At 38.1% G+C, this 72,089-nt stretch overlaps 1 protein-coding gene across 2 annotated transcripts; it reads right to left on the reverse strand.

Moving 5' to 3' along the window:
• Positions 1-1,375: 1,375 nt before the first annotated feature.
• On the reverse strand, positions 1,376-58,746 carry LOC149084138 (very long chain fatty acid elongase 1-like). Of its 2 annotated transcripts, none has more exons than XM_089234483.1 (8): positions 58,276-58,746; positions 29,929-30,032; positions 14,095-14,285; positions 12,625-12,705; positions 10,444-10,500; positions 10,240-10,345; positions 9,990-10,126; positions 1,376-3,552 (listed from the first exon to the last, which is right to left on the reverse strand). In XM_089234483.1, exons 2-8 carry the CDS (start codon positions 29,990-29,992, stop codon positions 3,112-3,114), a joined length of 1,077 nt encoding a protein of 358 aa, XP_089090609.1. In that variant the 5' UTR covers positions 29,993-30,032; positions 58,276-58,746; the 3' UTR covers positions 1,376-3,111. The 2 variants fall into 2 exon arrangements, with proteins under 2 accessions (XP_089090609.1, XP_089090610.1); XM_089234484.1 differs by lacking the exon at positions 58,276-58,746 and adding an exon at positions 45,493-45,728.
• Between the last annotated feature and the right edge of the window lie 13,343 nt (positions 58,747-72,089).

The following is a 72,089-nucleotide window of genomic DNA, read 5'->3' on the forward strand; positions in this document are numbered from 1 at the left end:
AATTCTCAGATTTTTGAATGGAGCACATTTTCTTATCTCCCTCACGGGAAAGGGAAAATTATTTTACAAAGATCTGCAACGAGGAAACTACAACAAGTCTTGGGATATCTGATAAATAATAAACTATTTTGATAATAACTGGGAGCAGTGAACAATCCACTAGTGATTCGGAAGTGGAATCTGAAACGGATGCGGATTCAATATAGAGGGGCGCACTTAGTCTCCTAAACCATAATATTTAAGTAATACACCCTGTATAATTTATGAATGTTTTTGTATATACAATTTCATAGTATGATGGTGGTTTAGTAACCTTGAATATTTGTATGAGCTCATTATGGCATTTGTTGTGAATATGTGACATACATAGTAATGTTTGTGTGTATCAATTATAAAAAGGTAAATTTATATTATGTAAATAGCGTATATTATATAAGTATATTACGTAAATATGTGTGAGTAATGTTTATGTGCATTCCCAACAGTATAAAAAAGGGAAATTTTTGTAAAGTAAATAATGTATGCATGTAATTCAAATGTGAATGCCCAGCACTGTCAACGGAGGCTCTGTTTGATTGTTCCCGTCGCAGTGCAGGCTCTGTATGCATTCTGTGTGTGTGTGTGTATATATATTGCATATTCTGTAATAGGACAAGCAAACAAAACTGCTCAGCACTGTGGACGGAGGCTTTGTTTCTATGTTTCCCGTCACAGTCGAGGCGCTGTATATATGTAATTTGTATACATTGTGTAATGACCATTCTCAAAGCTCTCCCACTTCAACATGCCAGCTTTTTCTTCTTTCTTGCCCACAAGTCTTTTCCACATTTCTTTCGGAATCCCAGGCTGCGGTCTCCGGCCCTTATGTGCCACTGGGCGCACGTGCAATTTTTCTCCCGTGTCATTGGATTCAGTCACCCATTTTTGTCAAATGGCTTGTATGTTGCATTGGTTGATAGCTGTCTTCATGGGGAGAACGACGCGAGTAATACGAAACTTGCGAGCACGGGGAGCCACCACTATAAATCTTTGCTAACTTTTCCGACACAACTCTGCCTCTTGAGGTAACGGAAGTAAGGTGCTTTGCATCAGTCCGGGGTTGTGAGCGGTTCTATCTATCTCCCTCTCGCTGCTTTGCACATACTTAACCGTACATGCCCCTCGTACCGCATTTAGGGCTTTTAATGTGTAATGTGCCATCTGCCGTCAATTTTTCTAACTACCCATGCTTTGCACCTACTGACACGCGGAACAAATCCCGCTAAATAAATAAGAAGTGACATTTTACAAGAAGTTTAGTGATTTTTACAATGCAATTTAAAAGGTTGAATGATTTTAAAAGAGAATTTAATGGCAAAAAAAATTTCACAAACGATTCACATTCACACTTTTTATTTTAAATATAGCACAAAAAACATTAGAATCATTTTCCTTCAAAAGAATATTCACAAAAATATACATATATATATGATGTGCATCACAATCAACAAATAAACAAGAAAAATTAGTCACCATATTTTGTCTCTTCGATTGCAATAAACTTTCTCACTTTTAAAACACAATGATAAATATCAAAATGAATTTGTTTTTTTTAGATTACAAGTGAAATATATATATTTTTTTATATCATTAATATTATTACCCAAACAAAATATATTGTCCATATATTTTTCAATAAAAGCTTTTTTGTTTTTGTCACCTTCATATAAATCTCATTGGCTTTATTTCTAGCTAAAAAAATTTTCAATCCTAAACTATTAGAACTATATTACTTCGATATATATATATTTATTAACTATTCCATTCCTTAATTAAAGCTTTTTCATTAATCCAAAAGACTTCCTAAAAAGCGTGTCTCCTCTTCATAGCTCCTAGTTAAATTTTTTTTTGGTAAATTTATGTGCGTAAATCGAAATTTCCATCGCATTCTTATTTCAAATTTTGCGTCATTTACATGCCAATGTGTTATTAAATTTTTTCAAATTATATCTTGTGAAAATTTAATTTCACATCAAGGAATTTTCTGAGCCGTTTTCTCAATGAAAATTAGAAAATCCTAGGGTTTTTCATTTACCCCAAAAATGGAAATATAATTATTGCTGTCAAGTTATCAGATATGAAATAGCATATTTTTATATTCTAGTTCTATATTTAGCCATAGAAATCTGAACTTGTATTATTTATAATTAATATGGTTCCGATGCAGTATAATGTATTCATGACTTCTAGTGATGAGGTGAGTTCTGAATCAGTTCATGCAAAATTACGATGACGTTTTTCGAATTGGAAGAAGCCAATATTGCAGGAGAAAGCGTAGAAAACGCGTGCATCTTTGGATATCTCATAAGTATTTCAATGGCATGGCAAAAAAGAAAAAAAAAATGATATAACACATAGGGTGGCAAGAAAATAGTTACCGATACACGAGCCTCTAGCGGCCGCAAAAAACCGATGAATGATAATTCGACGTATAGATGTTTCGAAGTATCCGCTCAAGAATGAAGAGAAACAAAACCCTAGCTATCGCGGTTACGGTCACAGCAGTAAAATTTCTAAAGATCCATATGGAAACTCACTTTTATGCATTGCTTAGTGATCGATGGTATCGTTGGAACGATAGCGCACCAACCATAAACGCCGACGAAGATTATCTCAATCAAGGGGTTGGTGCGCTAACCCCCCATCCCCGGTAGAGAGCTGGCTGTGGCAGTAATCAGGCCTGCATTCGTTGTTTCCGCATGTTTGCCTACGTCTAGTGCCAGCGTTCATTATGCTAGACACTGTTCGCGGTTTTTCACTGCGCTAATTACTATGTAGTGCCTAGAAGTTGGTGTTTCCATTTGGAATGCATTTGCTCTGGTAAGGTTTTGTTTTTCTGCTCATTCGCTAGCACATACTCTGAAACACCTCTATATCGAGTATCATTGGCATTTGTAGATTTTTTTCGGCCGCTAGGAAGCTCGTACATCGGCAGTGTAATTTTATGACCACCCTATGTTTCGCAGAAGCCATCGTCGATCTAATTAATTTACCATTAGTCAACACGAGAGAGAGAGAGAGAGCGATCCGGGAAAAAGTGTGTTGAGGGGAAAAACAACGATGTATATCCCTTCAGGCCGAGATCGTGACGGCTTCTGTGATGTAGTTGACGTCGAGATAGTTTAGGGACATCGAGTCCAGTTCACTGTGGACGGATACCTTCCTGTGATGGACGTAACCGTTCTGTTGTTGCTGCTGCTGCTGTTGTTGGGAGGGACGTCTAGGCTTGACAACTGACGCAGCTGTATCGTTGTTATTCGTTGATGATGATGGCGGTGGTAGTGCTGGCCTAGTGCCGTTGCTGCTGCATGTGGCTGTTTGTTGAGCGGCGCTGTCGGAATCTTTGGACGCTCGCCTCTCTCGCTTGCGGTAGGAACCGCGGAAGAAATTGAGGAACATCGCGAAGAATATGATGGCCTGGGCGACGTTCAAGACCAGCATCGGTTTCGAGACGTGACACGTTGGGAAGAAAGTCAACTGGAACATGAAGACGAAGACCAGCGTGAATTGAGCCTGTGAGAATGCAAAATAAGATTTCGGTAAATAACATTCAACATGAGAATTGACACTCTTCATATAATATTCATGCAATTCAATATATAATAAACTATAGGTATGTCAATATACCTACGCCACATCATTTCTGATGACCTGCACTAGGTGAGGGTTCCTTGAAATTATAGGCCGATTTATCAGTCATCTTTGAGGAAAATGTATTACGCCAGTGTATTTTCATCGCTATATCTAATCACTTATCTATATATCCTGCTTTATCTCTTCAGCACTTTCCAAGACATCACTTGGAGCAGCAAACCCGTTCGTGAAGATGAATTAAGGAAAGAAAATTCAACCAACCTACGCCCTCTCACTTGTGCAGTGAGGGTGCTACGCTATTACGCAACAAAGGCAACGAATCTGTTTTTCCTTAGAGTACATGTGCGCTGAACGGGACCATAAATGGACAGTCAGACCTAACTTACAAATGCTGACACTGCCACCAGATGGTGACTTATCTGAAGATGAAATCTTCCTTTGAATAGCGCAGAGTGGCAACTGGCTGATGCCAAGATGAATTTAGGAAAGAGAAAATTCATCTGGTGGCAGTGTCAGTAGTTATGAACTAGACCTGACCGTCATAAACGATCCCGTTCAGCGCACACGACGTCTAAGGAAAGTGTGAATCTGCCTTTTTAGTTTAGCGCGCTCTTCCAGCAAGTGAGAGGACGTAGGTTTGATTCCCCACAAGGGCAGGTGAGTTTTCTCTTTCCTAAATTCATCTCCGTATCAGACAACTGTTGAAAACCTTCGTATGGATAACGAACAGTGACATCAACCTTGGATATACGCCATCACCTTATAATCGCGTTTATAATTTTGATGGCTCATTTGCGTAGATTGTTTAAATTTTATATGATCTCAGACTGGCGATGGCAAGATGATTTTATCAAATTTTGTTGCCTTTGTCCGAAGCGGCTGTTTCGTTGTTTTTAATGAAACTGCCTGGATACACCCATCCTTCGGGAACGCTTCGATCTTTCCAAGATAGGAAGTAGGTCGTGCTCGGTCTTCAAAGGTGAAGTCACATTCTCTGCTGTGAAGCTTGAACAGATGGAATACGTATGACAAAATTTACATTTGCGCTATCTTTTTTATAAGAAAATCTAATCTACCAGTGAGTATAGGAACCGAATTTTAATTATAGACATCCTGTGTACACAATGATTCGCGCGCGCGCGATCTAACTCGTATATGGTAGGAAATTGAAAGTCACGAGTTTCCTCCCGTAATTGAAGGCGATATGTGTTCCATATCGAGGCCTCTCTCTAGAACAGACCAAAACAGTTTTCACCCTAAAACACAAAAAAAAACGTATAAAACACACTACTTTTCTACCGCCTTTTCGAAGCATCGGAAGATCTATCGAGAGAAACTTCACGTGGGTTCATATAGTATTCCATCGTAAGGCGGGATGGCCGAGCAAGAAGAGGCCCACGTTAGGATAACACTACGTCTTGCTCAGAGTCTCGGGTTGGAAATTCATTAAAGTCACTGCAAACAACAGTTATAGAATCATCCAGAATATCGTACGTGTGAAATGAAGGTCACGTTTCTGAAAAACAAGCCTCTCTCCATTTAAGAAAAAAACCATACGGCCTTCTCTTTCTTGAATCGAATTTTCCTCATTGAAATTTTTGACCTTACCCATGTGATTATACGTAGCGTCTTCAATCTCGTTTCCTCGAGATGTCTTACCGTTACGTAAAGCATATAAATATGACTGCTGCTCCCTGCGTACTGGTAGCGATGTTATGTCATGGCTTCCTACTCCGAATAACTAGGGATCACGGAAAATTGATTTCATTTTCTCGTGTTTACGAGGATTTTATTTAATGCTACTTGAAGGAAGATTTTTGAAGACTTGTTTTTTAAATCAACGATAAAATGAATGGGAAATCAATTTTTTGTCACACATGAAGTCTTTTTGCTGCTCTCTATCCTCAAATTATTTTTAAAGTGATAAATGAATGACATCGAGAGCTGTTGTACACCCACGCTGAATTGGCCTCTGGCTACGGCATGAAACGTCAAGATGGGCAATTCCATTTATCTTTAGGTAAAAAGGTCGCAGATTCGTATTTTCAGTTCACGTCTTTTGCGCTATTTTTTAGCGAGTTTTTTTTCCTCCCTTTTTTCCCCGTTTCCCCTACTTGGAAAATGAACCCTCCCTTCTCGCGTCAAGGTCAGAGGCCAACTCAGTATGGGCATACAATATTGAAGGATGAGAACTAGGAAATTCAACTTGAAAATTATCAAAAAATTTCCATATATGGCACATTCATTCAAATTAGTGGTGGGGGGGGGGGATTCCTGAAAAGGATGCGAAGGCGCGTGCTTGCCTAGGTAATTGTACATCGTTAGTTTTTCAAATGTATTTGGTACCAATTTATTGTCATTGCTGTCAGTCGCATCGCTATCAGTCAAATCGCTATCAGTTAAATGAATTTCATATTTTTTTTCCAGCGCTGAAGGAAATGAAGTATTTCCCGTAAACTTCGGGTAATATGGTCATCCCTTCAAAGTTCTGGTGTGTGCGGGTCAAGTATCGGGAGAACAGAGCGTTTTTAGAATTTGATTGGAAGAAAGATTGATAGATCACATGTTTAACCGTAAATGTATCTCGTAGGTATTCCTCTGCGGAATATCTAGTGAATCGGTACATGTCGGAACTAATTGCCTAACGTATTCATGTTGTCAGAGTGCTTGTTTCGTGTTCTTGCTAGTTGCAAATGTGCCTAGATAGGAGAGGCAACACGACATCTTCCTGCGACCAAATCAGTTTTTCTTCAAAATTAAATCTTTGTAAAAAAATGGAGGATAGGGAAGAGCATCTGGCTACAGCGATAATACTTACGTCGTACTACGCTCTGTGAAAGATCATTTGTCAGCAAGAGGATTCAAGAAGCTGTGAGATTTTCACACCTTAATTTTTGCGTAACAGTACTACACTAAAATTATCTTGGCAGGCACGCGCCTCCGCATCCCTTTCAGGAACCGCCCCCTATTCGAATAAATGTGTGACAAAACATTTCTAGATAATTTCAAGTTAAATTTCCTATTTCCCATAATTCAATAGCTCTCAATATCATTCACTTATTACTAGAAAAATAAGATCAGTACTACATTGATCTTGGTGACATTTAGCAAAGGAAAGAGCGAATTCCGTAAATCCCAAGTCTGAAAAAATAGAATTAGTGCGTGATTGACGCTGCTTCAATTAGTTGAACCCAGTCGCATCATAATTTAATTTTTTTTGTTTTTCAGCACTGGGGAAGCGCTCACAGATTGTTTCACATTAGACTTGAAATGACCATTGGCACGGATTTTTTAGCTATAACGAAAATTTGCCTATTATTCCACTGAATATACATCAAAGCCTGAATATGAATGAGGTTGGGAAATGTGTTGAGATATACGCATATCCTAAGAATTTTCATGTAAGATTCACCGAACAGATCGTTGTCGTAGATAATAAAATTTATGGAGTACACAGTTCTGATAATCCCGAACGAAAAACATATGCAAATCTCTGAGTTGAGATTCGAAAAGTAAAGATATATAATCATATATAAAGTGCAAATAGAAATCTTGCATTTAAATAATTGGTGAACACGTACCGATAATTTTCGTCTTCTGACAAAATGCTTTTTTTAATGCAATTTTTTGTTGCGTGTTAACATCACTACACATCCTGACCATTACAGAGCCCATTTATTTCGAGAGTGAAAAACTGTCAAGGAAAAATGCTTTTAGGTAATAAAGATGCTGTTTCTCTCTCGCCGTATTTCAAATAAACGTCACTCGCAGAAAAGAAGCAAATAAATGGCAAGCTTCAATAACTTTCAATTTAATGTATTTTTTATTCTTATTCTGCTAAGGAAGACCATCTGAAAATTGGCCTTGAATCGACTCTAATCGAAATGAACCTCCAACCTATTCAAATTACCAACCATAATTCATTATCAAAGGTTCTAGTCATGTTAAACTGACAACCAAATTATTGAATCGATTATATTTTTTTCCGGAATACGATTTTCACATGATCATGTCTATCCTTGAGGGCGCAGACATTTTTTATACATATTCGGATGAAATAGTCTATTCGCGAATTACGAAACCAGATGACGCTGAAACTAAGGATTACATTCTATTATAGGGTCATTTTTTATTTCATTTGAGAAGATTGAATTGATTGATCTTGTGGGGGAAAGAACATCAGTAACAGTTTTCTTTAAAAGTCGCAACAGCCCACGAAAAGAGCCCACAAGAGCAAATAACCAAAAAAAAGCCAAAGTCCCATGGCAGCGACAGCCAATCCTATGAGTAATAACTTAGTATCCACAGGCTCTGCGACAAAGATCATGTAAATCACAGGAACTGCTGATTTTTAACTATAAACTTTGAATGTCGCGCATGCCATCCTGGATGTTTATTGTAATTATGTTTTTTCTCCTCATTCAGACTGATGCTTGCACGTGTCAATTCTGCATAATATGCTTTATGGTGTACTGAACTTCTGATTTTAATGAAATTGTGAGTTTTCCCAAGGATGCCCTTCTAACTTGTAATATATTTTCAAATCGAAATGCGCACATTTGTTGCGCCGTATAGGCAACTATCGCGAAGCAGCGCACTGAAAACAACGCCAATTAGGCAACTGCTCTAGAGTTGGCTAAACTGAAGACTGCGCCACGACTGGCCAAATGTCGCGAGGCAGTTTTGTGCATTATGTATATCAGGCATCTTCAACCCGTTGCTGGCGATGGTGCTCCCCCTGAAGCACCCAGAGTGCTCGATGCTCGTGTCCGATTTCATGCTCGCGTGCACTTGATCAATATTCCAACTAAACACCTTAATTTCACAAATTTCATTCAAGGATTGAAATCATACATTCGCATGTCAAACTGGCTGTAAGGTGCTCTTCTTTTGATGATGGGTGCAGGCAGTGCTCGCGACTAGAAAAAGATTGACTTCTGTTGTATACTTTGTACATAATCGTTTTCGCGGTCCGGGGGACCCAGATGATTTGGGGGAGGTACTCATACTTCCAGCACACCTCGGTTCTAAATTGCCTGCGGTGATAGATTGGAGTTTTGCTCGATTTGAATGATTGATTTTGTTCCGATTTAGTTTATGAAATTTTTTCATGGATGTTTAGAGTCGTGATTTCCCAATTAGGACCGACGCTCTACAGGAATGCAACATGATTTTTAAGAAGGCAATATCACTTTTTCAGGGAGCAATCGTGATTTATGAAAATTCGTCAAATTTTCATGAAAAAAAATTCTCAGAGTAAATGAAAAATTCATATATTTAGTGGGGCAATACCTTGAGAATGAAAATTCACATAATGAAAAAAAATACAAAATTACTGAAAAAATTTACAAGGAAGTAATTTAAAATTCATGAAAATTTATATTTAATGCAAAAATAATTACGAAATTAAGGAAATTCGTATCCTATGAAAAAAATTCGCGAATTAATGAAAATTCAATATTTAATGAAAATATTTTTTCATACATTTGAATAAATAACTAAAAATTGTTTTCTCATGGAAATTCATATTTAATGAAGGAATGACCCGAAAATAAATTCCTCGAATAATACAGTATAGGGCTCCCTATAGTTCACCCGTTGAGATGGTTCACTGTCCGAATCGCGATACCACATTACGAATAAGCCCATTGGGTTTCATGGAATTTTTTTTTGGCCCGTCCTGGTTTAAAGAATGAGAAATGCTTTAGACCAGGTTAATATAGTAATTTGGACTTCCTCTATTGGATTTTGAGGGGGCGAGGGGAGGCAATAGGCTAACGAGATTTATGGGGCGCACAGAGAATCTCTCCAAGGATTTAATATTCAAAAGCGTTTCAAATTCAAAGAAATTGGTTGAAACAGCATTTAAGGATTTTTTTTTTCAATACTTCAACTTTTTTACATGTTTGTTTCAATTTCCATTAAATGCCAAAGTATTAAACACTTTTTCATTCGCAACGATGTTCACGTTATGCTGACGTCGTTGGGCATTTTGCCTGTTGTGGCCTTGTATTTGCATAAAGTTCCACAGAAAGGTTTAATTAGACAGTCATGGTGCAATAGGGGCGTGGTAGCCCAAGTCGATAAAATACTCGCCTAAAGTACCAAAGGATGTTTGGAGATGTCGCGAGTTCGATGAAGTTTAGTATTACTAGTAGCAACTATATCATATTTCATGCAATACAACTACGGAGGCTACACCATGGGCAACCACTGCCACATCTCATCGATTGAAAGAACTGAAGATTTATGAATTCCTACTGGGATATTAGGTATACAGTCTTTGGAGATTTTTTTCACGAACTTCAAGAAAAATATAGCTATACATTGTGTTTAGTTACGAAAAGATAACTCACCATCTGTATGACGGTAAGGTACTTCTTCCACCATAGGTATTTCTGAAATGACGGACCCAAGGCGGAAAGGCCATAGTATAAATACATGAGCGTGTGAACGAAGGAGTTCAAGAAAGCAAATATCGAGTTGTAACCACCTGCGTATTGAAGAAAAAAACGTCACTAAATATCCTTTCGATAATTTACATGCATCGCGAATTGATCTTAAATGGAACTTTTTATTTGTATCGGATGGATCTTGAAATATTACCTGGTGCGTATTTGATACCGAACCATAGAGTGAGAGGGACCAAACTGTGATGAAAGACATGCAACGACGATATCTGGCTGTCTTTTTTACGCAGAACGAAGAAAATCTGAAAAATAACGCTTCCTATTAGCCATCTAAGATGTAAAACATTGTGATTTTACTGAAACTACATTCTCTAGAATTTGAAGGAAACTAATCACTCACCGTATCAGCGAATTCGATGAATTTCGTAATGTAAAAATACCACCCGATTTCTGCCATCTATGAAAGAAAATTGATATAACATTTCCACAAGCCATAAGAGATCGAACGAAAATTCAGAGTATGTTTTTCAGCGTATATATTTTTTAATGATTTCGAATTAAAAATATTTAGTGCTAGAAAATATACTTTTCTCTTATTCCAATTTCAAGTTATATTTTTTGAGTAATTTTAAATATTTCTTTTTGTACAATTAGATATTGTCCCAATTCCGTAATCAAAACGCGATTTTGCCACAGGTTTCTGGGAAAAATCGTTTAATTCATTCCAGGTACTGCCCAAAAAATAAAGCTACAGTGGAACTTCCCGTTAACGAACACTTTTCTGATCCCCGGTCCCGTTAAATAAGGTTATCATGTATTTCTCTTCGTTAGCGGAAAGTTAAATAAGGCAAACTCAAATTTTTTCTCTAAACTCTAATTTACTAATTTTGCGTGAAACCCAGAATTTGTCATTCAGTTTGTTTCAAGATTATGTTTAATCTCACGGTACTGTTGGTGAATATGAGAAATCAATTTCTTTATTAACTGAACATAACTATGGTCCAGGATGGTAAATTTGAATAGTAATGTTGGTTTTGTTTGTTGATACGTGTGAAGAAAGCCAACATTACAAGACTGATAATGTTATGAATGTTTTTATCTTCTTTCACAATTATTTTAATTTTATTGTAAACTACGCATAGTGCCCGTATAGGCAAAAATAATTATTTGGTTTAGTGAAGAGAAGGTTATAAATTTTTCCATATTTCGTTAGACTTTCCAACTTTATTTGGGAATTATGCATAATCGCCGGTAAAAAGGATAAAGTGAAATTTAATCAAACTTTCTTTATCGAGACGATTGGTGATTATGCATAAATATTTAAAAGGTAATTATGCTTTATCACTTTAGCAGTTATAGATTTTAACATTAAAATGTTTAGAAACTAATTGCGACCGAAGTCAAACGTCGTATACATTTGAAAATCGTATAAACGAGGTTCCTCTAACTTATATCGTACCTCCCCAACGGGCGCTCACCGTTAGTTGGCAGAATTCTTGGTCCTATAGGTATCCGTTATTGAGAGGTTCTACTGTATTTTCCGCAGAGTACACGACACAGTCGGGTTTCGCAGGTGTCCCTTTATGTGTGTGCTCATTTTTGTTTCTCGTAAGGGAAAGTGGAGGCGAATGGGACAAGGCTAAATTTCGGTTTTTTTTTTTAATTTAAATAATTTTTTCACAAATAAATGACAGAAATTAAACATAAAACATGAAAAAGTAATGTAGATGGAACTCATCATAATTTTGCTAGTATAATCAAACCATTATAAAATCAAAATTTCAAATACTGCCCAAATAAGCATAATTGTAATACATATATGCACATTCCATCATATACCAATTCGTTCCTCTGGGAATATAAGCGAGTTACATGTGTGGTTTAGTAGTGGTGCTCTTGGTCACCCAGAACACACAACCGATTAAGCCGAGGGAAAATGTACCGAAAAAAACTGGATAGGCCGTCAGGTTTGAAGTGAATACGTTTTTGCACATCCTAGCCTCGCGTAGTAGGTACTGGTTTCATGCCCTTCACAAGGGTGGAGCTGAGAGGGCTTCAACCTGGGTGGAGTGTGGGAGAATTCTAGTATTTATTGTTTTCTCACACTATAAATTACGAATCAGAGCAGCGAGTCTGCTGCCCAGACGAGGCAGCATTAAATTGAAATTACTTGCCAAATCAGTATCATTGGATTTGTATTTCCAATGTGCATCTGACGATTTCATCGCTTTTGATTAGCGTTGCGTAATTCCTGAGATATGGCCGTTTAAAGAATTTCGTCACGCACTCTCTTGAGAATACTCCCAGTATGGTCAGATCGTTTAAAAGACGTATTCACATCTAAGTAACATGCACTCTAGCAATTCTAATGATTGTTGCTGAAATTTTCAGCTCACAACGTGACAGTGATAGGTTTATGCATTCATATCAGTAAACATCTTCGTTAGCCGAAAAGTTCGAAAGATTAAATATCACTGTATTACTTATATCGGTACAATTGTTTTCATATGAATCATGCATTTGAATTCCATAAATGTACATGGGGGGGGGGCGATGACTATAGAAATTTAAATATACTCACTCGCACAGCGTCTGGAGAATTGGAATAATCAACGGGCTCACATCTCCAGCTGTATGTCGTGAACCAGCCCAGCATCCCAAACTAAAATGGAAAAAAAAATATCGAATATTTACCAATAGAAATATTGTCTATGTGCATCAATTACATATATATGTATTGCTGATTATACATGCATAATCAGCAAAACAGCTCTCAAATGAATAATACTGAACGGAATATTCAGAAAATGTTGCACTTTTTAATTCAAAGTTGTGTTTACCTTCTTCTAATAAAATAATGGCCATGTTGTCATATAAAAGTTTATTTAGCCATTCGATTCATGCCGTTTCATCACATTAGTCAGTAATTGGCTAACTTTTTTTAGAAGCCGGCAGGACATATTCCGACATTGATTCATAATTGGAATTTCTATGCTTAGAAATAAAGTGGCGGAATTCCTCGATACTTTGCAGACTGCCACGGTTTCATATATTGCTGATGAAAACAAAAACTGTTTGATAAATAACATTTTATACATTTCTTGAATATGTTTACGTTAAAGTAACGTAGGTGTTGAATCGAAGTATTTAAAATTTTCAACAGAATGGACCACGAGTTAATGAAAATTTCATCGTCGATCGACTTCGCAAAAGTTTTAAATCGATCTGTTCAAATTTTCAGCTATATTTTGCATTATATAAAAAATACGTGGATTTTTTTTCTTTCAAAACACTGGCATTGAAACTCCGTGCTTTGATTTTTAAATCTTCGGTGAGCCAGATGGAACCTCTTAAGCGAGCCGCATATGGCCCACAGATCATAGTTTGCCCATCACTAATGTGAGACATGAATTCAGCACCAAAGTTGGCATGTTTAATTCTACTTGTCAATAATGTTAGCATTTAAATTAAATTAGTGTTTTTGAAGTACTGAGTAATTAAAGCTCTCGCCTATTCACACTTATTCGAATCGCTATGCAAAGTTATTTCAGAAAATGTAACTTTTTGCTCAAGCACGTGAGAGGGCATATGTTTATAATTGCTGATGAAAACTGGTGTGACCGAATTTGTACCTGGTTCTTTGAGTAGGGTTTTCATCCCGGACCTAAAATTCGACCTGGAGTTTTCCGAGAATCTCAACTTATTCCCCGGGATCCTGGAAGAATAAGGTTGAACCAGATCACATTTCCAAACGAAGTCTCAAAGTTGGTTTCTCCTTAAATCTCAACCTATCCAAAAAGCACAAACGCTAACATCCAGGAACCTGCCTGTAATCATGATTTGCGGGGGGAAGAGGTTCACTAGAAAGCTAACATCCAGGAACCTGCCTGTAATCATGATTTGCGGGGGGAAGAGGTTCACTAGAAAGCACGGTACCAACGAACTGGTAAGATACTACAGTGCGAACAAGGTACCGAAAAAACTTCCGGACCCACGTAGGGTCAATTTTAATATTTCATTCGAAAATTCAAGAATAGAAAATACAACTTACGTTGATGAACATCCAAGCACTGACAGCTACTAGAGCGAAGTTATAAATGGCCATGATGTATCTGAGGTCGTAGGGTTTCTGGTCCCTCATCAAGGCTGGTCCAGCCACCTTGACGAAGCCCAAGTACATGACGACCAACGTCAAACCTTTTACGGGGCTGTCCATCATAGGCCAAGTAGCCACACGGGGGTCTGTAAAAGAAAAACACGTTTAGTATCTTGAATACGTATATAAGATAAACCTATCTACGAATAATTACTGCAGTTTCTTTCGTCGAATCTACGGAATACATATTAAAAACGTTGGAATTTCTTAGTGTGAATCACAGACCACTGCAGCTGTTTTTTGAGGCTGAAATGTTTGCGAAAAATATTTTTGAAAAGTGTACAGATGCGTGTAGAATCAGCCGTGTTTACGAGGGGGGGGGGGGAACTTAGCTGTCTATAGCCTAGAGCGGTGAGTTTTGAGGGGAGACCAAATTTGAGAGAGGAATGGTCAAAAATATTAGTGAATAAAAGAATGGAAAAATTTGTACAGCTCACTCAGCGAAAAACCGTAATTCCACCTCTGGCTAGACAGTGAGACTAGGTCAGTGAGTAAACACAAACGAGTGAGTGTTTGCAATCATGTGAGTGAGCAAAATAGTGGCCTAAACAGCAAGCGACAACGTCAATGACTGACCTGGAGTGCTAACAAGCATGTTAGAGTATCAAAAGAGCGACCTAAATTCCAAGGGATCAGGTCAGTGAGCGACCTAGAGAGTTTGCATGTGAGTGACCACCAAAACAGTGTAACACGGGAGTGGTCAAGAGTGACTTGGAGCGTGTGCATGCATGTGGTTAATCAAAAGTTACGCATTGATCGGAGGACTAAGTAACCAAGAGCGTGTGCAATCATGGGATCGACCTGTTTCTTTTGTGCAGAAATACAGTATTAAATTCAAAATTTATCGGTACTAGCAAACGTGTTCGAGATACGTTAATTAATTGAAAGTATTTGATGCACTTGTTGTAAATTTAAGAAGCTGGAAATAGTTGTTAGAAATGGCAACAGATGGTGCTTTCTATATCTCATTTTGACGATTTTTTCCATTCGATAGAAATCTATTCCCTCTGACGATATTCTGAATTGACAGGGCCGTAGTTAGGGGGAGAAAAGGGGGGGGAGAACTGTTGCCCCGCGAACTGGACCAGGAAGGATGCCGAGTTCACTCTTTTCCCGTTCAAAATAATGCAATAGCAGAATTCAAGCTCTGTACCGTGGAGATGTAAACATTTTGACTCGAAGAGACTGGGCAACGCTGGGCTTTGAAAAAAACTGGGGAGATGGGGGAGCGCCAAAATTTATACCGCCCTCGGGCCACAGAGTAAATTTTTGTATTTATCTGTGACGCTGTGAATTGGATATAAACCCGAATGAGGACTGAAAAGAGTTAAAGTGGTTCTCAACATGAGGCCAAGTACTTCTCTCCCTGCAGTCCAGGGATATTCCAATGGAACTACAGGTAAAACTCAATCGGAAGGAAGGCACTAAGGCAACTGCTGAAGGGTATCAGAGCTGTGAATAAATTAAGCTTTAAAAAGGGAAATACGGTGGGAAAAACTTGACTATTTTCAGAATCCAGTAGAGCTGTCCGTTCACAGAACCAGAGACAACGCACGGGCACAGACGCATCTATGATCTTGCCGCCCTTCTACCATTATAGTCTAATTTTCTTGACTACTTTCCTCGAATTCGCAATCCTGGACTATAACCCGCCTTAGCCTCTTCCGCATTGCTGCAGGTACAACTGCGTCTCTAAAGTCACTTTTTTGGTCAACCCGCATGCTTGCAAAATGTTTTCGTCACTCATACTTTCACACGCTCAGTGATCTCGTCCTTCGCTCTGTAGGTCATTCATTTGGTCACTCACATGCTTGCACACGCTCTAAGTCACTTACTGACCTAATCCCTTGCAAATTCCCTAGGTCGTCTTTTTTAGTCACTTGCTGACCAGGGAAGCGGTTTATTGAGGGTTAATATAAATTTAACTGTCATCCTTCCAATCTGCTAATTTTCTTGGCCATTCATTCTTCAAATTTGCCTCCCTCTGAACTTGCCGCCTTGGGCTATAGCCTGCCCCCCGTAAATACGCTACTGCCCATGGGCACCCCTTTTGCTTTGCTAGGAGCCTACGTGAGATCCGGTACTATAATTTTCGAGTGCAAGTACGCAAGCTGTTACAGCTAAGTATGAAACCAGAACTGTAAGGGAATGCCTGGCCCTTAAAGCGGGCCATCTATTCCCATACGGGCTGGGGGCCCTTGCATCCCCCTGATGATTACGGTACTCATGTTTGCGACGGAAGGAAGCAAACTTACCGAACTCTAACAAAGGGACGTCTAAGAACATCATGGGTCCCTGTAGCAACTGATTCTTTCGGGTTCCTGCTGGATAAGTTCTCAAAAAATTGAACGATATCTCATTATTGTGAGGCAACTCTTCTATTGAGATGCCCGGATGAGCCCATGCGTTAAGATGAGACTGCTCTAGCCCAGGGTAGACGCGGACCTAGGATGATGCGTCTGGACAAGTGATTATGTAGGTTCGTTGAAAATAGTCCCCCATATTATTTACGCCAAGATATAGTGCAAATGGAGCCATGGGTTAAGAAACAGATATTGTGGAAAAAAATAATTTGTGATTTCGATGTTACCAGATAGGTGGCAGCAGCATACACTATGAAGCAAAACAATAGTTTTTTTTTGCCTTAAAATTTTCGTTTCTCTTTGAAAATGCCATAAAATAATAAAAAAATCAGGCCCATCATTTGGGGAAGGGATCCCCATGGCCCCACTTCCTGTAGCGGGGTCCCTCGGTCAGACTTTTAACGGGCCCGCAAACTTCTGTAGTTAATTTATAGCGTGAAAAAGTAAAAAAATGATAACCATCCCGGACTCGAGCCCTGTCAGCCCCCCCCCCTCATGTGGGGGCCATGGGGATCCCCCATAGGCGGATACGGGTGGGGAAATTGCTCCCCCAGCGTCAAAGGTGAAGTTGACTGATCTAATGTAGATATGCATATATGAATTGATATCACCGCGCCCCCCAGAATTCCAAGTGTACCTGCGCCTATGCGCTCTCCCCCCCCCCGGCTTTGTAAAATATAATAGCAATGAATATATGTACATACAGGGTGAACAAAAAGTCCGCAGAAACTTTTAAAATGAATCAAAACCGGAAAAATAACCGAAATAAAAAACGGTTTGCAGGATTAACATCGCTTGGTCACGGGAACTTCTAAGACGAAAAAAAATAACAAAACAGCCGATAGGTGGCGCTGGCGAGTGACTTCGGTGGAATTATGCAAACGAGACGGTTATAAAAACTTGCGCTCCTAAGGGGTCATTCAAGTATTACGTAAGCAGATTTTCAGCCATTTTTGACCCTCTCCCCCTTGTCATCATATCAGCAAATCCTAACCCCCCCCCCCCCCAATCCCGATGTTGACGTAATACTTGAATGACCCCTAATCCATAAACAGTTCACCCTTTTAAAGCGCGTGTGGACCTGCTGCACTCTGACGTTGCTTAGGCTGACCATATTTCCTCGAGAGAAATACGGGACATTGTGTTTCCAAATACGGGAAAATACGGGACATCGCCAATTTTCACCAAAAACAACGCCAAAACCAAACAAAGTTGCCAAATATTGTTGAAATTACGGAAAAATTACAATGGCGGGAAATGATGCAAATTGCAGTGAATTACAATGTATTCCACGAAAGACAAACGTTCAAGGCAAATGTAGGAGATTAATATTCTCATATATAGTTGTAATTGTCGTAAAATAATTTATGAGTTGAAAAATAATATCAATCTTTGACTTCAATAAAGAATAAAAATTCAAGTTGGCTTCGTGTAAAATACGGGAAAAACCGGGACACTTTTGCCAAAAAGTCGGGACGGCCAAAAAAACAGAAAATACCGGGACTGTCCCGGGAAATACGGGACGTATGGTCACCCTACCGTTGCTGGATTTGTGACTCACCTGCAATGTGTTATCTCCCTTGTGGTCATGCTCATGTGGAACACATACTGCTGTAATAAACGATTTGGAGACATTCTGTTCGGTATTTGCGTATCCGATATTATTGTCCGGTTTTTACGAATTTTTAAAGTTTCTACGGACTTTTTGCCCACCCTGTATATAGGGTTACCAGATTCGGAAACTAAGAAAGGACGCACAGTTAGACTTCGCTTATTCCAATTTTCACAATAGATGGCGCCAATGTTCAAACCAATAAAACTGGCCACAGCAATTTTTCTAACCTATAAAACTGGTACAACGAAGTCAGAAACAGAAAACAAATCTCAGAATTTAGACGGCTATTGGTGAATGCGTGTGGGACAAAAGCCACAAAAGTACTTATTTCAATGAAGAAACTAGTTTCAAAGTAGGGAAAAAAAGTTTTCAAATAAAAAAATAATTCCGGTAACCGGAAAAGGACAATATTCGCAGATATTTGAATTCAAAAAACGGATGTGTGGGAAAAAAACCAAGACAGATGGGGAGAAAACGCGTGTCACGACCGCACAAAACCAGATTTCAATACATTCATTGATTACGTACCATATTTAAACTATTCAGGGCCGCAACTAGGTTTTTCGCGAGTGTGGGGGTGACCAGAGACGTCAACTTTTTCCAGGGGTGGCAAACATGTACTCGATGCATATGTATAACCACACCATTTTTAGTGTATTTTCAAAAGCCAGGACATTAATTTGCCGACCCACTTTAGTAAAATCCGATTTTATAATAATGGTGGTTTTCGTTCCCACCAAAATTTTGCACCACGGGCAGTTGCCAGCTCCACCCGCACCCACCCATCCTCTAGTTCTATCCCTGTGTGAACAAAGCAATCTTGAAACTACCAATTATATGGATGACAATTTGACGAGGAAAAAAAAACAAGTCGCTTGTATGCGTTTAAGACCTGCATGTACACGCGACTTGTTTCGCTTCCAGTGGACGATGGGGGCGGGGGCCTTCCATAAAAAACCCAGCAAAGGATCTCCAAAGATCTTCAGGATATGGGGCCATGGGTACAGGTCAATTTCCAAGAACGAATATCATCTAACCCCAGTAGATAGATAGAACCGCTCACAACCCCGGACTGTAGAAATGGCATACATTTGTCAACTTAGTTCCACAGAAAATTGGGTTATTTCAAAAGAGACTAATTATCATACAAGATATGATAATTAGATTCTCTTTTCAAACGAAATGCTGTAGAAATGAAACTACAGTAAAACCTCGTTAACTCGTCACCCTAATAAGTCGTCAGTTTTCTTCGTCCAAGTTTAGTTTTCATAGATAACAATGGTATAAAACCCTCGTTTACTCGTCGCTAATTTCGGTTAACTCGTCACTGTGGGAAAGCTTGAGAAAGAAAAAGATGGTTTCTATAGTTCCAATAAAAAAAGAGCTTCCAAATGGGAAGAGATTTATGGTTTCCAAGCTCCTTTTTCTTACAGTGTCCAGAGTATCACCCCCATCCTGGACTAGTACGACGATTTTCGCCATGGTTGTATATGTTTTATTTTTAAACTACTTAGAGTTTAATATTGCCCATTTTGGGTTATTAATCTAGGGGGGAAAGAAAGCTTAAGTAAGCTGGAGGGGAAATAGAAAGCAGAAAGTGTCACTCAACAGGGCAGTGACAGAATGTCACTTCATCAGCCTGTTAGGACGTCATTAAGTTATAATTAATGCTATTCTTTTAACACTAATCATTCATCATAATGTATGTATTACCTACTCTCATTTTTATATTTAGCGTCAACTATATATCATATTAATAAATGCGATTATATGTTATTAAATGCAGTTAATTATGATTATTTGATTAAATATAAATTATCTACAAAATTTGATATTTTGCAGTTGGTCTAATTATTTACACTATATATAGTTGCTTATATACATTTTTCACAATCCCGGTACCTCCGGTCTTTTCATAACCAGAGAGTTTTTGGGTCTGGAAAAAGCTGATATCTGATCTTTTGGGTAAGTGGATATTTCCCTAAGATGTTGGCATTCTGACTCAAGAGATTATTAGCCAGCTTTTGAGCAAAGGCGTGTATGGTGGGCATTCCTATATCGTTTCTTATACTTCTATTCCTGATGAACCAATTGGCTCCCATCATAGCTCTTGTTGTTTTGTTTTGATATTGTTCTAATTTAACCATGTGTTGATTGCTCGAGTAGAGCCACACTGGTGCAGCATATAAAAGTATGGATCTGATAGCCATTTTGTATACATTTAATTTGTTCTTGATATTCAATGTTGATCTCCTTGCAAGTATGCGTTTTAAAGTGTGTTTTGCTACGTCTGCTCTTTGTATTACATAATTGCGTTGTTGCACAAATGCCAATCGTTTGTCAATTATTATTCCCCAGGTATTTAGTACTTATAACAGGTTCAATGAATTTCCCCTCAACCACTATTCCGGCATCTGGGGGTAGATCTAGTTTTCCTGTGATCCACATAAATACTGTCTTGTCTGCATTAAGTTTAACTCTGCTGTTTTCGCACCATGTTTCGACTTGATCAATTAATTCTTGTAAATTACTTAATGCCTTCTGTGGTTTTCTATCTGTACAAATTATCATCGAATCGTCGGCGTACAGCGCAGTAATACCCTTAATTGCCACTGGAAAATCATTCATGTGATAATTGTGGAGGCAAGGTCCTATAACACTGCCTTGCACTATAGATGATCTAATTCGTCTAGTTGTAGATATTGTGTCATTGATTTTTACATAAAAAGTTCTTGCTGCGAGATAATGACGTACAATTTTAATTATGCTAAAGGGTAGGGCCATTCTAATCATTTTATAGAGCAACCCCTCATGCCACACTTTGTCAAATGACTTACTTAAATCCAACAGTGCAACTGCAGCTGTATCATGATAAATTCTAGCTTCTTGGAGTGTTTCTATAACTCTTAATAATTGTGTGGTTGTAGAATGACCGTCTCTAAATCCATGTTGTTCGGGCCCAATTGTTGGATGAGATTTTTCGTAAGTGTTGATACGTGTTACCACAACTCTCTCGAATAACTTTCCAAAATTACTAAGCAATGAGATGGGTCTCCAATTGCTTGGAAAGTGCAAATCTTGGCCAGCTTTTGGTATAATTTTAACAATTGCTGTTTTCCAGTTCGACGGGGAATATTTGAGCTCCAGCAATCTATTAAAAATTTGACAATATATTCTAAAATATTATTGGGCAAATTCTTCAGTGCCATATTTGAAATTAGGTCATGCCCAGATGCTTTCCGAATTTTCAAATGTTTTATTATTGTTTTTAATTCATTGATATCTGTTGGAGTGAGAGCTGTTTGTGTTTCAGGTGGAGGATTATCAAAATATTCATTAATAGTTCTATGCACTCTCTCGACCTGAACATTTGAAGTATTAGTGTTTGGTGAGAATTGCAGTTCAAAGGTATCTGCAAATACTTCTACCTTATCTTCATCTGTATATACCAGTCCGTGCGGGCCATGTATAGATGTAAGTCTTTGGCAACGGGGTTTTTGTGCTCCATAAATTTTATAGAACGACCCATCCTCACAATTAGCATCTTCTAGGAACCTTAGAAATCGTTCACTTGTAAATTCCCTGATTTCTCGACGTGTATTGTTTCGTAATGTTGTATATCTGAGCCTATGTGTAGCATCTCTGGTTCTTTGCCACCTTCTTCTAGCTCTATTCTTTTCTCTTAGCATTTCCCTCAGATATCTGGGGAGTGCTAATGGGTTGTTTTCGTTTGACCTTTCCCGAGTGGAATTATTAACAGTGTCCTGCAATTTTTGTGTTAATGAGTTTATTTCATTTTCTATATCTATGGTACACTCACTAGCATTATCTGGTGTTTCAATTCCTGTAAGCACTTGCCTATATAGTGGCCAGTTTGTACTTTTTTGATTTTTTGTTGTATGGGAATTTCAAAATCAACATCAATAATTGTTGGAATGTGATCTGACGAAAGTGCAGATATTACCTCTACTGCTAAAGGAACACTGAGGTTTTTGACCAGTGTAATAATTATAAAGGATAGTAAAAAGCAAGTTGAATCTAGGTTGGCAGATAACATTGGCTCTGACCCAAAATCATTTTTTCGATACGTCAATAATGGATGTAAGGGGACAGTTGGCCCCCTCTCGATAGGAGGCTCAAAAGTAGAGAGCAATGTAGGCATGTGTAGTGCTTTCAATGACTTTTTCGCGTCGGTTTTTAATGGAGATAATGATATTCGATATACGGGTGTTGCATGGGGTAATAAAATGCTCAACGATATTCAAGTGGAAGACGTGGAGGTCCTAAATCTTCTAAGAAATGTATGTGCAAGCAAAGCACCAGGACCAGATGATATCTATCCCAGGGTTCTCAGGGAAGGTGCTAATGAATTGTTGGGGCCAGTCGCACAGATATACAGGAGTAGTGTTGCTGAGGGTATCGTCCCGAGAGATTGGAAACTGGCTAACGTTGTTCCGATATTTAAGAAGGGTAGTAGAGAAGTGGTGTCTAATTATCGTCCAGTGAGTTTGACGAGCTCCCTCTCGAAAATTTTGGAAATTATCATCAAAAGGCAGTTTGTGAAGTGGATAGACGAGAATAATGTATTGTCGGATAATCAGCATGGGTTCAGGAAGGGGAAGTCATGTGTAACTAACCTCCTTTGCTTCTATGATTACGTGACTAAGGCTTTGGGTAAGAGCAAAAATGTCGACGTTGTTTACCTTGATTTCCAGAAGGCATTCGATCGGGTCCAACATGGCAAACTCTTGAAGCGTTTACACGAGATTGGAATAGGGGGCAACTTGCTGAATTGGATAGAATCGTGGTTAAGAGATAGGTCGCAACGAGTTATGGTGAACGGGGAATTCTCTGGTTGGACAGACGTCACAAGTGGAGTTCCTCAGGGAAGTGTCCTTGGCCCCATACTTTTTTCACTTTTTATCGACAAACTCGATCAGGGTATCGATGGAATTACTAGCAAATTCGCAGATGATGTGAAGCTAATGGGGGTAATCGGAAATGAAAGCGATAGGGAGTTGCTCCAGACCAACTTAAACAAGATTGCAGCATGGGCAAATGAATGGAGCATGACGTTTAGCGTAGATAAGTGCATGGTCGCTCATTTTCGTTCGAACAACCCACGGTTCTCTTACGAGTTGAATGGTGTCACTATCCCGGATGCAACTAGAGTCACCGATTTGGGAATTCTCATTGACGAGCGACTTAAGTTTTCTGAACATTGTTCAGCGGTTGTCAAAAAATCGAATAGAATGCTTGGTCTCATTTTCAAAAAGGTCTCTTCGCGTTCTCCTAAAGTCATTCTTCCGCTTTTTCGAGGCTTAGTTCGTCCTGGACTGGAGTATGCTGTAAGGTTTTGGAGACCATACCTACAGAGGGACATAGACTTGGTTGAAGGGGTGCAGAGAAGAGCTACGCGTGTCCTTATTGGCACACAGGGCTTGAGTTATGAAGAAAGACTTCATTTTTTGAATATGTTTACATTGGATGAACGCAGGTGTCGAGGAGATATGATCGAAGTGTTCAAAATTTTCAATGGGATGGATAGGATGGGACCATGAACCTTTAGTACACCGCCAATCGACTGCTTTTACAAGGGGACACCAGTATCGATTGGTGAGGGACAATGCAAGGTTATGGTGTCGCAGGGAATTTTTCTCCAATAGGGTTGTTAATAAATGGAATAGCTTACCCTTGGAGGTAGTAAATTGTAACACAATTGACACGTTTAAAAAGAAATACGATAAACATGTTGGGGTAAATCGAGAAGCTATCCATTCTTAGAATAAGACAACCATAAGTATTCTTTATGGGCATTGTATAATATTTTATCATGTGTATATATTGTTTGTAATTTGTGTTAATTGCATTTTTAATTGGGTTGCTGTATTTTTGAAACATATGACAACCATATTTTTATGGGCATCTTTTTATCAGCCACCTCGTTGGGCATTTTGCCTGTTGTGGCGTTGTTTTTGTATTTGTATTTGTAATATCTAGGACGTCTGGTGTTCGGTTGCTGTCATCTGGATAGTGTGTCGCAGCACTTGGCCCGTATGTAATAATATTTTTATTTCTGCAATACTGCTCTAATATACGTGCTGATGCATTGTAATTATTTGAATTCCAAATTGGTGATTTAGAATTTAAATCACCGCTAAGAATTGTTACATAATTGCAGTCAAATATATGATTTAACAGAGAGATATCAAATTGATTATTTGGTGGTTTGTATAAAACACAAATTCGGATTTTTCTAGTGCTAGTGAGCTGCAAATCCACTGCCAACGCTTCGCAATCTCGGGAATGTGGGAGGTCAACAATGTCATAATTTAAATGCCTTTTGATATATAAGGCTACTCCCCCTCCTCTTTCGTGCGTTCTATCTTTCCTTATACAATCATAATTTGCTATCTTAGCTGTATAACATGGTTTTAAAAATGTTTCGCAAATTAACATCAGATCAAAATCTTCATCTGCAACAATTTCTCTAAATTCTTGGAGATCACGAATAATACCTCTGGCGTTCCACGCCATGATCTTGAGATATTTTATTTGTTGTGAACTATTATTGAACATTGGTGAAGTTTACCGATAATAGTTTCATAGATATTTCAGTAAAGCTATCAATAAATACTGAGTATTTTTCTTGATATGTCTTAGCTTGTAATATGTTATTAAAACATTTTCTCATTAGACCCATTAACTCCTGTAAGGGGAATGATATCTCATTATTACCGGTATTCACAATCTGGGACACCTCCCCATCTATCCCGTTGGGAGGGATCTTTGCGATTACCTCATTATTTACACTTTCCCTACGTTCAACTGCAATAGTTGATGTGGGTATAATTTCTGGTACAGAGTATACATTATTGATTGTTTCAGTCATGTTAACATCTTTTGATGTCATTGTGTTTTTGTTAGTTTCTATTTTGTTATTTTCCACCTCTTCGTGGACATTTGCAGCTTTTGCATATGTCTTATGCCTTCTTGTAGGTCTATTATTTACTTCTGTTGGTTTTTGCTGTTGAGGCAATTCCTCAGCTTCAATGTCTATTTTCTCAATTTCATCGTCACTTGAACTTGTGACGGAAAAAAGCCTGGGCTTTGGTGGTCTAAGTTTTTGTGACCCAGTAACTGCTTTAGGACCAGATTTTTTAAGGTTCCCCGGGTACCTTTTACATCCTTGGAAACTCGCTGGATGATTTAAGGAACAGTTTATACACACTGGTAAGTCCTTACCCTTTACCTTATCACACTGTGATGTGTGATGTTTTTCTGGACATTTGACACAGCGGGTTATAACAATTTCGGGCTGTGTGCCCATTCCAGGCTTGGCAGTTGTAGCACTGCGTGTACCCCCTTCCTTCTTTTGTATGTTTCTACTCTTATCTTTAAGTAATTTAATGAAGATAATTGATATATTTCCTTGCTTTTATCTGTTCTCGGCAAATCAATGAGCCATAGTGGTATTGGGACCATAATCTTTTCATCATCTTTATGACGGGGGCTCTTTAGCTGTACCACACTAATAATTGTGTAACCCAACTCCTCGAGAGATTGTTTGATCCCATCGCAAGATTATGTATCCAAATCCCTAATAACCACTCTTATGTTTTTGTCTGACTTTAGTGTGAATGTGCTAAAATTTACTCCCTCTTTTTCAAGCATTTTAGTCACAGCTCTATGATCATCTTCTGTTGTTACGTGTAATTGCAGTGCTGTGCCAGTTTTTTTGGCATCAAAATTTGATTCACAAACACCCCTAATTTTAACTGAGTGTTCTTTCCAGTTCTTGTATTTTGTCAAATTTAATGGGGGTATTCTGACTGTTTTCTTCTTTTATTCAACCAACTGCCACTCATTTGTGTTAGTGGGATTTGGATCATTTGTATTTTCTTTTTCAACATTTTTACTTATTGACTTTCCATTAGCTTTGTTGGGCAAACAATTATCAGGTTGCTGAGATGGGCCAGCCACTTGATCATCTGCTATGATTTTTGTTTTTTCTTGTTGAGTGTTTTGGGAAGCCTGGGATTCATCCGCAGTCCGTGTTTCCTTTTCAACAATTACCTTTTCGTTGACAATAATGTCAGGAGTTACTTTAGTTTTCTTTTTACTTCGCGTCCCTATCGGATATTTTTCGTCATCCCTACACTTACTTAAATACAATCCACATTTCTGGAAATCACGATTGTATAGTTTTTTCATACTACAAAAAATTTCGGTACTAATTATTTTATCAGACACAGCATCGTTTGAATTTTCGTAGTCTCCAACTAATTTTATAATGGTACGTGAGATACCATTAGTTTCACATTCACTATCAATTTCACATAGCCATTCACTGAACTTATTATGATTTATGAACTCTTGAATAATTGGATCCAGTTCATAAAGAATAAACTCTATAGTGTCCTGAAGAGGTAGCTTTTCATCATCTACAGTTTCTTTGATCTTATCAATTATGTTACTAACATTTAACTTATCATTATTTATCAATACACTATTCGCAAAGCATACCATCATCTTATTTTTACCAACCATGGTTCGCGACATTTGCACTACTATTCACAGATGAAACTCGGCCAAAAAGAAAATGACAACAGAAGCAGCACTTACCATTTTGTCGTCGCTAATACAGTTATCCATTCATCTAGCCGATATATATCCAATAGGCACTAAATGTCTCGGACGTGGAATCCAAAGTATCAAAATTTGCAGAAATACGTTGGTCTCGTTAAGACCTTCCCGCGCAAACACTTGTCACCGTTACAATCTCCTAGTGACCCCGCCACACACATACACGGGCGTCACTGCCGTCCCCACGCAAGCTTGACCGTGTAATCTCTCAATAAGGGACACCCATAGAAGTGTCCCCCTTAGTCAAAGGTAAATTAATTCATATTTGAAGGTGACAGATCATGTAATAGAGGACTTAAAATAGTTTTGTGCCTTATTTTATTTCCTAAAACTGAGGTTTAACTGTATATTTAAGTTTTACAATAACGCACATTTAAACTGACGGCACTCCGCTTAAGCCGTCACAATTTTTTGATAACTTGGTGACGACTTATCGAGGTTTTACTGTATATTGGAGAAAAATATATTTTGGCGTTTATTGAGTGAATACATTTTTACTGCTGTGAAACCTCTCTAAGACGGACACTGTATAAGACGGAAACCTGTCTTAAACGGAATCAAAATATAGTCGATTCAATGATCAATGCTTTTATTTGCACTTTCAAAATGGAAGTCTAAAACGGAATAGTGTTATTTCAGTCCATTGACGTTTCATTTCGTGCAAGTTTCACTGTATATCGTTCGATATCATACACGTAAAAATTAGGAATCTCCTTCCGACGTTCAATAGTGGATGTCGGACCGGTATCGGTACGATATCCTATTGCTATCATTGTGTTACTGCGGTAAGATATTTCGACAAAGATGAAGATTCGCCAATATGAAAAACAGGAGGGTGAGCACAATTCAAACGTTGTATTGGATTGAATGGTCCTTGTGAGTCGTTAGAACAGATGAAAAATAACAATGAATACGGAAAAATTGGAACTTATCAAAGAATGGAACGGTTACGACGGTAACGAGCGTCGACTCATATTTGTAACAATTACTGCACCTCTAAAAAGTTTGTTTTCTTCATTAGATGGCAGCACTGAATGTTTGAGATTTTGAGTTACTAGATCCGAATACTGAAAAAGAAGGATACCTCTGCGCACGCCAGGCCCGTCATTTAGGGGGGGCAAGGGGGCCATTGCCGCCCCCCCCGGCTTTTGAAAATACACTACAAATGATATATATATATGCGTACCTTTAGTACATGCTCTTTGCCCCCCCCCCCCGGAAAAAGTTGAAATGACGCCCTTAATGACGTGACTTATAATTTCTACTACAATGGATGGCGCTTTTCCTACGAATAAAAACAGTCACAATAATTTTTCGTAACATTATTTTCCGTTTGTTTTTTTCATCGGTTTTAATCGGGGAATTTCTGGGACTCTTGGTGAATGTGTATGGGGAGGGGGGGGGGCACAAAAACTCTCAGTGAAGTATATTATGTTGCGAAATAGAGAAAAAAATCTCCACAGAAAAAAAAAGGAAAATAATTTCGGAAACCTGAAAAGGAGGACAAAAGGACAAATTTTCCGAAGCGTAGGACGCTTGAAATTACACTAGAGAGGATTGTATGTCCTCCTTCAGGAGGACGGTTAGTAACCAGTTAAAAAAATTTAAGTAGTGTTACGATACATTTTCCTTCGAAAGGATTGTGCAGGCCTTTTTGATGTCATTTCAAGCGTCCCCCTACTTTTTAGAAAATTCGCTCTTTTGTCCTTTTCAGGTTACTGGAATATTTTGTTTTTATTTGGGGGATATTTTTTTTTTTTTTCACTTTGGAACATAATATAGTCAAATCCCGTTATAATGAACTCCAAGAGACCGGAGAAATCAATTCGTTATAACGGAATTTCGTTATAAAGGAATTCCAGGTTTTCGCACTATTCCTATATAAACTTATCTGGAGGATCAGAAACGTGTTCGGTAAAACGAGATTTTCGCTATAACGGTATTCGTTACAGCGAACGATAGCGTTATAGCGGGACGGGGACCCGGTTTCGAGTCCCGGTAGTGGTAGAAATGAAAACTTTTTTTCCAAAAAAGTCAGCATATCTACAAAATTAGCCAGTTTTTCTATGCATCTTGTAATAAGTGGAGAGTACACATACTTCTCTAAATATAGAAAATAGTGATCCAAAGTTTTAATGAGATTTTACTGGCGTCATCTATTGTAAAAATTTGAAAAAAATGACGTCAATGAGAGTGTGCGCGTTCTAGTATTTTTCTTTCTCAGTTTTTTTTATCTGGTAACCCTAAATGTAAACATTCAAAAAAATATCTAATTAGTTTCTTAGTTCAACCAAATTCGAAACGTTCTAGAAGTTATTTGCTATTTCTTTATGATATTTATATATTTACATATATATATTAAAAAAATCAAAGAAAGTAATATGTAGAAGTCACGTGCGTGTATTATAGGGTGGTTGTAATCATATGCCCTTCCAAACGAATGCAGAGGTGTGTGCGATGAGATCAAGCCCGAGTTTAGAAGGGGCACAACATAATAGAAGTTAATAAATATGTACCTATGTGAAATACATTTATTGTGTAGTAAGCAAGGTGTCTGAGCTTCAACTGATTTGATTCAGGGGATTTTCATCGATTCTCGAACTATTCCGCATTATTTCTGAATTTTCATCAACTCTGGGATTCCCCCCACCCCCTCTCCATTCGTTCTGGATTTTCATGATTTTTTCCCCTTTAATTCTGAAGTGTTTTTAGTGAGTAAATATTTTAGCATCATTCCTATATATTCTGTAACAATGTATGATTCTTTGGAAGCCGATTCCCCAAAAATATATATAATCGTGGCTAAGGAGACCCGAAGTTATTTCCGTACTTTGTACCTCGCGTCTGATAAGGGTGGCCTTAGCTCAATATACTAGCCAAATAATGACCAAAGTATCGAAAATCATAGTACCAAATCTCAGTATAACGAGGCCCTCCTGGCCCTGTTCCAAAAGTATTGCTAAATTATTGATTGATAATAACGGCACTTGTAAACGTATCCATTTTTGGCTTTCATCGCTTCGGTAAAAATAGGCTATATCGATTTTCGGGCTGGCACTATATGTGCATTAAGAAAAATCTCTGAAAGATGTTAAAATTCATCACCTCCAGCGTCCAACATGTCCTGGTACATCTTCGAAATATTGAAGATAGCGTAATTGGTCACCATCTCTTCGAAATGTGGTTACACGGAATGCAAATATCAAATTCTGGAAAATACAAAAAATAAATTCAGTTATTTCACAATGTAAAAAATTCCATTAAAAACAAGCAAAAATTATGCTGTGGAACCTCCCATACCGGACAATTCCTATTATGAGATGCTATTTTAAATTATATGAGGACAAGTTCTAGTTATTCTACTACTCCTTAACGAGGACTCCTCATTAGCTGACAAATTTTTTGTTCCCACGGAAGCCTCCTGATAATTCCCCGGAGATGCGCATGCCTTCCGAGCATTCCCAGAATTCCACCTTCAAGTATTCCTAAATATATCCAAGCCTCCGAAGCATTCCCAGATATATATACAAGCCCCCCTGAACATTTCCCCAGAAATTTCACCTCTCAAACATTCCTAAGATTAAGGCAACCCCCCCCCCCTCGAGAATTCCGCAGGGATAAATCAAGCCTCACTCCACGAGCACTCACCGGAGATACGGCGAGACCTTCGAGCATTCATCAGATTCGGCAAGCCTAGCTGTCATTCCCCAGGATAGCACTTGGCTAGGATTTATAGAAGTGTCTGAAAACTACAAGAACTAGTTATTTCACGTCATCAAAAATGTCCGTTAAAAACACACATACGTAAAAATTACAGTTACAAATAACCACGTATATAATGAATGGAAACCGCCCGAGGGATACAGCAAGCAAGCTTCGCAAGTATTGCCTGGGATACTTGAAACGTTCCAAGCATTCCTATGGACACAGTAGGTCTCAGAAGCAAATACAGGCTCTTCAAACGGATACGGGGGTGGGGGGGGGGTGGATCATAAAATGCATGTATAGTGAACTGGGGGGGGGGGGGAAATAAACGTCAACCTCTACTTCCCGCCTGTGCTATTACTGTAACAAATTTTTGAGCGAAGCTGGGGGAGCGATGTATCCGCGTAAGCAGTGCTTCCAACCAATGCCAGGATTGTACTTATCACTACATTCTCTGAACCAGTGGTTCTCAACCTGGGGCCATATGGTCCCCTTGCGGTCCTGGGATATTCTAGGGGCCCACGGGAGAAAATCAGAAGAAAGGTGATCCACGACAGGTGGTGAAGGGAGTCAGAGCTGTGAAGAGAAAAGCTTTAAAAGTGAAACATGGTTGAAAAATATTACTACTTTCAGAATTCATCACAGATCCGTTCATAGAAACAGGAGCATCTCAACCCTTGGGTCTATGTGGGCATGACCCGGGTCTTCATGTCTATAATGGAGGGCGGGGGGACTGCAGACTGCACTACATGGGATCTGGTACTATATGATTTTCATATATAAGCTGTTACTTGCAGCTAAGCATGGAGGGCCGCCAGATCAACGGTTGATGTGTTGGGAGGGTCGATTTATCGTGCATGTTCGTTGGATCGTCTCGTATTACACAGACCGTTTTTTACAATATAATTTGACTCCTGGGAGAAATGATAATCCATCATTTGAATCCGTGCCTAGCCAGGATTCCAGAGATTGATCCGATTTATTAAAATTTCATTCATAACAAAAAAAATAGAAAGTATCTCACTCTTGGATGGGGGGCCCTTGGATAGGACGGGGGGGGGGGGGTCATGAGAAAAAAATCTGATCCATAGAGGGGGGGGGGCCCATGAGCTGAAAAAGGTTAAGAAACACTGCTCTGAACTATTAGATCTAATTAAACTCCGACTTACGAACAGCTCCGATTCTGAACATCGTTCGTGGAAACCGCGCCAATTTGGCGAGTATTTTCACCGATTTCACGAATATCTCAAAATGCATTACCTTTCAAACATTCAAGAGATGAACCGAATACGCAAGCCTTCTTAACATTCCTAGGGGTAACAGCATTCAGAAACCACGCACAATAAACACAAAACTTACCTCTCGGATCCCAAATCCAAAACAGTAAGCCTCCACACCAGCAAATGCAACACTGATTACAAGAAAGTACCGCCTTTTATCGTGAGCGAATATTGTGACAGAGTTTAGGAAACTTTTTTTTTTTTCATATTCTCGAGGACAATGGCGTAACCGCGTGTATATTTATATATTATACGATTTTTTTTTCATTTGTTATTATTCACTAGTGCTTTCGGGTGCGAAAGGCCTATAAAGGACCGTATCTTGTATAAGTCTTCTTTGTCCCATCACACACACATGGACAGAGAAGGGTTTTCTCCGTTCTTATTCGGGTTATATGTGGAAATTGTATGCGAGCAGTAAATTCAGAAGCAAATTTACGATCTCTTTGAACATTTGCTCACGCGCATCCAATCATTTTTCTTTTCTGCAGCCGTCATCTTCATGATAGTTCTTATTTTGGACTTTTATCTGAATATATGTGCGCGCGGACACGCAATACAGCCTTATATTTATCTGCCTGTGTGTGTGTTCGCGGCAGTGTGGGTTCTGATGAAATAACTATATTTATAATTGTGCTTTTTTGGTGAACGATTCTCTTTCCGCATTTAATTCATTTGGTATAAATTCAGTCACTTCCCGACTTACGAACAGGAAATCGCATCGATTTGGCAAGAATTCTCAACATCATTTCAAAATTCGCTTTCTTCCACGAGGCCTTCCAATTTTTTAAAGAAATTTTAATATTTGTTTTAGGAATATTTTCATGCAGTGGAGCCTTCACCCCTAAATAAAATGCGTTACGAATGGCATGTGAAAACTCAAACGCAGTGCAGCAAAGGTCCAGTCACACTTTCACACTACTTTACCGCACACCAAATATGGTCATAACTCGATACAGCTGCTTAGTAACAATAGAGTTGAGTTTAAAATGAAGGCACCATCTATCTCTATACTCTTTCCACAGGATCGAACCTGATAAAAACCTTCATGGTGGAAGACGAACATCTTGCCACGATGCCATTCGGGTGCTGTTTTTTTTGACATGGGAGGGCCCAACAAGTTACGGAACGCGGGCCTAACGCAGCGTAGAAAAGGGCTAGTCATACTTTGCCCACCTGCGACTGGATCCAACTGGGTAAGGCATTTGGACCTAACGCAGCGCAACACTGACAGTCACCCGTAGCAACAGAAAAACGAACATGATACCCACCCGCTATGGCCCACAAGGGGTATAATTTTTTTATATTCAAAAGAATGTTAGTCATGGTGGGAAAAATCTAATGCCAATACTACAGAACCCCCCTCTCCCGCCGTTTATCCACCCCCCCGTAGGCCTTCACTTCCTACGATGACCCTTCACACCGCCTCTTACCCAGCACATATATGACCAGGGAGTCATTAGCACTTAGATCCCATGAAAGGGACTCGTGCACGGACAGTTATTTTTTTCTTTTTGTAACTCAGAATTTTCTCCGGCACTGTCACGCCTTTCGGGCAATGAGCTTATATCGCGTAAGCGACAGCCTGGTCGTGTTCGGTCCATTCTGTTACGCCTTATTTCACACCCGCCCCCTTTCAACAATCATCAGAATATAGAATCCATCCATAGCAGGGTCTGACCAAGTACGGCCCGTGAACCTTAGGACAGTCATGGATTTCCATGGATGGGCTGAACCGGGTACAGTCCGGGCACCTCAGATGTACAGGGGCCCCGTGATAGATCCGTGGCTACATTTTTTTTCAGAGGAAGTAGGGACATTAGTATGCTGGTACTTCTAGTAAGAATGCACCCCCCCTCTCCGGAAAACCACTTTCCTTGGAAGCTCACGAAATGGCCCTTCAAAGTGCTTTCGATCTTCCCTTTGGACCACATTTATAATTGTTCCCACCACCACCATATAGCAAGCTCATGTTCACAAATTGAATAAATTTCTTGCCGTGCCCCCCCCCCCGTTTTTTGCTCATAGCCTTCATTGGAGATCCCGGGGGCACCAAGGAGTAGGCATACATAAGTAAGGAGCCGTAAGTGAATTTCATACAGTATTATTCCGGTCGGAACGAGCGGGCCACAGGGACACCACTAATGCTAGGCTGCTTGATGGGAGTGGGGGACTGGATAGTGCCCTCATCATGGATAAAAAGAGGGAAGAGGGCTGGATGTGCCGGACCGGAAGGCCTTCGAATGTATCTCGAGGGATTCCCGGTCGGACACCTTCAGCACGGACCAACTCAGCCGAGTAAATGGCTAAAATCCCTAGCGGGACAGAGCCAGGTCCCTGCCTGGTAAGAAGTAGTATTATTCCTGGAAAACATCGTTTCGGAACGAAGATCAGGAAGTACCTGGTTGAAATATTGTTGCCGAATTTCGCCAAAGCCAATTTGGTATTTCCTACAAGAGCCACAAATATATCGGTTAATAACTTAACGAAAAGGTGTCCCAGTCTATATTCCAAAGAATTTACAACTGATAGGTCACCGCCGGGGTAAAAAAAACAGTTGGGCAGAGTGTCAAGATGTATCGAAAAATACATTAGTTAAAAGCAAGGTCTGCAGAATAAAAAGTGCATTGCTTGCAAAATTGGGTATGCATGAAATTATAGCTAGCCCTGCAAGTCCGTTGCATTCCAAATATCTAGCAATACACTATTTTTACATGAAAATAGATGAATAAACAATTTTGTTACAAGCTATATGTGATTCGCAAACTGCTAGAGGAAGCGTTAGGCACTTCCTAGTCCGCAAGTAAATGACAGCCACATAAGTGGTGTGCGAATGTTGTGGTCGCATGACACACAGTTACAGGAGCCATGATTACAGGTTACAATACATGTACGCGTAAGTCTCAAAACTGCACAAAGAAAAGAATGATGGCTTTCAGTTAACAATGTGAATACATGGGGAATATTCTGAGGGAGTTTTGGAGATTAACACATTATATCTTTGAATGTGATAGGATCAAAATATCGAAAAATACATGTAACATGTACAGTCAGTGCATATCTCGAAAAGTCCGCAAGTCGATCATTCGGAAGTTGGAGACTCATCAGTTTCGATGAAAAAATCCGATATCGTATAGTAATGACGTCACCTAACCACTGCCTACGTGACGTACCTTAACACTAAAATAGCCTTCAGACGGCGTACGTGTAACGCCTAGTGTTCCAGGTACGCACTTATGGAAATCTGCACCAAATCTTTCATTCATAGATAAATGGATATATCTCATTATTATGGGGGATTGCCATGCCTTTTTCTAGGAACTTTCAAATACAATTAACTTCCTGATAAGAATCTGAAACGGGATCGAGGCCCTAATGAACGCGAAAGTGAATGCGAAGTACGCCTCAAAAAAAAATAAGACAATAGCCGCGTGACGTGCCCTGCTCCACGTCGTTCCTGTAGATGGACGATTGTTTTCTCGGGGACGCGGACACATTTCACGGACGAGGTCGATCCTGATGGTGACATTGAAAAATCACGAAGTTGTTGCCTGAAACTTGAGAAATCCCAACGTCACGGATCAAGACCCTCGTCCGTCAAAAAGAATTCATTTTTTAATGAATGTTCGTTCTTATGAACAATGAATGTGAGAAAATAGTAAATAAGATCACAACGCCTGTCTGCAACAGGAAACTGGCTCTAGGTCATTTGTTTTTCTTCTGCGGTGCCCAGAGACGCCACAATGTATTTCGATTTCATTGAAAATGCTCTCATTGTTCCGTTTTCCGACATTACAATAGGAGCCATTTTTTTGAAGGACATATAATTCCGAAGTTTAGGGCGTACTGGAATACCTGCTGGTACATGTTCATATGGATAATAGATCAAAAATGATAAAGAAAAACAAACTGATATTCGGTGAAGGTTCCGATCTTTTTTGATCAGCATGGGGTGAAGAAAGATCTTGATTGTTATCTAGTTGCCTGTCTTAGGAATATATTATCACAATTGCTATGAATGAGTGGCTGATACGGGATGACAATTATAGATAACGAATTTACTTTGGGAATTTGTTTCTTGCGATCTCGCATGCGAAAGAAAAAGCATTTAAGAACTTTCAATACGTTTAGAACTGGAGATCCTTGAAATACTAGGCTGATTCATCCACCATCTATGAGCACAATTGTGACGCCAGTACTATCGCGAAACACGCGAGCGGCGTGTGTTCCTGTTCAGTCGTTTTCCCCTGTCCAACAATTTTTAAGATATTACTTGCAGCGGAAAACCTGTTTGCTCAATTTGTAGGGAATTTGATAATCACCAATTTTGAATTTATCGATATCTGACTGATTTGAATTTTTTCTGATAACCACAGAGTTAAAATTTTTTCGATAACTGATAATCATAGATTTCGAATTTACCGATAACTGGTAATCATAGATTTCGAATTTACCGATAACTGATAATCATAGATTTCGAATTTACCGATAACTGGTAATCACATACAATATTTCGAATTTACCGATAACTGGTAATCACATACAATATTTCGAATTGATCGGTAAGTTATCACTTATTCCGAATTTATTAATAACTGAAAATTACTGATTTTTGATAACCGATAATCAGTAATAAGAAATTATTCAATAACTGATAATCACTACCTCAAAATTTTCCGATAACCATTTCTAGCTTTTTAAATGATAATCACACACACCAACTTATAATATTTTGGACGGAACACATCTTCGACCACCTTTGAAAACCGAACACACCCCGCTCACATCTTAGAGATATCGTAGCATTCCCGAAGGATGGGTGTATCCGGAAATTTCCATAAATAAAGGAACATAACCCCCGCCTCAGACGAATGCAACAAAAAATATTTTTTTTCTCTTCTACCACCTGTTAAACTTCTTCATTGAACGAGCCATTATCTGGTTACGAAAGAAGCACGTAAAATGAACATAATGTAACACGAATGGGGAATATAAAATTCTAGACGTATTATATTGACATCGTAGATATTTCAAATTCCATGTCCTCTAAGAGCTTAAGGCCCACGATAAACATGCTAATAAGCAGCACGAAAGCATATGCTACAAATCAGCAAATTAAATTATTAGCAGATGTATACGAAATCAGCAAGCTAATTGAAGAGCACGATACTGAATTGCACGACTATCTTTCCCGTATCTACCGAAATCTGAATCGAAGAAAAACTAATTACCTCAACCTTGAGCACATCAACCACCGCCAGTCTTATATCCAGACAATATATTCCTATCGAATGGATCGACCCATTGAACGAGCGATTCAAATGGTTCATTGACAGAGTCTGACTTATGTCATTATTGAGAACAAACACATCAATTGTTCTCTGATATCGTACGATAAGGAATATTTTCATCCTACCCGAGTTAATGAAAAGAATATTCTCACTTGGAAAAAACCTTGGTGTTATTGCAATGTATATAATGATTGGTTCGGGTAAATCATCCTGGACATTCGTGTTGCAATCCGTGTTGCTTCATCTGATAAGAAGTCTGGTTCATTATTAATCATCCGGGAAGGACAAATCTCCACGTTTCGCTGTAGTATGGCAAGTGAAAGTACAATCTGAAGGACTGATAAACAGAATCAACCCCCATAGATTTTAACCCTCTGTTCAGCATTTACGAGCTATTTAATAAATTAAATAGCTCGTTATCACCTTATTAACCATTTGAGTGGGGTTTTTTGTAAATTTTAACTGCCACAGTGGAAATCACTAAACACTGTAAAATGTCACTTTTCCGTCTATTTTGTGCATCTGATAAGTGCTCCTCTTCCCCCATTCCCACACACCGAAAATAGAAGGAAAATACTCTTTTCTGTTGTTTATACTAGCTTCGATATCTCTGAGGTGGGAAGCGGGATTTGTCCAGTCCTTCAATGCTATTTGTATTGTGCAGATGTTCTTATACTACCCCCAAGGAAAAGAAAAGCAGTCTCTCCCCTCCCGTTATCAACCTTTGAGCAAAAACTGAATCCGCCCTTTGCATTGGATCCGACAAGTTTGGGGGGGGGGGGGGAGACGATGAAAAACATGTTATAAGGAGAAGAAAACTTATCTGTGCACGGCATTGCCGATTTTTGTGGGTTTCAAGAAAGCGAGGAATGGCTCGGAATTGCCGTAAAAGGACATCAATTTAGGCGAAACATCTCTGAATTGCTGCTGAAATGGTTAACCTTCTGCGATCCTATGTCAAGGTGAACTCAATATAGGACCGCATCGGGAAACAATGGTACTTCATTATTGCAACTGCCCCTTACGATAAGGAAGGCCCTCCTGTGAATTCGGCTTCAAAAATCTTATAAGCTATACAAAAATCGCAAAGGGACAAACATTCCAGAGGCCTTCCTCAGATGTTATGAAGTACGAACTGTACCAGGAATGTGCTGTAAATTCGTCTGTACCGCTGAGGGTTGAGATTTTTTTATTTTAGCGATAAAAAGCCAAGTTATTTTGTAGAGCCGATTCCTCAACGGTAAAAATTTCCTGTTTCACTTGCAGCGACTGAAAATCGGAAGATGACCTACATCATAAAATGTATGGAATTTTACAACGGATCAAACCCTTTGCGATCACGGACGAGATATTTCGTCGAAACATCAGTGGAAGAAATTCAATCCATTTCTCGGTGTTTTCTTTCCTCTCTCCTAACTTGATAACTAAGGCCACAGAGACGTGGAATTCGAAAACGAGATTAGTGAGGTGATTACTTTCAGAATCCATCAAAACAGAACCCATGCATCCCAACGCATTTGGCCTTTCCAAAGAAGGGAGGCCTATAGCCAGAAATTTCGTTCGGAGGGGGAACCAGTGATAGAATGAATTTAGCCATCTTTCCTCTTCAATAATTTTCTCACATTTCGGGTGGAAACAGACCCCAAGTTACCCCTCCCCGTTTGCTACGGCCTTGTGGGGCTTATATGCATAAATGAGATCCGGTGGAAGAAATTTTTTTTGGGTTTAAATATGCAACCCCATCAACTGTTACTTGAAGCTAATGAGCCTCCTGGAAAATTCAGAATTAGGGAGGGGCATAACTTGTTATCTAATCAGCCATCTCGTTGGGCATTTTGCCTGTTGTGGCGTTGTATTTGATGCACTTGAACAGATATTTAGAATTCTCGTTTTGGCTTTTTTCACTCTTCTCCGCCTTAAATTACCAAAATGATTAAATTGTCCTTTATAATGGGGAGCTTGTGATCGTCATATTTGGTCAGTATTTCCTATCCTATAAAAAATTGAAATTGCTAAATTGGGAATTTTTTGCTGGTGATGAAATACCAGTCGTATCTACACTTCGTAATAAAAACTGCAGAGATGAAGTTTGTGATTGCCAAATATTTTTCAAAATGGCAAAAAACCTGGAGGTTCATGGATATCACTAAAGCTAGAGTCATACTCGTGTCCAGCCTGGCCCGATAGTCTTTCGAAAATATTTGCTTCCAATGTTTGTCACCCACATCCCGCTGTAATGAAGTCCCAGTTACATCAGCTAGCTGCACACTGGACCAACAACAGGTGGCCACCACCAGACTAACCGCGATCCCCGCTCTGTCCCACTAGGGGATATAAGCTGGTCCGTCTCAGGAGAAGTGGGCCACGGTGGAAATCCAATGATATCCAAGACCAGCAAACCACCCACACCAAGCCACAAGACAATAGATGGCCAGACGGATTGGGATATCCGGAACGGAGACTCATTTGACTTGGGTTTGAGGGTACTACTAAACCAGACATGCACCTCGTCCATATTCTTCTGCGGAACTTCTAACGAATTGGTACATGTTGGAATGCGTGTGTATGTATAGTGAAACTTCCTTGAAGTTTGTGTAATGCTTGTTATGTGTAGTGCTGCAACCTGTAATCAATCTTTTTTAAACTTAGTTTTTTCTCAACTCATAGTGAGCGAAATGTAATGAATGAATAACGTTGTAGGTCTGTTGCTCTCTGCGGCGAGACTTTTTAACGGAGAGATCAGCTCGCATTCGCGCCTCGAAGTTGGGTTTGAGGCTGGAAGGTCTTTGTCGTTCACTTCGACGAGCTTCAAATATTTGACGATCGTTGCCAATAGTGGAGTAACCACGTTCACCCATGACCAAACTTAGAACGTATTGGGCCATACTGGACAAGTGTGGGGCCCAGCGACCCATGACGCGATCCAGGTGAATATTTAAATGAAAGCTAACGTCTAGTTTAGACCAAGTGTCACACGCAAATACTTGCTTTCAATGTTCACCTCCCCACTGTTGCAATAAAGCACCGGCGGCCGGCTAGCTAAACACTGGCCTAGCCAAACTCAATAGTCCTTGGCGAATATTTGCTTTCAGAACAATTTAATGAGCAAACGCGTGTTGTGACAGCGTTCTGGGACTAAAGCCATGGACCACACTCGTGTCAAGCCTGGCTCAATATTCAGCAGTGGCATAGGAAGGCTGTATATTTGCCCAGCTTAGCCCAATATTCCTTGGGTAATATTTGCTTCTAAAACACTCCGTATTGTGACTGTTAGCTTTTTTGTGACCGTTTGACCAGACGGATCGGAAGATCGGGAAGAAAGGATCTATGACTCGAAAGCTGGTACGAACTAATCGTTCTGTTAAACCAGCCTTCCTATACCTTCGAGCCTCCAACATTTCACAACCATTTCCGATGGTGGAGCGGCCACTCTAATTTCCCATAACTAATCTTGGAACGAATTGGGCCTGACTGGACACGAGTGTGGTCCTGGCTTAATGTGGGGGCAGACTGACTGGAAAATTGGGAAGGAAAGCGGCTCCTTTGACACTTGCGGCTTTAAGGTTCTGTTTCTCTTCGACCAGCCTCCAATGACTTTCATCATTGCCAATGGCGGAGCGGTCACTCTGCTTGCCCACGACCAACTCTGTAACGTATTGGGCCAGGCTGGCATATCGGGTCACGAGTGTGGCCCTCGTTTCAACAATTACTTATTTTCGTGGCCGTACTGTATATCATACCACATTCAGTTATTATGGCACGTTTATAATCACAAAAAACTAATGTTCCCTCACATCATCCGCAATATACACATGTATATATTTGGTGGCCACGTCGATAAATCTCCAACCAGAAGTAATTTCTGCGAACGTGGCCATCTCCGTCATTCGTAGAATACGCGTCTCCTCCCTATTCTCATAAGCTAGTACTGTAAGCACCAACTTCGCGTATGTACGTATGAATAGAGCTCTGTTTTTTTGGATCTTCGCCTCGCATCAAACATTTATGGGCAGGCCATTCGCGAGGTACACACCCTTGTGTTTCCATGTATCCTGGAAATCATCCAAGTTATAGTTTCTGAGCTTTCAATTTACAGAAGGGATACTTTAATAATTCAGCACACATACTACGATGAGGGAGAGAAAAACTTACTCTGAGGAGGTTTTTTTAGACCATTTTTGTCGGGACTGGCGGGAGAGGAGGAACTTCTAGCCGCACGCATTGGGAACGCATTAAATCTTCGCCGAGGTGAAGTTTTATGACATTTTTTTTTTCAGATGCTATAAAAGTTTTCATGTATCGCTGCTGGGCTATATAAGTCCGAGATTTTCTGCGCCAATGCGACGAACTATTCACGTTCGTAAAGTATCATCTTTTAAACAATGGAATTGATAAAATTTAAAAACTTATTACGCTTTTACATAATAATAACTTATATTTTTCTATCATTTTTCTGGTTCAATATCCATCTCTACAATTACATGTTTCTAATCATTCATCCGCGTTGTAGATTCAATATTTACGATTTTTTTCACCACTTTTTGATTTTAAATTAATTTTTTTTTTGAGTTTTTCATACTAAAACTTATTTTTCACTCAAAAATCCACGTGATTTCCATTTAAAAACTGTTTTATTTAATAATTCGCCACGATTTCCAATTTAAAAATTCATGTTTTCTACGAAATAGTTTAAAAATTCACAAAATAGTCTGAGGAATCGATCTTGTAATATCGATTAATTAATAGTTTGACAATAAAAAATTATTCAAATTTTTGTCGATAGAGGACGCTGCCCGGAAACAAATTGTACATATGCAAATCAGTCATAAATTTTATAAGATATTCTTTGGCTTTCTGCGGTGTTTCAGCTTCAAGCCGTGAATGCGAGTCTCACACTTGAAAAAGTCTCTACGCAGAGAGCAGGCAGACCCACAACACTATACTGACATAACATGGTAATTCAAAATTATTTCCACCTTTACTTCAGAAAACGGAAAATAGATGGCAGCATGAACACGAGACAATCGCAACTCGACAACAAATACGTTAGGGCTACACATGCACGTAGAACACATTTCGGCATGCGCCGATTCGTTAGAAATTCCGTAGAGGAATGTGCACGAGGTGAATGTACGGTTAAGTCGTCTTGTAAAATGCACGATTAACATCTCATTTCCGAATTTTCCTGTTACTGGCACTTACACAAAGTTTTGATTCTGATGTTGACAGGGATGAATGAAGCACTATTGGACTTATTTTGCCTCAGCCATGAATCGCCGGCTGAAGCTTTGTGAATTTTCCAGACACAGAAGAGTTCGCAGAAAGGTTCAGTTAATAATCATCACCAGTGTCCCCTAACGACAAGAATTTGAACGAATTTTTTTTCATATTTTTCGTGGAAATAGCTTTCGCAAACGGCTTTCAAATATACCAATTCCTTTAATTTTTATGAATTTAAGGAGGACACCCGGCATTTAAAAAGTTTGTAAATCCACATGTGCTTGAGGAACTAGAAGATGAGAAAATAGTTTAATAAAAACTGCATTTAGTGGTGGTTTAAACTGGCTTATGAACTACACAATGCTTTGAAGTGATTGTGCTGAACTTCCATTCAGATATGAGAATACTATATATATAACAGCGTATATACCCCGTGAACATTCCTCGGAGGCACTTCTAGCGAATTCATATACATGAATTTGCTAGAAGGGCCTCCAAGGTTTTCCGAGTGCCTCCGAGGCTCACAGGTGTTGTGAATTTATTGCCCTGAAGTAGAGGCTACACTCATGTTCAGTCTGGCCCGATACATTCATGGCGAGTAGTGTGGCCGCTCCGCCACTGGCAATGATAGTCAAAAACAGTGTTGAAGGCTGAAAGTCATTGGCAACACGATCGCAAAAAAAAAACCACGTCCAGGACTTTCCAACCAGAGTCAAAAAGGAGCCGCCTTCCTCTTTCCAATCCTTACATTCAGTCTGGGCCACATATTGGAAAAATGCCAAAAGTAATAACACGTGTTAACGTATTCAATTGTTCTGGAAGCATATATTCGCCAAGGGACATTGAGCCAAGATGGGTCAGTGTGTAGCCAGCCCATTACGCTGTTGCTTCATTGCAGCAGGGGAAGACGAATATTGGAAGAAAATATTTACAAGCGTCTATCGGACCAGGCTAGACATGGGTGTGGCCCTACTACGGAGGGTTAAACCAGCACCACCTAGAGATAGAATGTCACCGCAGTCTCCTTGTGACGTCAGTAAGTAGTCCATTTTCCCTAAGAATGTTCAGGGGAAAAAAATTCCTGCTCATAGTATCATCGTTGTGAGGAAAAGAAATGATCAGGCTCAGAATTGGCGATTTCTATGCTCCACATCCAATCCCTAAGCGGTATTTGAGCCAATCAGGAAGATTCTACGTCAAAATAAGAAACGAAATAGGATGTGTTTCAAAATGTGGCAAACTTGCTAGGTAGTCTGAATGACGTTTATGGCAACCTGTATGGAACTTCGGCCGGCGAAAGGATTACAATCGACCTTGCAAGGTGTTTGTAAAAAGCGTATCAATCACATACCAATAACTCATGCTGTTCGTTCCCAACTTTTCTGATTCAAAATTCAAATATCTCAGCGAATATTTTACTTGGAAACGTGGACTGGACTCGAGACACAGGACAAACTTTCTAATTGGAAGTTAGATGACGGAGGACTGTTTAAAAATAGTGTCAAATATAATCTAAATTTTTAATCTTGAAACTAGTGAGTTCTGAACACATTTTGAACATTTTTTTACACACTGGCACCTTACCTCTACGACGAACAGTTGATGTGAGACACAAAAAGTGGCGTATTTACAGGGTTGTAAATGCAGAGTGGCGACAAATTTGACGGGTTAGTGACCAAAAACGTTTGTAGAACGAGAAGGGCGGCAAAATTGTTATTAATGTCAATATTTCGGCCTCTGTCCAGACAACAAGGGAATAAGTGAGTGACCAAAAGGTTGTCCCAGAGTTTGCAACAGTTACTTAGCGCGAGTACGTGCATGTGAATGACCAAAAAATCGATATAGAGCAGATTCCCAACGTGGGCGTAAGGAATCGCTGTTCCACGGGGAGCGGCAGAAGCTCTTTGCGGGTATAACATAAGATCCTATGGGTTAGATTGCGTTGGGGGCAACGGGACAACAGCACGTGTAACCCATTAAAAGTTTGGCCGAGAGCCAGTGCAAGGATCTGGGTGACCTACAGCATATATAAACATGCAAATGATCAAAAGACCAACCAACCATAAATCAAGGAACCAATGTCAGTGCGCGACCAAAATAGTGACCTAGAGCGTGTGCAAGTGACAAAAACAGTGTGCAAGCATGTGAGGGATCGAAAGTGGCTTACGCGGGTATACTTGCAGGAATACGGGGGGGGGGGGTGTTTCAAACGGGTTATGGCACACAGTGGCGAGTTCGAAGAAAGTATTCGAGAAAATTAGACTAGAATGGAAAAAGAGCGGCAAAATACAAATGCTGTTTTCCTCATAATTATGGGCTCCAAGACCATTGTCGACTATATCCACACCCACTGCTGCTTCCAATTGTCCTGTTGTCTGTTGTATTTCAATCTCGTCGCAAATATACCTTTTTCACTGATTTGCAGGCCAAAGCAGTACCGCCTCCCTGCTGTGGATCATCCTCCACTGTCTCTATTTTTTTTGTTGTTTACCTTTTCCTTGTTGTTACTACCAGATAATACCTCTTGTTTTTGGGCATTATCCTCTGGGTCACCCCTATCATCTATGTTACCCCTATACATCACATTTTTCACTATTACTCATTTTCACTATTGTATATTTGAAACCTTTCGGGTTAAACACACCTTTTGGCTTACCTGTTTCACATAATTCACATTCAGAAACTGACTCTGAACTAGAAAAATGTACCTCTGGGCTAACCATATTTTCTTTTACTGCTCTCGATTTTTTCCTATCCTCCTTACCAGCAGCTAAATGACGTCATTCCTAAAAAATGCTACCACTTTTTCAATGAGCACTAATTGTCTCTAAAGCATTCCTTTGCTACTTTTTGCCTCGTTACATCTGAAATAAAGATCAATCAATTTTCTGAATCTCACCGAATCACTACTAATTGAGCTACCTACTGGTACGTCATACTGCCTGTTCAGTTCAACCACTAAGGTCTGAAAGCCCGTATATCTAACACTATTAAGTGAAACTTATCTGTCGACTGATTCGCATATCTGTAGACAGTGATCAACGTCGACCATGCTGCCTTTACATTAACCGACGGTGTATGACCGAGTGCGCAAAAGAAATCTCTTTCCATTTTAGACTATTACCCACCAAAAGATAAAATTCGTATTGGCGCTCAACAAAACTTCAGCTCACCTATTCGAAGCTTGCAACCAGTCCAAACTTTCTGTTGTCTCTCGACCAACTGCCCGAAAATCTCGCATCGATCCCCAGCTTACGCGAGTGTGACTAAGTTTTGAAAATTCCATGTTACTGCTTTGCCATTAGCTAAATATTATCGCCACCTGTCGTGCTCGTGAACCAAAGACTGTGTTTTGTTTCTCGTGAATAAAAAATGTATACTGGGAGTCAAGTCAAATATCGCCAAATCTGGAACTTGAGTTAATCCTGCATTATGACTGCGGGTGAAACAATAAAGATAAGAAGAAAGGATCAGAATTGAGGTGGGGGTTTGCGCTTATCTAGAATAGCCGCGGTGCTTGCCACACCTCAAAATCAGATCTTGCACTGTTTGAAGCTGCGTAGTGCTGGGAGAGTTGATCCTGCATAAGTTAGTTCGAGATGACACTGTAGAAGTTTAAGATCTTTTACAAAATTTGAAAAAAAGCACCATTTGTCTTATTGGCTACATTCGAGCGAATGTAACCGATGCGCTTATTCTTTCTATATTACTGCACATATAGAAATGTCTTCTCCACTTGTTAATACAAGATTCGTTGAAAGACTGATTTGTGGAGATGATTAAAAGGAAGAAAATTCATCACTGCCTCCCCGGTCTCTTCTTGCCGGGCGAGTGCACTACCATCCAAGCTATGGAGAAGCAGATAGAATATTTCAACCTTCCAAATATTCTACCTGCTTCCATAGCTTGGATGGTAGAGCACTCTTCCAGCAAGCGAGAGTCCGGGGTTCGAGTCTAACTACTATATCCAACTACTGTTCCCTACGCTGATTTTATTTTGGCTACTGTCTGTTTTAATGATGGATTTTCCGTACCCGGTTTAATGCAGCTCAGAATCGCGCAACGTAGCAGGCGTGATCCGGCTTTACGTATGAATCAGTGGAAATAATTATTGCCACACACCGTGGTAGCATTCAGTAACTCGAGCCGATGAGACCACGCTCGATTTAAGAGTAATGATGGGCGGTGGGGTTGGATCACCAAGGGTGGGGGTATGTGTAGTGAAGAGGGGGGGGGGATGAATTTCCACCCATGGAAAAAAATTGTCATTGAGACAATTTTTTTTCTGAACGGAGCGGGGCGATCGCCTCCCATCTCCTGCATCCGTCTACACATTAAGGGCTGGTGAGGTCAGTTGAGGAAACAATTTACCGTTCTTATATTATGCGCTGAATAATTATTTTGTAAAGGAGGTTCCGTGGTCTTCATCACATTAGCAAAGAAATGTCCCTGCCTTCGGTCTTATCGGCAAAATGGGTCCATGGTCCTCGTCTCATTGGCAATCGGGTACCCTGGTCCTCTACCGGCCTCTTGAACTAGTTCGTAAGTAAGAACTAAAAATTTTAATTAAAACACTTTACCTTGGTAGCCTGCAACTAAAATTACTTTTGTTTTGATAGTTTTTCGAAAAAAAAAAAAACAAAGCTGCAAAAAGACAAAGTATCATACGTGCGACCAATATTTACATGCGGAATGGCCCAATAGGCAATTTCAAGGCCCATAAACATACAAAAGCTCCCATAGCGAGACACTCGAGTCTGGTTCTTAAGAAACGGGTAAATAGCAGTCTTAAAACAAATTTTCCATTCTCTCTGAACAAATCTTCTTTATATATCTTACAAGGACTTAATTTTTGGTGACCTTGCGTAGAAAACGTAGAGAACGTTCCTATTTACGGAAGCATTTTTTTTTCCCCTTCAAGTGTTTAATCAGCATAGGCGATTTCTTGTGGAAACATTGCGTCATAAACACACACTATAATAAATAAAAGATATTTGAACAAAGTAAAAAACAACCTCCGACGGAAATGAATGCAGTTGTTACGAATAGAGCGGAATTTCTTTCGTGATACTCAATAGGCCTATTTCTGATATAGCCTGTTTCTGATTAAAATAACAGGTGCCAGATAAGAAGGGCCCTTGATAACAGCATCACGAACCCAGGTCAAAGTAATTTGCTGGGGAGGGGGGGGGGCGCTAGCGGGCAGCAAAGCTGGAAATCCCTGCCTGGAGATTCAAATACTTACTTTAGAAAATCATACAGTAGAACCCCTCAATAACGGACACCCATGGGACCAAAAATTTTGTCCTCTAAAGGGGAGTGTCCGCTAACATCGTTTATACGACGTTTTGCTTCGGTCGCAATTGGTTCCTATACACTAAAATGTACAGTGCGACATAAGACGATACAAATATTTGCGGGAATAAAAACCGGTAGAAATATTTTCACAATAATGAAACTCAATTATATATCGTTCATGTGTACGATTGTGAGTGAAATTACAAGGGCATCTGAGGAATAGTTTTTGATATGTTACTATTTTTGTGAATTCCGGTAAGCAAAAAATTAGTGGGACAAAGACATTTTCATTTCCACCATTTCACAGTAGTGTAGCACTGCGATTATTCATGCAAATCATTTTTTTATTACGTCACTGGATAAAAAACATATTACAAGTACCTCATCAATACAAGACATTCCACGGGGTACAGTGCTGCAAAAAAGTGAAATTCGTGAAATTTTGCTATTGCGTGACACCGGTGTTTATGCAAATCATTTCTAAAACGTATATATCAAGTAAAATTGGATGTTCTCGATGTGCATCAAACGATCTGGTGCATCCCTAACTTGTCTGCCCCATCAAAGCGTAATGTTTGTGCTCTAACATTAAGGAGCAAAATGTCATCCAGAAATATAAAATCTGCCTTACAGCTTCAGTGCTCACAGCGAACAATTTCTAGAGTTTTAAGTTTCACAAGTTACATCAAATTCATGAAAATCGAGAAAAAAACCGCCATTAACTTTGAAACAAAACAGGATCATTCGACTCTCGCAAAACGTACCATGCCTTGAACTCGGTGGTATTCTGCTCTGTTCTCCGAAGAAAAAAAATTAATATTGATGGTCCAAATGGTTTCCATTCATATTGGCATGTTCTGAGGTCTGCGTAACGTTGCGGGTGTGGATCCGGCTTAAGGCAGCGATTACACTATAAAGGTCCGATAAAACAAAGCGATGCAATTACTGGTTGTATTTTGCAAGTTTTTAAAAAATCTTTTATCAAAATTTTTTTTGTAGTCCTGCCCTAAGGGATATCCCCACCATTTCGAACACTCGATTCAAACATGAACTCTAAGTTTTGCACTAGGAATTCTGCTACCATCTATCAAAATAAGGATAAAACTTTTTTACAATAAATTGTTGAATATTTATTGGTTTTAAACCGATTTTCAGCATGAAAACGAACAAAATTTAGTATTAAACTACAAATGTTTAATTTTTGTGCTGCATATTAGAGTAAGTTTTACACGCCAAAGTACCGGTTATTATGTTTTTACGTTTGCTGCAAAATCACTTTGTGAACACCAAACATAGTAACCGGTATTTTGGAGCATAAAATTCACACCGTATGTAGCGACTATCTTATCGATCTGGGCTACCACGCCCATTTTGACTAAAATCATCAAAAGCAAAAATGTGGTCACCAATAAAGAATCTGATGCGAAGATATATTTTTTTGGAAAGAGAAAATTCAACTACCCCTGCTGTGAATCGAACCCACGTCCTTTCACTTTCCGGGTGAACGCACTAGACTGCAGAGGCAACGAATATCCCAATCTTTACTTGGAGCTCGTGTGCACTGAACGGGACCGTACTCAGGCCAAAGAGTCACCACATTTGCTGACAATCACGTTCGATTCCCCACAGGGGCAGTTCAATTTTCTCTTTCCAAAACAAATATATCTTCGCATCAGCCAGCTATTAAAACTTTTGTATGGATAGCGGAGAGACATCCTCGGATAAGTCGCCATCTGATGGCATTGTCAGCAATTGTGAGCTTTGACCCGAGTTAGCGTGCTGTTGGCGTTTAAAAAGATGTCACCATCATCAAAATTCATCTCGCTCATAGATACACAACTGAGTTTTTAGGGTACGGGAACAGACTTGGGTAGGCCTAGGATAGGGTGGCTAGATCTCGACTGAGAAACCGGGACAAATACTGAATTTGTTTTTTTTCTTTTAATTTGTCTTTCGCTTCGGGGTAGCACAGGAATATGCTTACAGTATAAATAATAAAGCTTGATTATTTTTCCTCGTTTTTTATCATTCTAGGTGTCGGGAGCACTTTAGAACTACACAAAATAGGAAAAGTATTCTTGAAAAAATGTGACATTCTGCAGAGGGTTTATTGATTTCCATCGTGCCAGTTATAATGCGTGGATCAAGGAAATTTTACAAACCGCTTAAAGGGTTAATCAAGGTCGTAACCATCTAATCCTTTTCTATTGGGGATCCTCTATGGGACGATTCTTATTTTTTGCCTTTTCACGCTATAAATTCTTCATAGCGAGGCCCGTGGAAAGTCTAGACTGAGGGCCCACTAGAGATCTCTGCCTATGGACCCAGAGGCTAGGATTCAGGATCATTTTTGTCGTGGGTGAGGACTAACGTAATTTTGACTTCGACCTCTGCTGTAAAAGGTCGATTCCATGTCGGTATTTGTTTCCACTAAAACTGACCGTCTCCCAGATTATTGGCAGGATTAACTTTCCCCTACCTTGCACCCAACCTCCTAGTTCCTGCCCTGTTCATTATTTAGAAAGTATTTGTAAAATACAACTTCAAGCATTTTGACATGAAACAGACTGGAATAATTCACTTAAAGAAAAATTACCGATAAGAAAAATACTGAACAAATATAACCGATACTAAATAAGTGAAGTCTATTCAATAAGCACGTTATATGCATGTTACACTGCTGGTGTCGTGGTTTTAAAAAAAACGCATCATTGACATGATATTCACGCTTTCTTGGAGAGTAATTACATGTGTCGCGTGTTGGACGAGAGCCCAACGGGCTGATGAATAACATAGAAGGTCGGCTGTGTGACCCGTTTGTATGGTAATTACCGAAGAACTTAGCGAAGGGGTGGGGGGGGGCGGGAAGAAAGTGTGAATCAATAAAAGTTGCATTAGCGTGTTGCTTCAATGTATCAGATTGTACATGATCTACATTTTTATAAAAACATTTTAATTGATTTCTCTGAATATTTGTTATACTCATTAATAGGTTATAACGATTTAGAGGTGATCGATACCTTTGACAAGACCATAAGACTCTGTCCAACTTATCAACTTTTCGAGTTATGAACCAAACGATTCGATGCTAATGGTGAACTATAGATTGAACTTGGCGGTAATTGAGGAGATTTTGCGACTAGACCTGCCTTCTTTCCTTCTGTTACTGATCCCAAATAAGGGAATTGGAGCCGAATTGTTAGGATTTTCGAATGTCGAACGAATACTACTTTATCGGAGAGTGTCTTAGCTCAAAAGATCCAATATTGCAGGTATGCTTTTGTTATGGGTTTATTTAACGAAACACTCGTTTATCTAACAAAACGAGTACAACTTCGTGTGTGTACCTAACAGTGAGTGTGTATCTAGTGTAGTTTGATTTTTCAGTGTGATGCCATCTATATTTGAGATTGTGTGTGTGTCAAAGAAGAAATTTTAATTTTTTCATCGACGATGGGTGTTCGTACACACATGCGTGAAATTTCCGAAGAAGTTTTTCTTTGTCACAAGTTCATCGTCGCTGCCAATCAGCTTTTATTGTATCACAGACAACGCAACTTATCGAATCAGCATTATGCTCCGGACTGTCGAGTCACAATACATCCTCTCGCGCGTCCCCGCACTTGGCGACTGTTGGCGAGTCTTTGGTGAGCCGCCGCAAACTGTATAATACATATTTCGATTCATTTTCATGGTCCTAATAATTTAGTAGCCCGGAACGGATATGAACCCTTATATACTGCACCTGGGCTATTCTGGAAAACAAAAACCCTCACTTGCAGTAAAATAGTATATCCTGATAGTATCCATGTAAAAGAGGCTTCTTAGTTTTCATAAAATCATAATTTTTTAAAAAATTATGACCTTATTGTACAGTCTATAGGGTGCAAAACGTAAAAATTCTGCGATTGATTCTAGAAAATATTTCTGGGCATTTTTCTTCTATACAAAAATATTGGGAAAATATCACAATATACGATACCTGCTGCCCCCTATCAAATAAATACTGAACTATGCTATAATATTTGAAGCGAAGTTTATTGATTTCAAACCGGTATGCAACAAGAAAAACTAAATGTGTTATGTAACTATATGTATATACTTTTTTGATGTTGTATGCCGGTGTAACTTTTATGCGCGCCAAAATTCCGATTAATATATTTTTAGGTTTGCCGTTAGGTTATTTTGTATTTAGCCAAAAAGTTTTGGTAACCGATATTTCAGTGATTAAAATGTACACTTGTATGTAGCATAAAAATGCAAAAACGAAACCAAATGTTCAATTTAACTTTGCAGATTGATTTAGAAAAATTATTTTACGAATTATCACAGATAGTTTTGTTTTTATTCAATAGGTGGCAACATCAGGAGTCCTAGCTTTATGCGATTTCTTTCATTTATAATAAAAAATACGAAATACAAGTCAGGAGGTTGGAAAATTTTCCTCCTTGAATTTTTTTTTTCACCGGTTCGCAAAATCACTTTTCCCATTCATGCCGGTTCACGAAAACTTACTTAATTTCAGCTGTCTGCAATGAGAAAAAGGCTGAAAAAAGGGGGAGGGCACATTGAACTAAACCTCACAAGGCACAGGATTTTAGTACCAATTTTTGTTATGTTTTGGCTTTTTCTCAGGATTTGTGCTGGTTTTTCAGTAGCATAATATCCAATCCTATCCTACGTCCACGCCTCGTAAGGGTATTTTATTTTAAAAAATAGCCCGACTATGGTCTATCGCCATGGGCAATTTACAACCGAATGAACATGTTCAAGTCCGGTCCCGTAAGGTAAATCGACCACGATTCTACAAGAGAGGTGAATTGTAAGTTGGTGACTTCTTTTCAGATGCCTAGAGCGCGGAAAATTACCGTATAATTAGCGGTTTGACTAATTTTATTTTCAACTGGTTATTACATTCGAGTTTTCATACTTCTTCAAAAATTTTAATTAAAAACAATTTAATTTGTGTGCATAAGAAATACCGAATTGGTTTTTCGAATTTTTTACGTAAGTAAATTCAGTGAAAATACTTTCAGACGTATTTAGGAGCATCCATTATTTTAAGTTACATGCAAGACTGGGTATGTAAATATTTCGGAGATTTTTCCAGCACTGCTGGCATATATTCTGGGCGCCCACTGACCTAGTCACTTCCTGTACAGGTCACTTGTTCATCCACGTACTTGCACACTGTTTTGGCCGCTTACGTACTTGCAAATTCTTCAAGTCGCTCTTGATTGAACACTGACCTGGTGACTTTTCTCAAGGTCTCTCATGTTCACTTAGAAACTCTCGGTCCCTCGTTTAATCACTCACTGGCCTAATCCTTCGGTCTCTAGGAAGAGGCGGATTTATTGTTTTATCTTCATTAGGTTACATGAATTCTGTAGCCACATTCCAATCATTTCCTCTATTACCCATTTCTCAAATCCGCTTCCCCATGGTATGGACCCGAACATAGGACTATAGCTTTCCTAACCCCCCCCCCCCCGTAAATAAGCTTCTGCGGCAAGAATTTCTAACGTGACCAAGACTGATATGCACCAACAAGAACCCATCCTCGTAACAAAAAAAGCGAAAATTAAACCAATTCACTGACGACCTTGAATCACTAAATTCCACCGCATTTTGTGAAGCTACCGAATTCCTCAAAAACCGTAAATTTGTCCACTGACAACTCCAGTTAGACTTTATTAAACTAGACCGAATGCATTGGTCGAATTTAAGCGGAAAACGTCCTTCTCGACATCGCGGTGACAGACCATTAGTCTCAATCCACCATAGACTCCGCTTTTTATTTTCATTTCTTAAAGTGGCAAATATGCTGTAGTTAATGGAATAGGAACTCGCACAACAAATAATTGCATTAGACGGGCGCCGTCTAAAACGTTTCTTGTCAGGCACAAGTATTAAAAAGAGAAAATGGCCATAATGTTACCAGAATTGTGTTGCTTCGGTCACGGAAGTGAAGGCCATTGAAGAAAAGACTTTTTGTGGACGCAAAAAAAAGGGGGATCAATAATAACATCGAGGCACACGCACACCTTGTTCTATATTTTTTACGTTATGTACTGTACTCGTATTTTTCTCATTTGCTTTCATGAAAACGCCTGCTTTTATTTTGGCAGTTTTTTTTTTCACTCTTGAATCAATGCCAAAAAAAAGCGATCGTTCAATGTGAATAAAGGCTTCTCTTTCATCAATAATTCCATAATCGATATGTTTTTTTTACCTTCATTTCAGTCACTTCATGTGCGTCTAAATTACTTTATGCATTAGAAATATGGGAATATTTTGTCACTACATTAATGAGAAATGTATTTACATTTAAGTGTAAATATTTTTTTTTCCGTGCTTGATGTTATATATTCATCACTAGAAAACGTTAAATAAATACTATGTTTCCAAAAGATTTTGGAGTTTAGACATTTTATAATTTATAGAAAAATACTGGGCAAATCGTTCTGAAATTTCGGGCACGTGAACTACAATGCGCTTGTCCCCACAATTTCCAGTGAAAATTTAATTCAATTTAATTAATTAATTTTCAAAAATTTTTTATGAAATTCAGAGAAAATCAAATGAACGAGTATGTTCAGTAAATAAGTTTTAATTGCGTATGAAATACATATTTCATTGCTTCATAATTTGGTTGCCAAATATATAATGCAACTTATATAAAAATTAAAGCAGAACATCGTGAAAATTCAGAAAGGTATACGCGATATCGTAAACTGCAATTTAAGTTACTGACTAAGAGTTACCTGAAGAGGATAATGGATTTTTCCACAAATTGTTATTTCGATTATTTTATTATTTGTTTCAAAAATAAGCCCACAGCTTTATGCGAATGACCGAAGACCTATGTCTGATGCCATAAAAGAGAAATGTTTGAACATAATGCACACGTGCATGATGTCAAAATGAAGAAACTGAACGAAATCAAATGACAAAAAATAATCGCATTAGAAAAAAAATGTTTTTCTTACATGAAAGCACTCGATACTTAATTTTTTTCTCCCTGATCGTGAGATTCTAAACTCAATTCGCAAAACAAAAACTTATTCATTTCAGCACTTACGTCATAAATTTAATTTTTTTGAATCACTAATTTCTAAGAAAAATAAAGTTCGTGTTTTTTGGTTTTTAATTATTTGAATGTTGTTTCTTTGGGCACGGGCAGGTCCAGAAAACATAGGATTTTCTTTTTCAATCAAATTGAAATAGGTTGGTATATTTAAACTAAAGAATCAGAAGGGAAAATAAAAAGAAGTCAAGAAAATAAGTTCAAATCTTAATTTGACCGATAAAAACATTAAAATTCTTTAACGTGATCCGGCCCCGTGAAAGAGTTCACTGCATTATACTTTTGTGTAATGCAGTAAAGACGTTGCTTTTCCAAAATGTTTCCTTTCAAAAAATTGTATGAAAAAAACTGCTTTATTTGTGGTAAAATAAGATATTAGTAATTGTTTTTTTATTAATTTTTTTTTTGTAAGCTTATAGCGCTGACGAAACTTTCAAGAAATAGCTTGATTATCCGAGGATGTCTCTCCGCTATCCATAGAAAGGTTTTAACAGCTGGCTGATGCGAAAATATATTTTTTTGGAAAGAGAAAATTCAACTGCCCCTGCGGGGAATCGAACCCACGTCTTTTAACTTTCCGGGAGAACGCCCTAGACAACTAGACTACAGGGACAACGAATATCTCAATCTTTCCTTGGAGCTCGTGTGCACTGAACGAGACCGTATATGGACGGTCGAACCAAAGCTCACAATTGCTGACAATGCCACCAGATGGCGACTTATCCGAGGATGTCACTCCCCGCTATCCATACAAAGGTTTTAACAGCTGGCTGATGCGACGATATATTTTTTGGAAAGAGAAATTCAACTAACCCGGATGGGAATCAAACTTGATTGTCAGCTTTGACCTGATCCAGTCGTCCCGTTCAGTGCACACGAGCTCCAAGGAAAGAACCAGATATTCGTTGCCTCTTCAGTATAGTGCGTTTACCCGGAATGTGAAAGAATGTGGGTTTGATTTCCCGCAATGGCAGTTGAATTTTCTCTTTCCCAAAAAAATATATGTTTTAGGCATTAACCTGAACTCTTAACTTGAGCCTATCAAAAATCTTTCATAAGGTTAAAAACCCAGACTAACTTATCCCATCTTTGAGAAGTCACATTATATCGACATCCGTGAAATCGATTGCTTGTGCGTGTACCGAAATATTTTACAATATATCGCCAATTTATAAACCAGTCGGAATTTACACAATCAGGGAAACCTCAACTATGCGATCGTTGTGCATTTTCAATCTACCGTTGACGTTCACCGTGATAGCTGACGTTATGGTCCTTCCCTTCCATGACCATTTTAAATTAATTTTTATCTTTTGAGAACGGAACCGTTTCAAAACGATCGTAAGGATCTAGTTCCTATCACATCACTTGGTTTATCTCATACTGGTCGGAAATCTTTAATTTTCATTGTTTTCATTCATCTTTTGTTAAAGATTTGTTTTTGTGCAATTCACGTAATTCTGTCCGAATTCCGTGAATCGAATAGGGCTCCCCGAGATATCGACGTAGATTCCAGAAAACCGGTGATAACAGTTAAAGAATTGTGTAGAAATTTAATTTCTTTTTCATAGATGCCACTTCCAAAAGCGATCGGAACTGCAGTAGAGAATTCCCGAACTAGTTCTTAAGGATTTTTGGTTTAGAAATTGGGTCGAGTAAATACACAATGTCCACTATTTCTATCTTATTTTGCAGTAAGAAATATTAATAGCTCCAATTAGTAGCTTAGGAAGGATTTTCACACATACATCATGAACATTAAAATATTATTGATTAAATGGTTCACCAATGTTAAATTTCTTAACCAACACGATACAAATTATTCTCAAGTCATATGTTTATTCATCAACAACGTGTTGCTTTTAATATTTCGTGTAAGAAAACTTAGCATAAAACGTGGTTTCATGTTTAGCCATGCACGTTTTAGTTATATGTTCGAAAATAAGTACGTATGATAAATACAGAGAACTCGGTTAATTCGAATTTTGGAGGATTCGAACTTCTATGAACTCCCCTTGAGTTTTCTATCTAATTTAGTGTTACAATTGTTCAATTCGAATTTTTTGGAAGGTTTTAGACAATTCCAAGTTGGAGAGAGAAAAAAAATTGAGTTTTGTATAAGCAAATTTAGTTTCGAAAATTTCTGCAAGACAGGCAGACTGCTTTTTTCGACCAAAGAAAAACAAATTTTTAAAGACAAATAAAAGTTTGAAAATTGTGTTTTTTTTCTACTCTTTCTGTGATAATTTAATGCCCATTTTAAAATTGTTCAGCTGCAGTTCATCGAGAATGTACACCACTTGATACCGATTTTGTTATTCAACATACGGATCAAGGTGTACCATTCAAAATCTGAATCTGTCCATCACCAGTAACAGTATGAAAAGTACCAATCGTAATACGTTAATGAAAGTATATTTCCTTGACTTGATAGTACAAGATAAGTAAAATTTGGTTAACTGTTTCGTAACGGGTGATCATGACCTGTTTCCGTAAATCAAGCGTTGAGCATGGTCAAGAAACTCTCTAGTGATGATTCCAGAACAGCGGAATAATTTAGCAGCTAAGACCAATTATAATTTCAAAATTATTAAAATTTGGGAAACAGTTTCATATTTGAAAAAAAAAATTTTACCAATTGATAATTTTCAATTTTTACTCATTTTACGGATCCAGGAATAATTAATTGGATAGTTCGAATTTTGGATTCGAGCTTTTCCAGTGACTTTAATCTTCGAATTAACCATGTTCGACTGTGTGCATATATTAAAAGCATTTATGTTTATCAAAAAATTCATGTTCATTTATCAAATCATGCATCAATCATCTTTGAAAACCCCATTCTTAATTCTTATAAGAAAGGATCAACTCCAAAAACACCGATATTGATCATAAGATTCAAATTGGCAACACATCTCAATATACTTGTTTCAGATCAATACGTCAATATTTATTTTCAGTGCCAAGACATTACGTCCACGATGTTTAAGTACTCAATCGAGATCACTATACGACAATCGAAAGATTTAGACAGTACAGTAAAATGGCAGCTTCTCCCGATAAGGCAATAAGGGTGATGTTTCAAAGCAGTTTCCGATATAAACGCTGATCATTTCAGATATCACCACTGTAACGATGTAGATCTTCTTCCATTGATAAAAAAAAATTAGAGTACTTCACAACACGTGTTCATAATAAAATTCGAGCATATACTTTAGAGTAGCATGCCTATTGCCATTCATTTAAAACTTCAATTAAAGTAACCATCATGTGGTATCACAGGCATAAGATGTGGCTATAATATCATATGACAGATATCAATAGTCAAGGATTAAAACCATCACGATATAAATTGATTCAGCGAATAAATTTTCCTACATTTATAAATGCACGAAAATTAGGAAACTGCTAAAAACCACATCTCGACAATTTTTAAAAATAAATATGAAATATTTTAAACCTTAAACAACCAAAATATGAATCTCAGACAATCAAAATAATAATTCCATAAGTGTTTCACCAGCATTAATTACACAAATTAAATTTCAAATAACAAAAATCACGTACTCACCTTTACTTTCGAAGCAAACTAAAATTATTATCACAGCCTTTATGACTGAAAGACCTCGTTGGGACCGAATAATCCGGACGTATTATCTATATCATTCGATAATTATAATAAAACAATATTTTTAAGCGTATATGTGGATACAGGCTTTTTCCAGAAGGGCGTTGTGAAGGGCGTCTACCTTTTCCGGATTTTTTTTTTTTTCTCCTTCAATAGATATCTGTTTAAAAAGCTGATGAGTAATGGGAGGGAGGACACTATTGAAATATTGCTGGAGATATGGACGAGGAAAAAATTAATTTCCTAAATTAAGTAACAACTACTCATTATCGAATTCATTGAGAAATAATAAAGAACACGCGCGCGCGCAAGATGTTTTCTCTGCTCGACACATTGAATGCTTTCTCCTGAGTGAAACTGTCCATTTTCTCGACGTCTCTTTCCCCCCTGTTCTTCTCCCCGCTTCTTGGCTATTTCCCAGCATTCCCTCTGCGCGTGCGCATCGTGGGTCCGGTTTCATCCGCTGCCGGCCTCAGTTGCTCCACTACGGATACTCCATTCGACTTTTGGGACGTAATAATGCTACTTTTTTTTTTTTTAAGTTAAAGTTCATTGTTAATATATCTGTATCTCAGAACGATAGTATCGTTTCGTCAGTTTTGAGATATTACTGTATTCTTGCAGTTCTTATTCTGTAGATTAGGGCTATAGTATTGTATAAAATAATTTTTGAATTTCACAAAATTATTTTAGCTAAAATACAATACTATGGGGCTAAACTACAGAATAACTACAAGAATACAGTAATATCTCAAAACTGACAAAAGTGAACATACGATAGTATGGTTCTGAGGTAAAGAAATAATAATAATATGAATGCATCGCTTGCACGGAAGTATTTCCAGTAACTTCTCTATTCCCAAATAATTATATTAAAAATAATAAATAATTAGAAATGGCAGTTTCACCGCTGAACTTGATTGGATTTTTGAGGAAATGGCTGTGTGTGTGTGTGAACAATTGATATTTCGTTTCTTCTGACATAAATTAATTTCCTTTTTTTTCATTCCAATTAATTTTTTTGGTTATTTAGTTTGTATTAAATTATTTTACTCATTTATTATAGTATTTTGAAACAGAAATGAAAAAAATCATTAGTGAAATGAAGGTATTTTTATAATATGATAAGTGAAAAACAATTGCTATAAATTAAAGATGAAAACATAATTGTTATGAAATATCAAAGAAATAATTGTTAAAAAAATCACGTCGGAAAAAATCATTGCTGCGAATTGGTGGGTGAAAAAAGTTTTTGTAAGGAAAATATTGAAAGTTTTGATATTTTCCGAATATCGATACATTCGGTTTATATTATTGACATATTTATATAATAGGTGGAATACGAGAGTTGAGAGAAATCATTGTTATCAATATACGACTTGAGACAAATCATTTTTATTAATATCATTCACTGGCAAATGAAAAAGGCAATCATTGATAAAAACCGACAATGAATTTTTTACATATTTGAAAGTTTTGAAGAAAAATCTGTTACAAATCGGCAAACGAAAAAAAATCATTGTTACAAATAGAAGAATGAAAAAAATAATAATTCTTACAATTCGGTTTTCGGAACGTGATATTGTCACTTTTTTTCGTTCAAAGAAAGTCAAAATTTATTTGTTTTTGTCAATAATGATAATCTTTGCACAAAAATATGTGTAGCAACTTTTGCTAAAAACAATAAATATTTATAGAAATGGCAGTTTCATTGCTAATCTAAATTAGATTTTCGAGGAAATGACCGAGAACAAAATTAATATTTCGTGTGATGTAGATTAATTTATCATTTTTCCTAAATAATATATTTTTGATTTAAATTAGTTGCTTGTTTATTTAGTTGTTATCGAATTATATCTATAATGTTTGAATATTTTAAAACTTAAACATCAGAAGAGTAGAAAAATATTTGTTGTTGATAATGTACGCAGTGAGATAAAAATATAGTTTTAGCAAACGTGATAGTTAGAAAAGCCATTGTTATAAATAGAAAAAAATTGATCGTTACACACAAAATGACGCGGAAAAAAATCATTGTTATAAATCAGTATGTAGAAAAGTCTTCATAATTAAAGTATTGAAAATATCGATGCGCAAGATCGGAAAAAAAATCATTGTTATCAGGGCGCAGTAAAGAAAAACATTGTTATCAATGCGCAAGTTAAGAAAAACATTGTTATCAACATGCAAGTTGCAAAAAAAAACATTGTTATCAGCCTGCAAGTTATGAAAAAACATTGTTATCAACATGCAAATTGCGAAAAAACATTGTTATTATGTATACGCAATATTGGGAAATAATAATGTCACTCTTTTTCCCGTTTAAAGAAAGTCAAAATTTGTTGGTTTCGAATAACAAAATTCTCTCTCAAGACCATTCACAGAAGTTTTAAAAAATCATTGTCACCAACAATCGATGAAATTAAATAGCTACAATTTATTTCACAACGCTTTTACGTTAAAAAAAAATCAGCTAAATTTAATGTAAAATGAAATATATTTTTAGTGTTATTTATATATGATGAAAAATATATTTCTTTTCAATGATGTTGTTTTTTATTTCCTCACGTCATATTTAATCTATTTATTTCTCATTTATCGTTTTATTTTATTAAATTTATATTGTTTATTACATACATACCTCAAATCCGAACCGTATAAATCGTTTTATATATATACAAGAAAAGTCACTCATTTCCTTATGCATATTTCTGATCAATAAAATTTAATAAATATGGATATAAATTACTTGAAAGTATTTTAAATGTAAAAAAAAAGGACTTTTCATTGAAGCAAAGTATTTTTGATTAAAATTTTGAAGGTTTCGTTCAAAGTTGGTGTCTCCAATGTGCAACCCACACAAAATACGATATCACATGCCACTTAAAAACATATTAATCAATTAGATCAATGTCAATATTTAAGCCACGTACAACAACAATTGATGAATTATTTCTTCACTCATATGCTTGCTTTGATTCCACCATTAATTTGTTGACAAATGAACATCAACTTTATTCCTTTTTACAAAATTTAAGCAATTAGTAGGAAAAAGTAATTCTTGATTGATTGGGCGAGTATTGCACACTTTAATGGCCCAGAAGATGCTTAACACGTTCATAAATGAATTTCGCATGATACATAATGATTTCTCTCCTTTAGCATCTCATCAGAATGATTGAAGTTCTGCAGAAAATAATTTTTTTCGTCATTTTATATCAGAACGAGTAACATTCATGAAATTTTTGAAATCTCGAGAAGAATTCACAAATTTCTAAAAGTGATCTAATTTCTTTCTGAAAGCTTTCGAGCATTCTGATAATAAAATGATTTTTAATAGCATTCGAATTTTCTCTCGCTATATATAGCGCCTCTTACCTATATTTCAATTAGTGATAATATAACTCACATGATCCCACAGAGAGACACGCTTAGCTTCGAAAAATTTCACAATTTCTTCAATAATTTTATCAAGTCCTAATATATGCCATATAAAATCGACATCTATACAACATATATATTTCCTAACAATTGGTGATTTGGTAGTTCAAATGGCACACAGGCTCAAAAACAATGATGTCCAAAGCCATGAGATTGATATGCTGAAAAAAAAAATTTCATATTCAAATTTTCAATTATTGTCGAATTCAGTTTTTCTTAAGGTGCTGGAAATTTCCGAACTTACCACCGTTTTTTCTTCATGCTGATTCTTCCGCAATGAAGGACTATAGACCTGTGCGAAGAAAATATAGTTTATCAAAACTGAAAAAGAATTAGATTATTTTTATAAACACCAGAATTAATTATATACAATATTATTATGTATATATACGGGGTGATTATAAAAAAACTATCCCGACATATGGGCCCCTAACTATCATACCATTCACAGAAACTGAATGAAATTTTGGCATAAGGTATTTTGATGTATGCGCTCAAGAATGATGTGGAAAACAACAGTGTCACTCTAACAGTTACGGTTACAGTGAGAAAATTTCGAAAATATCAAATGGCAACACCAAGTTCTTTGTATTGGAATGCGATCTCCATACTGAAAAACACTAAATAGCGTTGGAATGGCACCTGTAGCACGAAAATCCCCGGAGCTAGGCGAGGAAAAAGTAAAAAGGACTGCCGTGCACCAGAGCATTAATGTTCGTTTCATTCGTCACACCGTTTCTTCGGCTGAGATCCCGGCCTGATTAGTCCTCCACAAGGTCATGTGGAAAATTTGTGAAACACAATAAAATGCTTTATTTTATGCTGCTTCTCTGTCCTTATTGGTTGTCCTCACTTTTAGCCTATCTACCGCCGGTGATTTTCATGCTACAGTTGCCGTTCGAACGCTATTTAGGGTTTTTCACAATGGAGATCACATTCCAATACAAAAAACTTGGTGTTGCCATTTGATATTTTCGAAATTTTCTCACTGTAACCGTAACTGTTAGAGTGACACTGTTGTTTTCCACATCATTCTTGAGCGCATACATCAAAATACCTTATGCCAAAATTTCATTCAGTTTCTGTGAATGGTATGATAGTTAGGGGCCCATATGTCGGGATAGTTTTTTTATAATCACCCTGTATATATATATATATATATATATTATATATATATATATATATATATATATATATATATATATATATATATATATATATATATATTTTTTTTTTTTTTTTTTTTTTTTTTTTTTTTTGTGTGAAGACTATAATAGGATTCTTCATGGGTTCGAATATAAGTAAACTACTATATCAATAATCTTACTCTGAAGCTAACCTGATAATGATGTTGCTGTGGGGTGTCCACTTTACAATAATGTTTCTGTGAAACTCACTTCACAATAGTGTACTGTACTCTGAAGCATACCTAGTTGCTAAGGAACTAGGTATTGCTAAGGAACTTAACTCATAGTGAAGTCACTCAGAAGCTAAGTCTAATACTGTTGTTCTGAAGATCATCTTTTATTCGCGGTGAAGATAATCTGCTAGCTATTTTTATGATGAAACTAACCTCATAATAATCTGAAGCTTACCAAGGAATAGTGTCCTAAACCATTCCTCGAGAAAATGGTGTTCGAAGCTCACCTCATATTGTTGCTGCTCTGAAGTTCACCTCATAATAATGATGGTGAGTGAAGATTACCTAATAATAATTATGGGGTGAAGTTTACCTAATAATAATGTTACTGTGAAACCCAATAGTGCTCTGAAGCGTACTTAGTGGTAATGTTTCTAAGAAACCTACTTCGTAGCAACGTCGCTCAGAAACTTCACATTGTAGTATTGTGGTAACACAGGACCCTAGAACAGAAGCTAACGGCCTGATGCCGAAAGCCATAAGATTGATATTGTGTGTCAAAATAATTTCATATGAACATTTTCAACAATTGCCGAATTCAGATTTTCTTAATGTACTCAAAATTGATGAAATTGCCACCATTTTTTTATGCTGATCCTTCCGCAATGAAGGACTATAGACCTGTGCGCAATCTTCCAATTTTGACAGAAAAAATAATTAAATAAATCACTGCTCTTCAATTCGAGAATTTTTGCGAAGACTATAATGTCATTCTCCATATTGATGTTGCGAAAGTGAACTGTATTGTGTGTGTGTGTGTGTGTGTGTGCATCGATAACGATGTTACTCTGTAGCTTACCTAGTAATACACACCCATGATTAGTAGTAGTAGTACCCTCGTAATAGTATCTGGGGATGTACCGCGGAGAAGTTAAGTGATCTGGAAATGAGCTTTGAGTCCCTTAAATGACATCCTAAATGATCTGGATAGGTGCCGTTGGCACTATGTGCACAGATGACTCCTAGAACACAAATGTGGCCCTCGGAGTCATTTGATATGGTACGTGACCTGAAACCTAATTTTGTACAAATGCGCTGAGCGGCACATTTCCAGATCACTTGAGTAGACCGTGGCATATTATTAGAGCACACAAGTGGCCCGCGGTGCATTTACAAGTCACTTAAGTGACCTGGTGCACATTTACAGCTCATTCAAGTCACCCTATGATTAGTCTTAGATCACTCAAGCGGCCACGTTACATTTACCGATTCCCTTAAGTGACCAGCGGTGCAGTTCCACATCACTTAAGTGGAACGTTGAACATTCCAAGAGTACTCAGTTGGCTCACGGCACATTTCCAGATCACTTAAGTGCCCCGTGGCTCATTCCCAAATCATTTATGCGATCCGCGGCATATTTATAAATGGCCGCAGCATAGTTCCAGAGTACTTAAGCGACACGTGGAATATTCACAGATCAGTGGAGTGGCCCCCTGCATATTTACATTTGACGTAATTAAATGAATCGCGACACGTTTCGAACTCAACGAAGTGGCCCGCACTCTCCTAAAGGTTGAAGACCCTCGCTCTAGACCAATTACAGAGTCGTTTTGCGCAACAACCCAAAAGTCATCTCATGCAAGTTTTACAGTAGAAAAGATCTGCATCTACGTCTCTCTCTCTCTCAGCCTCTATGATCTGCACCTATCTTGTATGTGCGCTATAACAACAAGAAACCCCATCACATAAAGCTTTAATATGTTTTTTTTTTTACCTCTATGAATGATCTGGGTCACGTAAATAGTCTGGGAATGAGCCACGGGACACTTATGTGATCAGGAAATGTGCCGTGAGCCAACCGAAATCTCTTGAAATGTTCAACGTTCCACTTGAGTGATGTGGAACTGCACCGCCGATCACTTAAGGAAATCGGTAAATGTAACGCGGCCGCTTGAGTGATCTAAGACTGCGCATGGGGTGACTTGTAAATGTGCTCCAGGTCACTTAAGTGACTTGTAAATGCACCGCGGGCCACTTTCATTCTCCAATAATATGCCACGATCTACTCAATTGATCTAGAAATGTTCAGCTCAGCTCATTTGTACAAAATTAGGTTTGAGGTCGCGTACCATATTAAATGACTCCGGGGGCCACATTTGTGCCCTAGGAGTCATCCGTGCGCATAGTGGCAACGGCACATATCCAGATCATTTAAGATGTTATTTAAGTGACTCGAAACTCATTTCCAGGTCATTTAAGTGACTCGAAGCTAATTCCCAGATTATTTAATTGACTCGAAGCTCATTTCCAGATCACTTGACTTGTCCGCGGTACATCTCCAGATACTAATTACGAGGGCACTATAAAACAACAAGAAAACCAATCTCATAAAGCTTTAACAAATGTTGCAGTTTTTTTTTACCTCCTCAGCAGTGATTCCCAGCGTGGGTGTTAACGTCCCCCGGGGGCGATGGAATGTTCCAGGGGACGGTAGAAGCTACGGGTATAACATAGGATCCTATGGGTTATATTGAGTTGTGGGGCGATTAGAGAAAAAAAATTCTGAAGAAGGGGGTAATAGGACAAAAAAGGTTGGGAAACTATGCTGTATAGCGATGACTTGAAACATTCATGCTCAGCTGCTTATGTAACTCCCAAAAAACAACATTAATCTAATCGGATATAGACCATTAAAAGCATCATTTATGCACGTGTCACGCGCTATGTCTTCAGGTTGCACAAAACTGTGGCATAAACTTGAACTGACTCAAAAATAACAGTAAACAGTAATTACGAAGCATAAGAAAAAAAACATAAAACTTTCATTTTCGATCCATGTCTTGACCCTTCGTCTCTTTCTGTGTCTAGGACAGTGATGTAATGATGTCTATAACGGATCGCGAACCTTATTACATAAACGCTTGATGAACTAGTTCCTTGAAGTGTTATTCGTGTGTATTCATTCCCCCCACGGAATAAAGTAGGTAGGTCATCGTAAGTGAAGGTCATTCCGTTACGTAACCGGAATCGGGGTCGGAACACTGACCAGTGGAATCGAAAGTGGAAAAGAACATCCCGAGGATTTATATAATACACTCGTGGTTATGTAAACGGGGTTGAGTATATGTTTTGAGACTCGGGTCAAAACGAAGAAAGTGAGATGGCAAAGAAAACGGAAGATTGAGGTGAAACTCTGTCACAGTTTGGTTTGGATCAGTGTGTGTTTGTAGTTTTTGTATATTGGCCAGTGAGGTCATACACTTTCCAGATGGCAGCTATATTCTTCAATTATAGCTATCTAGAGTGAATTTTTTTCGGAATCAGCCCGGTTTTGTTGTTATGAAACAACCTGGTGGAGATTCCTAAAATTCATCGATTCCGTTGGGAGACACGCAAATCACATATACAAGAAAAATTCGTATTAATTCGTCAATTTTTTCTTAGAAAATCGGAAAGAAAAGAAATGAATTATAGTGAAAAAATGTTAAATTCTTTCAGACCCGATCATTATTATTATTTTTTTTTTTTTGGAATTTTCAAAATGCTTTTGCATTTTTGATCCTCAAAAAGTGCATTTAAAACATAAATGCCAGTAATTTTTTTTTTTCAATTTGTTTTATGAGTGTAGAAATAATTCACTTCGTTAAAATTTTTTCAGCAAAGATGATGCAAGATATACAGTCGAATCCCGTTATAATGAACGCCAAGAAACCGGAGGAATCACTTCGTTAAAACGAAATTTCGTTATAAAGGGATTCCACAGGTTACCTAGCATTGTTCTTATGTAAACTTATTCGGTGGATTAAAAAAGTGTTCGTTAAAACGGGATTCGACTGTATTCGTTTTCACATACAATTTTTTCCAGAATTTTTTTTTGCTTATATTTATGCGATAAATCACATTTCTCCCGGAGGTGCTTTCTCCTGGAAGTCATCCTAAACCACCTCTGAAAGTTCAACTTTAAGTGCTGCCCTCTGATGAAAGCCCCCCAAATTTCATATTCACAATATTTCTAACCCAACACTTACCCAATCCTTTAAGTCAGGGCTTAACTCCCTGAGGCCGAAAGAAAAATTCTAAAGTGAGAAAATCAACCCGCTCATTTAATTCACCAGAGTCGGAATCTGAATTCAATCAGAGTCAGTCACAAGAAAAAAGATTTTGACCGTGATTTTTTCAAATTGCAGTTTTTGACCTGAAACTGAGTAACTGATCATTTAAATGTTAAATGATCTGAAAATATGCCACGGACCGCTTAAATGTTCTGGAATTGTACCACGGGACACTTAAGCGATCTGTAAATGTGCCGCTTAGTTAATTTTTATAAAATTAGGGTTGAAGGGGCCAGGCCTTATCAGATAACCCCCCAGGGCCATATTTGGTCCAAGGGCCTTCACGTGATTTATCATTATATAGCTTAGAGGGTGGGTCGCAATGAATTTATCAAAGATAAATTTTGAGTTCATAGCCTTCAAATAACAGAAATTGATTATAATAACACATAAAGGTATTTTCTAACGAAATTTCAATTAAAGAATATTATTTTTTTGCATTAAAAAAATACATTTTTGATCGTGGGAGGAGGAGGGCACGAGAGTCCTCCCCTATGCCACCCCCCGTGTGTACGTCTGTGATCCCACCAATATGCGTTAGGATTCAGAACTGATGACGAAATTCTGCTGACAGGGGGGGGGGGGGGGAGGAGGGGATCAGCGTTTTGCTGACGGGGGGGGGGGGTAAAAAATTGCTAAAAATTTGCTTACCTAATACTTGAACGGCCCCTTATCGATATTACGAAGCCTCAGAGGTCGCAACAGCCGCTGTTGCTTAGCAAAATTATTTTACGATATTTACAATTAAAAGTATTATTTTAAGAAATTACTTATGCAATACTTAGAAGTTTAAAAAAAAATACAAATAATTTCTCGATTTAATACAAATGAATGAAATAATTTTTCTATTATAAATTATAAGCATTTCATCCATTTGGTAAAACTAAATGAAAAAAATTCAGAGGAGCAATCACACTGTAGCTGTTACAGTAACTTCCGAATCAGGAAACCAGATGGCAGCACGTATCGAATACCAAACACATTTCTGATAGCATATCTCTTTCTGTTAGGTGCTAAACACGTACACAACACTTTTTGGCATACACCAGTTCATTATAATTTTTCAGAGAAATGCATGAGATGATGAGAGAGTGGTCTGGCAACACAGCATCTGCTTATATCTCTTCTTCGAGACAGAGCGGCGTACTCTATTTGCGAGGAGGACAAGGAGGTCTAGCAGTGCAGTAATAGTTCTTACAGCTATTGCGCTGATTTTCCCTTGCTGATATTTAATTATATTGTTTGTCCATCTGAATGTGCGTGTCTGAACGTTTATTATACGAATCTGCACACTTTGACCGTTTTCCATTGGATTTCGCTTTTGCACAGTGATTCCCCCTAAATTTACGCTACAGATGGGACTGACAATATGAGTAAGGTTGCAATTTTGCGTCCAAATACATACAAATAGTAGTTAATTGGTTGGTGGTACGAGTAGATGATGCTCTCAGGGGTCACAAAAGCAATAGCTGGAGCTATGAAGGTAAATAATAATGGTTGTTCATCAAGCACTATAGGGAGGTTCCTGACCTTTTGTGTTGCACGGACCCTATACAGTCAATTCGTGACAAGTCGAACACCAATAGCTTGAATATCTGTTTAAAGTAGAAGTTCTCACTCAGCTGTAGAACAATTTTTACATATTTCAGTGTTAAAATTTTCCCTTCACTCTAAGTTTTCTTCTTTTAAGTCGAAGTTCTCGGAAATGGGAGAAACTTTAAAAAATGGGATTTAAGAATAGAATTTAGCATTTAGAAGATTCCTTTGTCTGCTTGCAAAAAAAAAAGAATGAATTTGAAAGAAAGACCAAAGAAAAAAAAGAGGTAGCAAAAAATCACTGAATTTTTTGACAGAAAATAATCTTGTATGCACTTTATTTATAATTCGTTTCACATTTATACGAGTATCATATATGCGTCCGTTTCCATAATACACAACACGCACGTCTAGTTTATTCCTAAATATTATCATGCAATAATTAAATACGACTGAATTAGAATTACTTATCTTTTCGAATTTCTTCATCTCGAGTATTTTGACATGCTTTACTAATACGATATATTCGTAAATAGCGCTGGTATTTTAATAAGCATTTCTTTTTCAACAATCTTAAATTGGAATTTCCGATAAGTCGAACTAATGATAACTCGAAGTTTTTTACCGGCTTTTTTTTTAATGATGTGTGGGTTTGTACAGGCATCAGCTGGAAACTATGAAGCTAAATAATAATGATTGTTTATCAAGCCTTACACAGTGATTCTTGACCTTTTTTGTTCCACGGACCATATTTACTAATATGACGAAAGCCAGGAAGCCCTTTTGCGAGTAAGATGTAATCCACGGACGCCTTTACTGAATAATATCCAGCGTGTAATAGTAATAATAAATAAACAATATAAAACAACGTATAAACCATGAAATTTACTAAATAGTATTCGGCATAGAAAAATGTAAAAACGACATGATTTATATACTGAATTGCATATAATAATTTGAAAATGTACCGTATATACTCATGTATATGCCGAGTTTTTCCGTGGAAAAATTCGTTCCTCAAGTGGGGGGGGGGGGGGGTCGGCTTATACTCGGGTTAGTTTTTGATGAGAAAATATCGACCCCCGCACTATTGGTATGGGATATGTTCAAACCTCACAGAACCAATAATGTCAACGCTAAGGCAAAGAAATCGAAAACATCATTGGCTTTGATACCAGGTGGGCTAACGTCGTTTGCACAGCCTTTAGATGTGAACATCAACAAGCCTCTCAAAGGCTATTTGAGGAATTTGTGGATTGAATAGATGAGTTCCGATGTTCAAGATACTACAAACAGTGGTGCCTTGAAGAAACCTGAAATTGGCCTAGTGTGCCAATGGGTACATGAGGCGTGGAATTCTGTTTCCGCTGATCCTTCAAAAAGTGTTTCATCAGCAATGCGATGGACGGAACTGAAGATGATATCCTCTTTGAAAATGACAGCCCAGATGAGGATAAAAACGAAGATGCCGCACCCTGTGAGGATCTGATGAATTACGATGAGTTTGGAGACTCAGAAGAAACGGCTTAAAAACTTCGAATCATTTTCTATTGTAAATTTCTACAAGCTATTCATTTTCTATGAAAATATAAGATTTCTTTTTCTTTAAAATGCACGGATTTTTTTGGGGTCGGCTTATACAAGGGTTTTCAATTTATTGCGGCTTTGGTGGTCCTGAAGTGGGGGGGGGGGGTCGCTTATACACGCGTATATACGGTAATTACTTTCTTATCAAAGCTCACAGACCATTCCCCCACCCCTCCGAAATTTCTTCAATAAGTCCGTGGGCCCCTGTTTAAGAGCTACTGCTATATTTAGATATGCAAAAGAAAGTCACTTGTATATAGTGCATTTCGCACTTTTTGATATTAGTCTGTCGATGCAAGTGAGCTAGCTGCTTGAACGGAATTTTTTTCAATACTGACGGTAAGGTTCGACTTCAGGTATCAAGCAACACCGTAACAATGGTTGCTGCCCAGAATATTGGGGCGGGGGAATCCGCATTTCACGGAAGTTGAGATCAAACAACATTCAACGTTTCGGCTTGAGTGATGATGTATTTCAGACAAGCTCTGAAATAAAATGCTACAAAAATCGTTCAGAAATCAAAAAAATCGAACTATATTTTTTCGAAAACGACGTTTTACTTTTTCACAACATTCAGAGCCCTACACTGAGGATCGCAAGAAGGAAGATTACCTCCTTATACTATACGAGGAAAACGAACAGAATATGGGATTTTGCAATAAATAGTCAATTTTTTCCTTCGCAATACGACCAATTCATTCTTCAACATATGTTTTGAGGACAGATCTCTGTGTGTGTGTGTGTGTGTGTGTGTGTGATGATCTTCCTAACCTTTCGGAAAACCCTATAAATATAGAAAAATACAATGTCTCTTTCACCTTTAACTCATGGGCGGAGACACAGATAAAGATCAAGTCGACTGATCAATATATAATGTATAAATGTATATATGAATTGACATCATCATCATCATCATCGTGCCGACGCCCCCCCCCCCAGCAATAATGGCCGTGCCCCCCAGACTTCCAAGTCTATCTCCGCCTGTGCTTTAACTGAACGAAAAACCTCCTCAGATGAGATTCTGTTGGAAAAACAGCATTGTGAGATCAGTTTCTCCCATCACACAACACCATCTAGACATCGATTCTGCCTTATACTTTTGTAGAACGGCGCGTTTGAGATCAGTTCTTCTTTTTGTTTCTACAGAAAAACATTAAGATGAGTTCTACCTTATATGTCTTTGCAGAACAGTACGTGATAGCTGATAAGCTCATTATTAACTTTGTTGTTGCTTTCCAGAATTTCGTCATCTCCAACACATTTGATAGACAAAACTGCCTTTCATCGCCAAACTTCGTCTTCGTGGAAGACCAAACATAAACAAACTGAAGCAGAGCTAAACGTGTTTTTAGTTGGCTATATTCGATGTCGGAAAACATTATTTTGAGTCCTTGTCGCTATACTAATTAAATGTTCATCACTACCCAGCAAGAATGAAATGCTAGATAAGGAGTGGCGAGAACAGAATTTTCTTCGTACCAACTAGCAGCCTTAACTGCTAGATATTTCAAAGCGTACGAGGAGTAACTTTAATAGTAGTGGAAATTACGGTGCCATATCGTAGTTTAAAATAAATCGGTGCTGGGAAGAGAGCAAAAAAAAAAAAAAATTGCCGACACGATGGCAATTCGCTTTATCGCTACACCATGCATGTCTTCACACCGGTTGGTTGAAATCCTCTTCTTGCCCACACTCTTGCCAGTAGAAAACTATTCCCACCG

Source organism: Pholcus phalangioides, unplaced genomic scaffold (assembly GCF_987345545.1).
Source record: "Pholcus phalangioides strain wild (caught in Gottingen) unplaced genomic scaffold, Ppha-v1.0 ptg000008l_1, whole genome shotgun sequence".
Lineage (NCBI taxonomy): Eukaryota > Metazoa > Arthropoda > Arachnida > Araneae > Pholcidae > Pholcus > Pholcus phalangioides.

What these genes read in the sequence shown, in the direction of transcription:
- LOC149084138 (XM_089234483.1), bottom strand. Translation starts at nt 29,992, where the DNA reads ATGGTGACCAATTACGCTATCTTCAATATTTCGAAGATGTACCAGGAC. An exon ending in GGACATGTTGGACGCTGGAG is followed by an intron (nt 14,286 to 29,928) that starts GTGATGAATTTT and finishes TTTCTTTTACAG; the next exon opens with ACCCCCGTGTGGCTACTTGG. An exon ending in TCATCGAATTCGCTGATACG is followed by an intron (nt 10,346 to 10,443) that starts GTGAGTGATTAG and finishes GTTATTTTTCAG; the next exon opens with ATTTTCTTCGTTCTGCGTAA.